Source organism: Poecile atricapillus, chromosome Z (assembly GCF_030490865.1).
Source record: "Poecile atricapillus isolate bPoeAtr1 chromosome Z, bPoeAtr1.hap1, whole genome shotgun sequence".
In the NCBI taxonomy this organism is placed as follows: Eukaryota; Metazoa; Chordata; class Aves; order Passeriformes; family Paridae; genus Poecile; species Poecile atricapillus.
In genome coordinates, this window is record NC_081289.1 from 16,895,993 (window position 1) to 16,950,166 (window position 54,174).

Consider the following 54,174-nt stretch of genomic DNA (forward strand, 5'->3'; position numbering starts at 1 on the left):
CCTTATGTCCAGACTAAACCTTCCCTGGCACCGCTTTAGACTTCTGTCCTCTCATCCTGTCCCTTGTTCTCTGGGAGCAGAGCCTCATCTCCACCTTGCTGTACCCTCCTGTCAGGGAGTTTTGGAGAGCAATAAGGTCCCCCTGAGCCTCCTTTCCCTCCAGGTTAAACTCCCCCAGCTCCCTCAGCTGCTCCTCATCAGACTTGTGCTCCAGCCCCTTGCCCAGCTCCATTCCCTTCTCTGGACACGCTCCAGCCCCTCAATGTCCATCTTGCAGTGACAGGCCCAGAACTGGACACAGCACTGGACACACCTCACATTGGTGAGGCCTCACCAGTGCCCACAACAGGGGGACAGTCACTGCCCTGGTCCTGCTGGCCACACCATTGCTGACCCAGCCCAGATGCCATTGGCCTTCTTGCCCACCTGGGCACACACTATGGACCAGCAGGCCCAGGCCCTTTCCTGCTGGGCTCTTCCCAGCCACTGTTCCCCAGCCTGGAGCTGATGGGGTTTGTGACCCAGGGGCAGGACCCGGCCCTTGGCCTTGTTGAGCCTCGTTCCTTTGATCTCAGCCCATTTATCCAGCCTGTCCAGATCACTCATCACAGGATGTGGGAATGGTAATCAGCCCCTCTCAGACCTACAAGAATTTTTTCAACTAAACTAGGAGGCCTGAAATTAAATTTAAGATATTTGTAGGATGATGAAAAGGCCAGAAACAATTTTTTTTTTTTTTCCCCGTCTCTCCTTATACTTCATAAAGGAATAGGCTACAAAGCCAGTATCCAGGAAATTATCATAAAATCAATTAAATTTTCCTTCTTCTCTCTACAGGTCATCACACACTGTAGAAATCTGAGGGATGCATGACCCAGGGTACTTGTGAGGCTGTTGGCTGAAGACATTTGCGAGTAGAAAAGAAATTAATCTCCCTGGCAATACCAGTCAGGTAGCCTTCCTCTAAAAGAGTTGTATTCAACTATTAAAAAAATATAAGATTATTAAAAGTGATATTGGCATATTTTGTTCTGACACCTCACTGACTGCCTTGTGTTACTCTCACCTTGCACTGTCTTCTACTGCTCATCTAGTAATTCTAATATTCTAATATCAACAAATGTCCAGTCTCATGATTTTGCCTGTGTCTTTGGTCTAATTTCTGGCTTTTTTGGGTTTTATGTGCTACATTTTTATCTTGAAGAGGGGAGGGCAAGGGTAAGTCTGAAAAAGGAAAAAAAAAAGAGGGTAAGTAGTAAGATTTGTAAAACAGGTGTGCCATAAATGGGCTACCCCACAAAAACTGACACTCATAGTAAATACTAAATAAATACTAAAATAATACAAATACTAAAACTGACTAACAGAAGACTGGAGGAAAACAAACCAACCAAACACCAGCAAAAGTGCTTTACTAAACCCCTTTATTGACTTCTGTGCATATATATATATATATCTTATAAAGATGGGGTACATTAGCAACAGCAGCTAAAGTACAGGTAAGTTTAGATACAATAAATATTCTAGAAACGTTTGCTGTACAGACTCCTCCTACTCAGGGTCTGCAAATCCTCTGCAGCCTGCCACGAAGGTGTTATAATGGGTAAGATCCAAAACCAATATAAAGACAGACAATAAGGTCAAAATTACAAACAAATGCATTTGAACCTCAAGTGCCCCAGTTCCAGAGGAGGACTCAGTTTTAACTGAAGCAGATGGGGATAAGAAACCCCAAACAAATACAAAAATCAAATTACTGCCCCAAGACAGAAACGGTGTATTGTGAGATGCTCTTCTGGACAAGAGGAACAGAATAATTTAACTCAAGCCAATGAGGAGATGAAACTGAGACTTCTCTACTAACAGCATTTAGTTTCTCAAACCTTCAATATCCCTTTCATACAAATCCAACTAACAGCTGTCAGAAGAAAAAAAATCAAGTCCTAGCCTAGGCTTTATAAAAAATCTCAGTGCGACATTCCACATTCACTTTTTAATTCATTAGTTTTTGCACTTGCATATAACCAAAAGTTTATCTGAATTGCACATCAAGTGATTGCAGAATTAAGTCAGATGTGAATTAAATGTATGTCTCCACCTGGTCATTTTTATTGTCTAAACTAGGCACAAATCCACCTTTCGATGCAGGAGTTTGACCCCATGTCTTGATGCATGCACTGATATAGTTGGATGGTTGCTGGAATGACAGGACTAAGAAAATTCCAGATAAAATGGATATATGTCTTGTCCCCATATGGACAGTTTAGAGATTTAACAGAGATCTGGGATGACATAACTGGAGAGTAATCAGACTGATGGCGCATCTTCATTTTGTCTCTTCAGCCAAAATAATGTAAAATAAAACAAGCACTATGTCCCATTGAAGAAGCAGAACGTTCCTGTGCTGACTTATCTGGAAATAAAATGTTATAAATGAAATCAGAATTTTGACAACTAGGTCCCTTGGGTTAATGGCAGTTTAATTAAAAATAAATACAATTTAATAAATTGAATAGTAATTGGGTATAAAAAATACAGTTTAGTAAAAGAATACAATTTAGTAAAAACTTAAAATTTATATATATAATTTGCCAGTGATTAAGTATGATTAAAGCATAAGCAAAGCTGACCGGGGTACAGAGAGGGCTTATCACCCCACCTCACATACAAAACAAAGCACTTCAAGCTAAGCTTATATACTGTATGCTTATACATATTCATTAATGTTTCCTGTAAGTTTCCTCCTATTTCCAATTTTTCTGACTTTACATCACTTTTCCTCATGGTGCATGCCTCACTTGTTGCTAGGGGGTCTTCAGTCTTCTTTTGGTGGCCTTTTGGCGAAGGCTTCTCTTCCTCGTTGTCCTTTGGATAACCTTACAGATTTGCACGTGTGTACTAAGCGTTGTGTTATGTAAATTTACTAATAAGTCTTATATTTACAGATTTTTAGGCCCAATGCCTAAAGTCGTTCTAATTTTTTCCATCTCAAGGCTGTTTTCATCTTGGGACATCACTTATCTTGTAAACTACTGTACCTCAATTTTAACATGTAACATCTGTAAAGGGGTGCATCTGCCTTGTAACACTGATTCTTTTGACTGCTTCTAATAGTAACTTTAATAACAGTTACAGTTTAGTTAGCACGAATCAATTCCATTTATTACAAAAAGAGAGAAAACCGCTAGAATTAGAGTACCTCACTGAAGCTCCACCTGCGCTGTTACCATGTCTGCATAAAAATACCAGCCTTTGTTTTGGGAGCTTCCTTGTGCATCCTGCGCTGAATGCCGAGGTATTGCACGGAAATCTGGCAGGGCAGGGCAGGGCAGGGCAGGGCAGGGCAGGGCAGGGCAGGGCAGGGAAGGGAAGGGAAGGGAAGGGAAGGGAAGGGAAGGGAAGGGAAGGGAAGGGAAGGGAAGGGAAGGGAAGGGAAGGGAAGGGAAGGGAAGGGAAGGGAAGGGAAGGGAAGGGAAGGGAAGGGAAGGGAAGGGAAGGGAAGGGAAGGGAAGGGAAGGGAAGGGAAGGGAAGGGAAGGGAAGGGAAGGGAAGGGAAGGGAAGGGAAGGGAAGGGAAGGGAAGGGAAGGGAAGGGCTTACCCTGCGTGGCAGCAGGGTCAGCGGCTGTAACATTTCACCGCCAGCAGGATGACCGTGACCAGCAGAAGCACGGCGCAGAAGAGCAGGGCGAAGACAGCGTAGCACCAGGGGGAGTTCTCCGAGCAGGTCACTGCCAAAGGGACAAGGGACAGGGGTGTCACCGCGGGCAGAAGCAAGGCGACTTTCGTTCTGAGTTACGGGAGTATGAAAAATCATTGTCCCTCTTGCTATAGACACCGCACCTGTATATCTATACAGGTTTATATGTATACAAACCTGTGTGTAGCTATTAAAATCACACTTTCAGGGTCAGAAAAAAGCCTTTTCCTGGCCACTCCTAAATTTTATCATCACAGCCACTGAGAAGAAACCTAAAAATTCGACCTCTTGCCTTTAGTGGCAGAACAAAGCTTTGCCAGCACTGCTGTGCCAGCGTTTTGCTGCGGGCACACACAGCACTGCCAGTGTTTCCCACTCTGGAATATGCCCTGTCTTTTCCTTGGAAAATGGCTTGCAGTGTTTGTGCTACGCTGTGTTAATTGTCTGAGGTTACTCAACTGAAGACTCACAAGGAAAGCTTGAAGGTCCCATTCAGGCTTTTGAAAAAGATTTTATAGGTAATTTGAAATTCTAGAGACCCTTCCCAGATTACCATAATTTTTAAGCACATCAAAGACACTCTTGTTTAATTGGTCTTTAAATCCCTGCCTCCATCATTTTCTCCTCCAGCTTTAATCCTGACTAGGATCACTGTGTTCATTTGATCCCCATTCCTTAATACTTTCCATTTAAGCTGCTCCAATATCTAAACAAGAATCAGAACAAACATTTGGCTTCTGTGGTTTTAAAGAGGTTCCAGTTAAGGATGTGAAGGGACAGAGCTCTCCTAGTAGCATTTATCCATATGTAGAACATATATGGATTTTGATATTCCTTGAACGAAATTCTAAAAACCTGAACAATGTAGCCAGAATCAGAGAAAGGAAGGGAGGAACTGAGGTCTGGGATGTAAAAAGGAGCCCGAAAGCAGACAGGTCAGTGCCCCTATATCAAAACTGCATTACTGACAACGCTTTCCATGCTGCATTCCAAGCCTGGTTTCACTGGGATAAAATCATAGGGCATTTCAATGAAGCCAGTAAATTAGGTTTTTCTTTGTAACAGGGTCTCCACCTGGGCCACTTTCTTGTCTGCCTGACTGCCACTTTTATTCAGAAAAAACATCTGAAGCTTTCGGTTTCTTTTTCCTTGTTGTGAGGCCAAATTAAACCCAATGGAAATGTTTGTTTGCACTGGTATTTCTCACAGCTAGCATTTTTTCCATACTTATATCAATTGTTCCTATGCCTCACATAAATGCAATATTCTGTTCTTCATTTTCACCTCATACACAAGAGTCAAAACCCATATCCAATCTATTGTTTCACTTTGAAGGAAAAAAAATTCTTTCAGAGCTGGTTGCACAGTTTGAGACAGTTTAAAGTATCTTAAAATTTAACTTAAGAGACAATTTTCTGGAATTGTCAAAAAGCTGTTCAGAATTTTTGCTTTTTGGCTATTACTTTCCTAAAGTAACTCAGTTTTGCTTTAAATACTATTGTTGGCCTGTTAATTCACCCTAAATTCGTTTGGAAGTGGAAAGCAACACATAGAAATTGTTACTAAAATGAACAGAAGAATTTTCAAATTACTCCAAAAATTACTGCAAACTGAATTTTTACCAGGTTCTGATCATCCTTCAGGAGCGGGAAGCAGGGAAAAATGGGTTGAAATCACCTGTAGCAAAGAGAGAAAGTGACTCTCTCCCATACTCTGGAAAAATATCATGTTTGGCTGCTGAAATATAATAAGAAAACATGAAGTGTCCTGCAGTGTTGCTGTACCTGATTGTGTAATTTTGGGCGTGCTGTCAGGTCTCTCAGATCTCCATTTCACATTCACCTCAGCATATGTGACTGGATCACCTGGAGGGATAAAAAGGGCTGAAAGTACTAGAAGAGGTCCTGCAACAACGGTTCTTCAGTGCAGTATTCCAAATAAATAAACAAACAAACAAACAAAATTAATTTATTAATTTTTTAATTTTAGACAGTTTTACAAATCCTTCTAGGTGACTCTCAGTTACCACACACTGAGCTACTCTATTAATAATTCTGTTTTTTCCTTGTCATCCCATATCTTATACACACATTTATATATTCTGTCAGTGTTTAAGCAGAAGTTAGTCATCTGACAGCATTTCTTTCAACATTTTTTTTCTGTTTACTTCTTAATAAACCACAAGTGGGGCTGTGACACTCATGCTCACAACCATTATAAAAAGTTCTTCATCCTGTGTTACAAGATTTTTGCAACCAACAGAGAGCATAAAAAGTGTTGTCAGGGTGGGCTTCTCCAAAGGTGTGGAATGTGTCACTGACCCCAGCAGTTTTTGGCGGGTGTGGCAGCAGAAGGAAGGAAGGAGCTCTATTTTTATATCAACTGCAACACACCACAACCTCCAGATTTGCCTGCTTTGCATGTTTTGCCTCATTCCCCAGGAGCTACTTTCAAAAAATTTGCTCACTGATAGTGTATGAAATAAGATTTTTTTTTTTTTTGCCTGAAGAAAGGCAACCTCCTAAAGGTGCCAGAGCTTCTGAGATCAACCTTAGATTTACAAAAAAAATATCAAATCCAACCCATTTTCAGAACTAGGCATCTTTCACAGGCAACAGCCGAGTGGACAGAACAATTTCACAGCATCTGGCAGAAGATGAAGGCTCCATTTCCTGCACTTGTGGTGTACAAAAGTACAAGTTTTGTACAAATACAAAAGCGATGGAATACACAAAGAAATTGAAGATTGTGAAAATGTATAGGTATGATTTTATATCCATAAGAACATGAAAAGATATTAATTCTATAGATAGGTGACTTTTTTTTCTGCTATATCTCACTAGGACACACTGGTGCTATTAACAGATGCCAAACTCAAGACTGATTTAAAATATTTCTTCATGTAAGGTGTTACAATCAGCCTGTGGAAGTCCTTGTTTTAGGATGCTATTTAAGTAAAGCAATTTTCGGGACACCAACAGGGATGCAAGATTCACAGAAGTGACAAGAGTATAGATATTGCAGTTGAAAATATTTAAAAAAAATATTGTGACAGGCTAAACACCATGCTGGCATACTCTAAAAAATAAGAATAGCATTTTGCGTGAAATTTGGTTACTTAATTAGCCTCATAATTGGAATTTTTTAGAGTCTGAATTTCCAAGCACCTTATATTGGCAAATTTCAGAAGTATAATCTTGGCTTAGGGGGCTCACAGAATAATTTATACAGCAATTTCTAAACATGATTCACTGAAGTGAATTAAAAGTTGTGTGGAAGCAATTAAAACTAACATATAACTGGAAAATTAAGGGACAGGTGAGGAAAAAAAGAAAAATAGATGGAACAGACTTTTACACTCTCCAAGTCTGAGACATTTTCACAGTGAGTTGTACTGGGCATGAGGGTGCATGTCAAATAAATCCTTAGGGGACCGTTCTACACTGGAGTGCCAATGATGGTCCTGTCAGTGCAGCTCCTCTGCAGAGAGCTGATCACGTAATTTAAGAGGCAAGCTGAGTTAACAATGAAAGACAAAGTGTTCATACCCATACAGGTGCTTTTTGTACTCTTTTCCAATGCGTGAATATACATATCTAATTTCTAAGATTAAATATTGCTTTACTGACATACTCAGGACACGTTTTTCTTTCCTGTTGGAAACTCTGAATATTTTCCATGCTCAATACTCTTACAACAAGAAAAGATTATTTTTGATCAGAATTAAAAAAGTAAAACCCGGGATTTTGTTTTAAAACCATGAATTATTTCCTACCTAAATCCATTAATGGCTATATTTTGCATATTATTTTTTGAAACTATTTTTTTTAAGCAGTACAGTTTTATAGTTGAAGGCATCAGTAGGTTATACACAAATTGCAGTACTAAGAGTTTTCAAAATTATAGAAAGTGCTATTAAATCTTGACTTGTATTTTTCTCAACACAAAACTTTTAGAAGAGAAAGAGGGACAGAGACAGAGAAAGAGAGAAAAAAAGAAAAAGTATGAAAAAAGAGAAACAGACCTATCACTTTAGAATTTAAAAGTATTTCTGGTTTCTAAGAAACTGTATCAAATTAAAATACAAAATGTAAGCGGACTACAGGAGAGAGTTCCATTCAGTGAACTTCAACTCTCAATGGGTTTCCAATAATCTGTATAAAGCTCTTCAGTGTCTGAACATGAATGTGTTGAAGAAAGATCCTATTTCAGCCATCTTACTGCGAGCCAGAATGGGATTTTAAAGGTCAATCTTCACTTTTGCTAGAATTCAGCAAAATTCAGCATTCATTCTATCAATAAACATGAATTTGCTGTGCCAATAGATATATATAATAAACAGAGTGGGGTATTAATAGTTATAAAAGGTTTCCACATGACTTCAGCTGCTTGCGAACGATTTAAGAGAGTGCAAGTTTTAAGAATATGCCAATGAACAAAGTAGGTAATATTAAGATAAGCTTTTTTTTTACCTGTATCTGAAGCTTCTGAAATAAAATTCACTCTTTCATTGGGTGACACCTTGGTGTAGAACACCTCACTTGACATTTTGAAAAGCTGCTTTCAGATCTCAGGTCTGCTATCAAAATGGACTCACTGAAAAAAACACAGCCCCTATTTCTGACCTCCCCCCATCACACCACATTAGGTCAAAGAAGTGTTTAGATGGCTGCAAAACGGAAGGAAACCAGAACCGTTTTTTTCAAATGTAAATTCTCACCTTGTGGCTTTTGACAAACATTTCTTAATTCTTGTTACCTTCTCTTGATGTCTGTTCTGTTAAAAACTGAGATTTTGATCAATTTTCTCATGAACTGTGACTTTCAGACCACATCATTTTCATTTAGAACCTGAGCTGGCAACGTGCTAAGTGTGTTCATATTCTCCTCAAACCAACTGGACGTTAAAATGTGTTTCAACAGAAAACTCAGTTCATTATTATTAGATTGCTTATGTTTTGGTTATTATATTGCTTTCATTTGTGATTATCAGATCACTTCCTCCTAAACTTCCATAGTTTAGGGTTGAAACAAGAAAGCAATGATATGGGGAGGAACAGAAAGAAGATCTGATATTGCTGAAAAAACTATTTTAATTATTTTTGAAATAACGCTTTTCTGAATTTTATTTTTTTTTAATATTTCACACAGAATTAAATTATTTTTAAAAGTTAGTTTTAAAAATGTTTCTATAAGGTCCCTTTTTTTGTTGGATTTTCCTCCCCATAGAAATTTCTAAAGTTGGTTTGTTTTTTTTTTTTTCTAAATTTTTGGGGTTTCTGGTAACTTAGAATGATACCAAAAATTTGAATTCTTCTCACAGAGGAACTTCTGCTCTTCAACCAGCTCTACACCATATGCTAATGCCCATATTCCTGGGGCACTGCTGAGCTCAGAATTAAACCAGGGCTGAGTCTGACCTATGCTTCCTTTGCATGTTGATCTTCAAATTTTCTCAATAAAGGCAGAAAATGGGGTTCTTTGGGGTATCATGGTGGCAAGTCAAGGAGTGTGATGTTTTTCCCTATTGGGAACAGCCATAGAAGAAGGATGAACACTTTGGCATTTTCAGCTTATATCACTGAGATGTTTTTAGAATGGGCCTTCACTATCCTGGTAACTAAAAGGTTCTGCATTAATCATGGAATGGTTTGGATTAGAATAGACTTTAAAGACTATGTAATTCCAACCAGACCAAGCTGCTCCAAGTCCTGTCCAAACTGACCTTGAGGGATGGGGCACCCACAGCTTCTCCAGGCAACCTGGGCCAGGGCCTCACCCACCTCAGAGGGAACAATTCCTTCCTAATATCCAACCTGAATCATCTCTCTGTCACTTTGAAGCCATTCCCCCTTGTCCTGTCACTCCAGGCCCTTGTCAAGAGTCTCTCTCCATCTTTCCTGTGGGTTCCCTTCAGGCACTGCAAGGCCACAATGAGGTCACCCCAAAGCCTTCTCTTCCCCAGGCTGAACAATCCCAATTGTTCCCTCAGCCTTTCCTCCCAGCAGAGCTGCTCCATCCCTCTGATGCCCTTGGTGTCCCTGCTCTGGCCTGGCTGCAGCAGCTCCCTGTCCTTCCTGTGCTGGATGCAGCCCTGCAGGGGGACCCTCACCAGAGTGGAGAATAACCACAATGTCTTCTTTCATGAAAAGGAGGGCAGCAAAGAGAGAAAGTGATACTCTCCCATTCTCTGGAATGATGTGTTCTTTGGCTGCCGAAACAGAATGAGAAAATCTGAAGTGTTCCACAGTGTTGCAGTACCTCACAGACCTTTCAGGAGAAAGTGGAAGGACTGTGGAGGTACCAACTGGAAAAGCAGAATTTTGTAAACAGCTGAGATTTAGGCATCTAAGTGGGTGAGCAGAAGATTATGGGGTTAAAACTTTTCTGTCCAAAGCAGCATGGAATCAATCTCAGGATGGTTTGGGTTGGAAGAGCCCTTAAAGACCGTCTAATTCCAGCCTGCTTCCAGTTCCAACATCTTTCCCCTTCTAATTCCAGCATCTTCCCCTTCCCTTAGCAGCCAGGTGATGGTTCAGTAGAAAAAGACATTTTTTGCTTGAGATTGCAGCCAAGTTGTTCTGAGGAAGATTCTTTAACAAAGTAGCATGAGGAGGGGATTTGTGTTAGTACTTGGGCACTAAACTGTCCTCAGTGCCAGTAATGCAGAGCCAGGCTAAATTTATTTTAGATATAAAGATGTACTTATTGTTAGAAGGATATTAAAGAATTTGGAAGAAGTTTTTTTTTCCCTCCTACATGAATCCTTTGCATTTGAATCACACAAAATAGTCACTAGATGTCTCTACTTCACCATAAAACGTATCAGAATTTCTATTCAGTTTAAACTGATGGAAATTTGAAGTGCTTATGTAGCCTTTTTATTTTCATAAGTATGAGTTACATAACACTGACCTGTTTGATTCCTTGAGTTCTGCAGATAAACCTGCTCTGTCCCAGCACCTAAAGCTCTGCTATAGGTTAAAGGAAATCCTCTGGCTTAGGCTAAAAAACCCATGTTTTCCCTCCCTGAAATAGATAATAGCAGGTTGTTGTTCCTGCACTGGGCAGAGTAGGAAGGGAAGAAGCTTTATTTACTTCATGGTTTTGAACTCTTCACTATGGAGAATAAATTCATAACATTCATATGCAAAACAAGCACATTTATGGATATAAATCTCCCTGGATAAAGGCCATTGTTTCACTTTAAGTCTTCAGCTTTTGAGTATAAACTGAGGAGCTGACTAAAGCTGAACAAGCAGAATAAAAGCCACTGAGAATAGTATTAAAAAAGTATTTTCTTCCCCCCCCCCTTTTATGCAATCTGTATGAGTCAGAAGATGCAAACTTAGTACCCCTGGATAATAAATCCTGTATTTTAAGGAGGGTGAAGGCCTTCCCATCTGATAACCAACCACCTTTTCCCTTATATGTTTTCCTAGAAGGGGTATAGAAAAATACTTCAAATTCAATAGTACTGGATGCTGTATCTTCAAGATTTCCTCTGATAACCTTATTTCAAATATTTGAAGATCTTCCTGAGTCTGAGCAGATCAATTTACAATGTATATCATAAACAACACTAACAATAAAGATATGATGCTGAGTGGAAATTAATAATCATCTATCTTCTGCCAAAAAGTAATGCAGTATCTTATGCACAATGTTCAATAAGTCTTGATCTTAAAGATTTTATGATGCACTAAGATAAACTCTGAATGGTTATGAAATCCCACTGGAAGCATTGATACTTGAGGCATATTTCCTGTAAAAATAGGTTAATGAAATCTTGGATAGATTACCTGGAAGTTCTAATACTGCAGGAAATACCATATTCTTGCAGGATATATCACAGCAGTTTGCTCTTATTCTCATTCCATGCTGTCCTAGTTTGAGTATGAGCTTAAAAAGCTAAACTACTGAATTCTGGTCCATCCCTTGCACAGCTGACCTGAACTGACATTTACAGGTTTATTTTTGTTTGCATAATCATCATCATAATAATAAAACTTTGAACTAGTATTATTTGCACATTAAGGAATGAAAATATATAAAAATTATAACTCTACAATGAATAAAGTTCCCTATTTTTTCTGTAGTTTTTCTGTGTCAAGTCAAAGCCTGACTGGCTCCAATAGCTTGCAGGAAAGTTCTCAGATAAGGGTGGTGGGTGTTCCATTAGTGACAAGAAACACTGGAGGTGGACCTGCTGAGAAAATCCTGAAGGTCCCACTGATGCCAACTTCACACCCAGGAATTTCCACAGTCAACTTCCCTAAGGTTATCCCTGCTTTACTCTGGTGCTGCTGAAATAAGAGCTCATGCTGTGCATTTCAGCAGCTGTGCAGGTGGTTTGTGACTTATGTAAATAATTAATTTTGATGCAAACAGAATGCTAAGAGGAATGCAGTGAGTCTCAAACTTACAATGTGGAAAGCTCCCTCCCTGAGTTCCTGGGTAGAGGCTCTTTGAGAGAGTTGTCAGGCAGTTTGGGTCTTTTAGCTGTTGCACCTTGGATGTTCCCTCTGGGATTCTGAGACAAAAAGATAATAAAAAACTGTCTTGAATGAACTGCACTGAAGTACAACTACAGATTTTGTTTTGTGTTTGTCTGGGCCAAACTGAGCTATTTTCTGTTACCAAAGACCTTCCCCATGCTGGCATTTTTCAGGGATCATTTTCATTGTTTCAAGAAAAGTTTCACTGGAGCTCAGCAGCTTTCAGGCAGCACAAGCAGCTGTTTGGTCATCAGTGATGTTTGCACACACTGTCCTTCTGCTTGAGTTTTCTGTTCAGGTGCTGAGGACACAGAATACTGCACACAAAAAGCTACAAAGGGAGGGAATTATGGAAGTGTGACTGATACAGCAGCAGTGACACATTCACACAAGCCCATGTTACATAACAACTGATCAAAACATTTCTAAAGGGTGATGGGGAGGTCTAAACGCCTGGTCATGCATGATTCCTTGAAGTCCAGCAGAATTCTCATTTTTCTTATTTGCCTAAGAACTCATCAGACAGATCCCTTTCTTCTTGCAAGCGCCACATTTCAGCTATTTTCCAGCCATGCAAGGTAAACCTAAAAAATAGAACATACTCAGATATATCAATCTCAAAGCCCTCAGTCATTAAAATGAAGTCTTTAGTTGCCAGATATTTCTCTTCAAAGGTTATTGGACATAATCCTGTTCCTGCTGGCACTAACTGAAAACTCTCTACAAGCTTGGTTAAAGGGATCTACTGTGTCCAGAGGTTTTAGGGCTTAGAATCTGCAGTGACTGTAGTGCCCAGCAATGCTGCCCACAACCTCTGAGGTTTTGATGTTCTCAGATCCCAAAAGGTGAACCTCACAGCCCTCCTGATCAGGCAGGGCTCCCAGCCCCTCTCATTCACAGAGGGGAAGGGGAGGTGGTGAAGTAGAAGCTGTCTCATGGGTACCACCACAGCAGCCAGGCAGCTGGGCTGCCCCATGGCAGGACACACTGATGGTGGCTGCTGGGGCGGGGCTCTAACAAAAACGGCAGCAGCCTTTTTACCCTGTGTCAGGGCTGTTTGCACCCACAGACACCTTTCTTCCTTCCCTTGTTAACCCAAACACCCCTGAGGATTCCTGGAGGATCCCCTGACAATCCTCTGGGGTGGGGGTGTCATGTAACATTTAGTGCAGGAACAAACACACGTGAGAACTGTGCCCAAGGTCTCACATTCCAACTTCCTATCCCATTTGTAAGGATTCCTCCTGCAAAAAAAGAGAGCACCAACTGGACATAAATATCAAGTTAAAGAATTTGTGCTGACTGACATGGAAGGTGCTGCAAATGGAAAGCCTGAGTATAGAGAAGAGGTGGGTATTTGTCAAGACTAGAGACAATTTTTTACCTCCACTCTCAAGGCTTCACCTCTGACTTTGTACCAGTGGATGTGCCACCCAGCCTTGATACAGCTGGAAGGTCATGGATGAGACAGGCAGGGCTCACCCCAGCTCTGGCAAGGAAAGAAGAGAATCTGCCCATGTGTAGAAGTTACCTCCACTCCCTGCAGCAACCATTTTCATATTACTCAGAGGCTTAAAGGCTGCTGAAACTACAGAACCACTTGCTGGTGGCTCAAATCAAGTCATCCAAGAGCTTCCTCACACTCTTATTTGCACTCTCTTTCTTAAAATCAGCCACAAATAAGAGGAGGCTGCAGAATGGAGACCTATTTCCCAGGAAGAAAGATTTAGGAGGTGGTTAGGAAATGAGCCTGTGTGCCGCTCTGGAGATCTGCACAGGACAGGGACCTGTTGGGATGGGTGTGGAGGAGGTCACAGAGATGATCTGAAGAATGGAGCATCTCTCCTACAAGGACAGACTGAGACAATTGGGGCTGCTCAGCCTGGAGAAGAGAGGGTGTGGAGACCTCAGAGCTGAGATACCTTCCAGTGCCTGAAGGAGGTCTGTATAAAAGCTGGAGAGGGAAAGTTAGTGACAGGACAAGGAAGAATGGCTTTAAACTGAAAGGGAGTTGATTTAGGTTGGATATCAGGAAGAAATTGTTTCCTGTGAGGGTGGTGAGGCCCTGGCACAGGTTGCCCAGAGAAGCTGTGGGTGCCCCATTTCCTGGAAGTGTCCAAGGCCAGGTTGGATGGGGCTCTGTGCAAACTGGGACAGTGGAAGGTGTCTCTGCCCATGGCTGTGGGGTGGAACAAGGTCCCTTCCAACATAAACCATTCCATGATTCTACAATGCAAGACATTGCTCCAGGCTGCTCTGCAGAAGGCAAAATTAAGATAGAGGTTACAGAAGAAATCCAGAGGCAGATTACAGGATGGAAAAAGAGGGTAGTGCCAGATTTGTGACAACAGTGCTACCAGATAAGAATGATTTTGAACTTGTGAACATCCATAGCATGATAAGAGCATCCATGGGAATTAGTAAAGTTCCTCTTATAAATAAAATTAATTTAACTTTATTAATAAAATAAAATAAAGTTCCCCTTATTTTTGTTCTGACTGTATGAGAGCATCTACATTCTATTAAAGCACCTTTAGTGTCCTTTGATCTGTATCATTAAACCCCTAGGCAGCTTCCTGCTTCTTTAGATGGTGCCAAAGCCACTTACAGGAATTTTGATCTTCATTTACATGAAACATCTTTTGAAGTGGAATTTTGAGAAGCGGGGTTTTATTACATATTGCACTGTAAGGATGTTCACAAAAGCAAATGTTACTATGTGTCAGAGGTAAACAGGTTGATTTTCCCAACATAACTGAGTGATAATGAACCACTGAGACCTGCTAAAACCGTGGCTGCTTTTAGGCATGTAAAGAGATTTCTCAGACATAAAGCCCAAACATTACAAAAAGTCTTCACCAGTTGTGTAATCAGAAACTCTGAGTTCTTGTGGTTCAGAATTTTCATAGCATTTTCTATTTTATGGGCAACATTACTGACCTAACAGAATATTAGAGCATTTAGGAATTGGATGTTTCCTAGCTAGAAGAACAAAAGAGGATATCAAAAGCAATAATGCATTTGCACATTGTACTAACCCTTTCCAATTTAGGATCATCTTCAAATTTACTTAGTCCTGTGTCCAGGTCATTCACAAAGATGTGGAAGAGAACAGGGCCAAGGAAATAGCCCTGTGGGACCCCATTAGTGACAGGTTTTCAGCCCAATAGAAATTATGGTTCTCTCGTTTTGCTTCCTTTCAACACCTGCATTTCTGTAGGCTGGCTTCTTGCTGTTCTTGCCTGGTTGCTTATCTCTGCCATTATTTGCTAGATCTATCATCTCAGTAAAAGGAATACGAATATCCTTCTGAAATAAAGGAAAAATCCCAATGTTTTTGCCTTGGATTCACAACACCACATTGCCAAGAAAGGATTTGTGTTTCTCAGAATTGCTCTTTGTTTATTCAGTTAAAGCATGTGCTGCACTTTACAAAAGAAAAGGAAGTGCCACTACATTTTATATATGTGTGAGAGTGGCTTTGAAATGTTCTTTCTGGTGAAATAAAACCTGAAGCGTGAAGTCTGTCTGAGTAACAAGAAGCCAGTTCTTTGAATGTGCAGAAGAAGAACAAGATTTGTGATCTTTAAAAACACTGCACACCATCTGCAGGTACACAGCTACTCAGAAAATTCCAGGGGAACATTGTGTTTAAATGTAAACATGCCTGAGTTTCCCTGCATTGCTCCCCTTTGGGACCTTCATCCTTCTGTTGAGGCAGTGCTCTGGATTTTGAAGGCTTGGCACTGTCTCTGACCTTCATCCTTGCAATGCTGCTATCAATTTCTGTTGCTAGCCTGTGAATAGCCTTGAGCTTAACTTGGATGGAGATGAGAGGGGTGTTACTCTTGTCAGACTAAAAGACTGGTTTTCCTTTCCCTGGGTGGGCTTTCTGCTATCTTTATGTGTCATTACATGAAAATAATTTCACTTCCACTCCAAACTGTCAAAAACTAATTTGAGAATGTAAAGGGGATTTAGTGCAAGTGAAACAAAAGACTGAAATATTTGAACAGCTTATTTAGCAGGTTCCTGACTTTTAAAACTGGTTTGTTCCTGTTCAGGAGGATAATTCACTTAGGAGTCAATTTCTGTCAATATTCCATGGGTGGTCTCTTGCTAATATTTTTAAGAGCTTCTTGAGATAACCACAGGATCCACTGCTTTTGTTACATTAAAACTTTACACAGCTTAGCAAATAGATATAAGAAAAAAAGAAAATTTTAAAGTAGTATAGGCTGGTAAGATGGTTATGATGGATTGACCTTAGCTGGCAGCCAGATACCCATCCAACCTCTCTCTCATTCCTGCTCTTTAGCAGGATAGGAGAGAACATAAAAGAAACTTTTGTGGAAAAGACCTTGCCTGTGAATTTCAAAGTTAACAAATCTTTTCTGTTACAAAAAGCCCAGGCTTGTCCTTTGGAAGTGCAACAGAAACCTTACAGTGAAAACTGTAAGGTTTCAACAGAGCTGCTTCCATAGTTCCAGACCTCACAAGTCTCCATTTAAATAATGATGTTAAGCTGCTCAAATGGAGCAACAGTTCCTCAGGTGGACAGGAACAAAGCAGAACTAAGGATCAATACATATATTTAAATGTCCTTTCCAGCTATTTAATGAGACATGTGCAAACCATCTTCTTTTGATAAAGTAAGAAGCAATTTCCAGCATTTGAAAAAAACCCAGAAATTAAGACAGCTGATTTTAATGTAAGATAAATGAAATTAAGTACACCAATCCAGTAAAAGGGGCCTGAGGGGCTCAAATCTGTTCTCCCTGCAGGAAGGAGTGTGTGTGCATTGAAAGAGTGGGTTTGGTGACTGTGAGATTGCACAGAGGAAAGTGCAGTGTTAGAACTACCTGTTAGAAGGGTCTGGAGCTTGTCAGAGGCAGAGGAAGAGCAAGGGGAGAGAGAAACAGTTCACTTGGCTGTGTAATTTACACTGTACAATTCCTTTCCTAGTTTCCACACTACTGCGTGGCTGCAGTTCAAAGCACAATGGCCATCTGCTGCTCCCTTCTTGTTCAGCACACTTAGAACCCTCGGGGTGGAAGGGTCTCCAGAGACCATCTCAGTTTGGGTGTTTTTTATAGGTTTTGGGGGATTTTCTGTGTGTGTCTGTTTTCGTTTTGCTTTTTGTTTGGTTGGTTTGTTTCACTTTGGTTTGTTTGCAGGAACAACATCTAAGGAAAATTTAATAACTGAAATTAACACTGCAAGACAGTAATTTACTGTCCCCTAAGGTCTTTTCAAGAACTTCTGGGGATGTTTTCAAAAGCACCAGAAGCAGCAAGGGGCAAAGTACATGGATTTCTGCTGGAAAGCTTTCAAGCTTCTCTTTCTAAACTTTATTTCTTTGAAGTGTCCCAGGGGAGAGCCTTTCAGATCATAAAATCCCAACCCTCAGAGAACTTAGACATCTAGATTCCAAACATGAATTGGTTACTTAGCTCTGATATTCAGCTCACGACCAATATTTCATGTAAGAACAATTTTTAACAGAAGAAAAATCAAGAGCCAACATCAGTTACTCAGCATAGCAGGATAAATTGTGTGCTGTGTTATTGATATAAATTGTTCCAGTTTGTCCATTATTACAACTTAACTGAGAGCTCCTGGAGCGGGGCCAGCAGAGGCTGCAGAGATGATTTAGGGCCTGGAGCATCTCTGACAGGGAAAGGCTGAGGGAGCTGGGGCTGTCCAGCCTCGAGAGGAGCCCCAGCTGAGAGGGGCCCTCAGCCCTGGGTGTCCCTGTGAGCAGGGAGGGCTCAGAGCAGGTCCCAGGCTCTGCTCCGGGGGGCCCAGCAATGGCACCAGAGGAACGGGCAGGGACTGATCCCAGGAAATTCCACCTGGACATGAGGCAGAACTTCTGTGCTGGGCAGTGACTGAGCCCTGAACAGATTGTCCAGAGAGCCCTAGCTCTGATCATGCCTTCTGGGTGCTCATCATACAAACAGGCTCTGCTGTGACAGAGCAGAGGCTTAGAACTGAAACCTAAACTGGACATTTACTCACGGGACTCTCTCAGTTTAGCCTGAAAGCCTCTGTGTTGTAGCTCAGCCTTTCGGAACTGCATTTTATTGTCAGACTGGCAGTTCAAATTCTTTCAAATGTGCATTATGAGGCAGCTGGAGTCCTGGGCTGAGCCGCCTGTTCTGCGGCAGGAGGGGCTGAATTCTGCTTTGCTGGATTCTGCTTAGCAGCCCACGTCACTGTTTTCAGTCTGCCTTTGCCTCCACAGGCAAAGAAGGTGATGCTGTCACACCCACAAGACAGGGAGGCATCTGCAGTTGTCACCACGTTTGTTCTGTGCATAGCTGGAGCTGGTAACTGTGCTGACACCAGAACATCACTCAGTGACATCACTCAGGCTTGGCACTTGGAAAGCGGGAGTCTGTGTGCACGCAGGATGGGGAATGACATGAGCTCACATCCTTTGCCTACCCCCACAGTGCCCCTGGAGCTTCAGGTTGTCAAGCTCTACATGATGTGCAGAGAAATCCTACACAACAATCCCACCATCTTTCCTTGCAGGTGCTGCCATAGAGTCTGGGCCTTCAGATATCTCCCTGTTTTGACAAAAAGAGTGAAAATACAAGGCTAAAACACCACTCCCCCCTCCCCAGACATATGGATGTTTAATACACAGCCCTTGGTATTTTAGGGGCCTCATAGGCTTCTGTAAGCTCTGCATATTAATCCAGATTCATTTCCTGGGAGGGAAGAAGAGGCTGAGGCAAGGCTCTACCTGGAGAACCCCAAAAACACAAGGTGAAGGTGGATCATGCGATAAATTAAACAACCCAGATTACAGCTTGTGAAGATGCAGCTGAAGGAGCTGGGGAGGCTCAGCCTGGAGAAAAGGAGGCTCAGGGGGAACCTTCAGGCTCTGCACAACTCCCGGACAGGAGGGGCAGCCAGGCTCTGCTCCCAGGGAACAAGGGACAGGACAAGAGGAAACGGCCTCAAGACTGGATGCTTGTGACTGGTTTAGGAGGCAGTCATGAGGGAAGAGACTGTTCAAGAGTGTGTGCAGTGATGGAAAGGGACTGAGAGTTCAAACAACCCACTAGGCCTTCTAACTTTCCTTTATGGACCAAAGTTTCAAATAAAACCCAAATAAGGAAATTTGGTTTAGTTCAGGGTTGGGGTTTTTTTTTTGTTTTGTTTTGTTTTTTTTTTTCCATTTCAGAGCCTAACTATCCTGCTGTAAAGGATGCTGAGAAGTTCAGGGGAAAACTGATTCAGAGGACAAAGTTCTGTTTCATGTGAGGTCTGGTGATATGGCTTCTATGTATGTGTCTGTGAAACAAACCTTATCAGGCTCCAGCACACAGTATTGATTTATCAGTTATTATCAGATTATAAACCCATAATGATTTAGATACATTGCTTATAAATCATACTCAGGCAGCACTTCTGACTAATCTGTTCCATGACTATCAAAGGTTCCTCTTTCCCCCCTCAAAGGTTTTTGTGTTTCTGCACTTAACACCATTACCAGTGTTTAACGTCATAAGGGAAAAGATCAGTAGTGTAAGATTACAGTCCCAAACTTTGTTTTTTTTAGGTGCCTTTGAATGTAACAAAACCCTGCAAACAGCCTGTATAAACATTGTTTTCAACAGACCCATGTAGGTTCGCAGACCCTTTCTGTGTTGAACTTGGAGGGAATTTTCTAAGTGGGAATAAGGCACAAGACCAAGAGCATAGCTCTTAGAAGGAAATGTCATGCACAGAACTCTGTGTCTGAGTGTTCTAAATGTATTTTTAGGTTTTCGAACCTTGTTTACATTTCAATTAAAATCTGTGAGGCTTCCCCCGACCTGAAATAGAGGACAAAAACACTGTCATCCAAATATACTGCAGCAAACACGTGGGTAATAAAAAAGGAGTTTAAGGTAATAAAGGCAACTCAGGTTTTCCATCTGTGGAATTGTTGGATCAAGCAGGGAATAGTTCAAGCAATGGAGGAATAGCAGCTCCTTAACTACTGTTACAGTAAAGTATGGAAACATTCTTGTAAAAAGCATTGATCATATTTTTTTAGATTTTATTTTGAGTTCATGTTCATGCATTGTCAATATCACCAAAATTTAACCATTAAAGTTAAGCCATTAAAGTACTTTGTGGGTGGAGCAGGTTAGAATTTGAGTTACATTTTTGAAGCTGTGTGGTTGCAGTTACATTAACCCCAAAACATCTTATACTGATACATGTACTTCTTGTTTATCTTCCTTTCGGGTGAATAGGCTGTGTAAGATCATGCAGAGGAGTACAAAACAGCCACAGCACAAATTATACCCTCTATTCTCATGAGAACCAGCAAACCTTTCATACCTGTGTAAGTCCATTTTTGGGCATTCCTTAGTAAATTCCCTCTTCTTTGACCAATAAGGTTTTTTAATATCTATTAGTTAAAAGAATGGCAGAGTGTAATCTTCATTTTCTTGTTTATTCTGAAAGGCAAGAAGAACAGTGGCTGAAAACAGGCTTTGAAGCTGCACTGAAAGAGGTGACTTAGTAACTTCCTTTTTAGTGTTTCTCAGCCTTCCCCAGAGCCATAGCACAGCGTGTGACTGTTCTGGAGGCAGGCAAAGCTGAGACAGCATGCAAATAATTGTGGTGAAGCTGCTCTTTCCATAGCTCCGAGGGACAGGCTCACAGATGGCAGGGGATGTCACTTACGCGGCCGTGGCAATGCTGCCGAGGGAAAGGCCACACACTCCTTCAGGAACATCAAACCCAGGTAAAACATCTTGGGCATGCACTGTTTGCTCTCTTGTGCACTCTCTCTCTCTCTCTTTTTCTCTTTCTCTCTTTCTCTCTTTCTGTCTCACATTTTAAATTGGGTAAAACTAGAAGAAGGCCATAGGATGCTGCATGGGAAGGGCGAGAAGTTGGAATAGTGGATGAGATCCTCGCAGTACAAATCAGCCAAACTGCTCCCAAATCACAATCACCAAGGAGCAGCAGCTCAGGTCTGGTCCCAGGCTTTAAGTAACAGAATGAGAAAGAAAAAGTGTTCATTGTTTGAATAATGAGCATAATGTTTCTTTTAAAATTAGTAATATGATCAAGACAATGCTCCACTGAATTACGACCTAGCCCACAAATCAGATCAGTGTTTATGTTCATGGAAAAGGAGCAGTAAATTAACCAGTAAATCAGGAAACTAGTGGCAGTCAAAAGTGCAGTCACTGTCACTGAAGGAAGTACTGAATGTCCCCTAAAAACTTCCTGCTCTTTCTCTTTAATTTTCCAGTGGTGATTCTCCAGAACCAAATTATCAATCTGTGATCACTTCCTATATTTGTAAAAACAACCCAAAGGATTGAGCCAATATTCAGGGTAAGGAGATGTTCTGAACTAAATTTTCTGAAGAAGTAACATTTCTACTACTTGGAAAAAAATTCATTCATGAAAGCATTTGGACAAAATTCTGGATCACATCTAATATGAATGACAGCTTATTATGAGCAAATAGGAAATGCTTGTGGCATCAACTAAGGATATCTTCATGCTTTCATTAGTAATGAATGTATTTAATCCCTTAAGGAAATAACATTGTGTAATGAATATTTTTAGATGTTCTGCTTAGAATGGAGATTGATAGTGACGATGGTGCTCTGAATACATGCACTTAAGTGACAGAAAAGAATATCTTTCATATATTTTTACAAGACTGGTATCAAAAAGATAAAAATAAGTTCACTTTATTATATTTATGATATGAAATACTACCTTAGACTGTGTGTCCATGCACCCATGGATGTTGTTTGCACTGCTGTAACCTGTGCAACACAAAGAGGGCTTGCCTGTAATTTTACCCAGTATCCAAAGTGATAAAACTTGTTTGTGAAGGGAGACAGACATCAAATCTTGATTAGAAGACATCCAAAACTATTCCTAAATCACGCTGCCTAAAGGAAAAGCTCAACTTTGGACAGGCCAGTTCCAATGAAATTTATCATTAACATGTGGATGGCTCTTAGGAAACTTTTGTTGAACTGATTTTAACTCATGATATTTTCTCACATGAAGTTACTGGCCATGGTAATTAAGTGATTTCTCAATGCCCTTTTCCCTTTAAATATTTAACTTCTCAAAAATGCTTATCATTTTTGTGGATGTTCTTCTGTTCATAGTCCAGTGCTTCCATCTCCTTTAAAAAACAGGCACTAGAGATCCACCCAATATTTCTACAAGTCTTGGTTATGCTGTCTCAATTGTAGAGACAAAAATCTCTTACATAATATTTTCTTCACTGTTTATAGCTCCCAGTCTCACTATCCCCACTCTTATGTCTGATTATACTCAAATATATTTTGTTTGACTGGGTTTGGATTACAGTTGGACTTCAGCTGTCACTCAGGGGCTCTGAATGACAAGGATGAGGGGATTCTTGGCTGCTCTGCCAGAGGGTATTGAGGAGGATTTAGCAATGGCACTATGGTAGGTGCAGGTGCTGTTACTGTGCAGGTGCTTCAAAACAGGTGTTCAAAAGTAGAAAAGTGTTCCCAAATCCCAGCAAGGATAAAGACACCTGGGAATCCATTTTCCAGTGGAAGACTCCAGTAGTTTTTGTGTCCCAGTTCCCTCACAGATAATTTGAGAGTTGCCTGATTATAAATAGTGAGTGGCTACACAGAACCTTCCTTGGGAGAAGAACAAGCCAAGGAAAGTTCAAATCCATCACCAAACTAACCCACAAGTAGTTGTAGCATGCTATTGGTTGTGCCCTTAACTTCTTATTCCCTTTCTTAACCTCCTGGGCTGCTCCGGTGTTGACCAGGTCCACCTGGAGCCTCTCCAGCTTCCCCCAGACCCCTGGAGGTGCTGGCCCACATCTGGACACAACATTCTCTAATCACAGAATCACTGAGTTGGAAGAGACCTTCAAGATCATCGAGTCCAACCCAGCCCTAACACCTCAACTAAACCATGGCACTGAATGCCACATCCAGTCTTTTTTTAAACACATCCAGGGATGGAGACTCCACCATCTCCCCAGGCAGACCATTCCAGTATTTTATCACCCTTTCCATGAAGAACTTTTTCCTAACATCCAACCTAAATTTCCCTTGGCTCAGCTCAAGGCTGTGTCCTCTCGTTCTGTCAGTTGCTGCCTGGAGAAAGAGACTGACCCCCACCTGAGTGTGATAGGTGATAAGGTCACCTCTGAGTCTCCTTTTCTCCAGGCTAAACAACCTCAGCTCCCTCAGCCGTTCCTCACAGGGTTTGTGTTCCCAGTCCCTCACCAGCCTCGTTGCCTCCTCTGGACGCGCTCAAGTGTCTCAACGTCCTTCCCGAACTGAGAGGCCAGAACTGGACACAGAACTCATAGAGCAACCTCACCAGTGCTGAGCACAGGGGGAGAATGACCTCCCTGCTCCTGCTGGACACACTACTGCTGACACCCCTCCAGCAGCACTCGCTGTCTGCACTTTCACCAAACAGAAGCTTCCAATAAACAGAGATGTTTTTTCTGCACCTGACAACAGGCACAGGGAAGTGAAATTTCAGTTTTAGTGACTGACTGAGATCTCCACCTTGTTGTTGAATTAGGTGAGGGTGTGGAAGCATCCGGCAGACTTAAGCTTATGCTGACTTCTGAGGATTCACATTCAAATAATTGTGTGCCCATACACACTGTAATAGAAGGAATAACTTTGTTTAAATGTTCAGCTTGCATTGATAATTATTTTTTTACAGACTTAGAGACTTGGAGATTCTTTAAAGGAATGAATGTTCATTTGAGAGACAAATTATTTACTAATTGTAGAAGAATGTCTAAAGTACTTATTTTAGAAGTACCTCTGTTTACAGGGCTAGTGCATTTAAAAGTCCTGAGTGTTTTTGGAAAATTATTTACATTCTAAGAAGAAAAACTTTTAAGGCATTTGATTTGAGAACAATTACATTTAATTTACAAATTTTCTGTAGTTCACTGAACTAATAAATTGAAATAAAGCAAAAAACCAAATGTGTTAGGTCAGATTCTCTAAAGTGTAGACTGTCTCCCCTACATGAATTACCCTTATTTGCCAATCAGGTTCTCAGTGTTTTTGTTTTTGTTTTACTGTAAAACCTCTCCACACTTTAGCAATTCTCATATGAAATGCTGCCTTATTTTAACCTAATGAGACTCTCTTCTTCTGCCAAGGTTTTCCCTGATCAGTGAAGTTTAATACAATACCTCTTTTTAAAAGCCCCAGTGGTCACAAACTAGGGTGGTAGCACAGAAGCTTATTCTTGAATCAGATGGATAAAATCTCTCCATTTATGGAAGCAAAAGCAGTGTCCCAAAGGTCCAGACACCTTCCATAAGACTAACCAGTAGCTCTGCAAAATACCCAGGTAAATGATACTGAAAACATGTTCAGAAAGAATCCATGTGCCTTGAACCCACACCGTGATATTTTAATGCCCTTTTTGATTCTGTTTTGGCAATGTGCTTCTGGAAAAGGATGTCTTCAGCCATCAGGTCCATTCCTCTGCTGCTACAGGCACCACCTGTAATATCCTGGGATAAACAGTCATGAGTCAGGAATGCCCCAGGAGTTACCTTGCTGCAGCAGCATTTCTCTAAATGCTGGTTTTCCTTTTGGCGTCTCTCTGCCCCACAAAGCAGTCACGGTCTGGTGCCCCTCCAGCCCCTGTGGTACCTTCTGAGTTGGCTTAGCAACAGAGATGGGATGCTTGCCATGGATCGGATCCAGGTCTTTCCCATCCTTCAGCCTGTTTGTCTGGCTTCTGCTCCAGCCACACAGCACTCAACAGTTCAAAGCGTATGGAGGAGGCTTTTCCTGCCTGACAGCAGGAGGAAGTGGTAAATCATCATCTTGCCTGTTGTTGCCTAGGAAAAGGAAAATGCTGAACAGGCAGCCCTGCAAACACACACCGCTTTTCATAGAGGCTCAGCCTTTATTGTTCCTCTATTCGGTGATTTGCACAGCCACAAATGTGAGCGTTGCCCTCTCCTTACAGGAAGCACGATCACATACGCTGAGCTGCACGTGAAGAGACCCCATGGAAACAGCAGAGCAGAGACTTCCGCTCCTGGTACTGTACAATTTGGTTACTAATTATAGATCTAGTTTTTCCTATTGCCCAACAGTGAAACCTGTTATCAAAAGCCTTTATGTACACTCTCTCAATGAAGGACTGATCTATCATTTCATCTGCTGCTTTTTTTTTCTGCTGGGTTCTCAGATTCTTCACTTTCCTAAATATTGATAGACATGTTTTAAAAATAATTTCTAAAAATGCCTTTGTGCCCTGCATGGAAAATGTATTAAAGCAAAGTAAAATTCCATGTTTTTTTAGAGCCCTCGTGCAGGAAGAGTCCCAGGGATGTATTTGGCTTTGGAAGCAGGGTAATGCATGTCTGTGTGCCATTAGTGCCCTGGTGATTCTCACCCTCCCTGGACTGAAGGACCTGCCTGCCAGGGAAAGGGAACATTATACCAGATAGCTCAGGTAGCCAGAGGACGGAGCAGTTGCTCATCTCATACAGGCAAGGTCAGGGAAACACAGGTTATGACAGTGTAAGTCTGTGTCTCGTGGAACTGGCACCTTTACCCCAAATTTCCTCAGGTTCTGAAGCTTCCTGAGTGTTTCCCTCCAACACAGGGTGAATGCCAAACAGCTGCAGAGATGCTTGCTTTGATGCACTTCCCTGTGCCAGGGAGTGTCAGAATGGGGCTTTTTTTCTGATGCATTTAGGGAAGTTATCTTTGAGGTGCAGGACAGGAACAGCTACATTTGGAAACAGAGAGGAGGAACACTCCACAGCCCATCCCCGACACCCCAGCCCATCCTTGATACTTTCCCTGAATTGCTCTGCAAAGTCCTGCCGGTGTGTGTGGGTAGGTGTGAGGAGGCAATGCTTGAGAAAAATAAGTCAAAGGAAAAAAGGCAAATTCTTAATGGTTGACAATCACTTGCTCTATGTGACCAAATGTTTTGATTTCACTTCCATGTATGCAAAATGGATGCAGATTTTTAATAAGTAAAATGCCACTGCATCCTCCTGGCAGCAGACTGATTTTAGGCAGATGAGTTCTCTGTTGTTTACCCAGTGATAATTTTAAGAGTGCCAGGACATTAAGCTGCTCTTCCTCCTGCATCCCTCCAGACTGTCGGCACAGGTGCTCAGCCTGGTTCTATGTGGCACTGGTCCTGGCAGTCCTTGTGCTCATCCTACTGGGAGTCGTGGCCATACAGGCCAAGCAATGTGAGTAGATCCTTCCTCCTGCTTCATCCCTTCATTGCAGACATGCTTAAACCTCTGAACGAGCTGAGAGAAAAATTCCCTTAGTGTTGCACTGAAAGGTGTCAACTTGTACACAAATACAGGAATACTTGACAAGGGCCTGAGTGACAGGACAAGGGACAATAGCCTCACACTGACAGAGAACAGATGTAGGTTGGATATTAGGAAGAAATTCTTCCCTGTGAGGGTGGTGAGGCCCTGGCACAGGATCCTTAGAGAAGCTGTGGCTGCCCCATCCCTGGCAGTGTCCAAGGCCAGGTTGGATGGGCTCTGAGCAACCTGGAATAATGGAAGGTGTCTCTGCCCATAGCAGGGGTTTGGAATGAAATTATCTTTAAAGTCTTTCCAAGCCAGGCCATTTAATGAACATCTTCGAAGGAGGGCTTTGCTCACTGAGCTTTACTCACTGAGTTTGCTCACAGCTGTTTCTGTACCAGGTAATGTACGCAGAAACATCCTCACATTCACTGTACAGCACTGGGTACAAAGACTGAATTTCTTCATTTCTTTATCTTTGTTGTTAACCATGATCTCTCTCTCTCTTTTTTTTTTCCCTTTTTTTTTTTTTTTTTTGCTTACTTTGGGCCATTCAAGTTTTGAAGGGCAGAGCGGGAAAATCAGAAAGTTTGCCCCAGTATGGTCTGAACACCAGCAGTGACATTTCTTCAGAGAGGACTGTCTCAGCAGCACTCCTGAAATGGCTCATGGAGGAGCTGTGTGAAAATGGACAGGGTAAGGTGCGTTAGTCCTTCCCAGCATAGGGGACATGTGGTGTGCAAAGCTCTGTTGTCTCTGTTCCCATTTCTGTGACTCCCTGCAGTTTATGGGAAGTCACTGGTGCTACCCAGGAAGCATGGTGTTCCTGCAGAGCAGTGATAGCAAAATCTAAACTAACATTTTAACCATGATAGTCTCACTCCTCTTTTGGTATAAAGTTTCCAGTATTTTCATTACATTTCTTTCTGCCAGGAGCTGCTGTCAGAAATGCCATATATCCTCCTCTTGTCCTGGAGAATACTTTCCAGACAATGATTCATAAACAGGGGGAGGAATTCCATTAATTGTAGGAGCTAAAGGTTGCCCCTGTCCACCCACAGGGACAACATGTGAGTTGTGTCCCGCCGGGTGGCAGCTGCACAGGAGCAGATGTTACTTCTTCTCTGAGGAGGCCAGGAGCTGGGAGGACAGCCAGAAAAACTGCCTGGCCAGGAAATCCCAGCTGCTTGTCATTGAGGATGAAATTGAGATGGTGAGTCTTGCAGCAGCCCTAAAAGCATGTGACAGGCCTCAGCCAAACACTTCTCCAAGAGAAAATGGCCTGGATGTCAAAAGTACAGGTAGACAAGCAAGAGCCCCACCAGGGAAAGGATCTGACCCTCCCTGCACAAGAGCTGAGTTTGGGAATATCAGCAGAGCAGAGCTGAAGAGGAGAAGCACAAAAGGTGCCAAGTGTGGAAGCCAGAGTAGTTTTGACTGGGAGGAGGAAATGCTGGGACTTTCCACTCGTTTCTACCGCTTGGCTCTGGGAAGAGAGGAGCCTGGTCATGTGTATGGGCTGATGTAAGAGGCTGCTCTGCCGTGGCTGCATCCCTGTCCTTGCTCTTCAAGAGGAAATAAAAGCTGTGCATGAGGCAGGACAGTGACCTGGGCACAGCAGGAAAGCTCTTCTGTCAGGTAACATCCTTCTAATCATTCCACAGGAATTTATAGACAACAAAGACAAAGATACCAAATATATTTGGATTGGCTTGGACACTGAAGACATGGAGAAAACATGGAGTTCAGTGGAAGATCACACAGTAAAAAAAAAGAGGTGATGATTTGTGGGGGGAGGATATCTTTGGGGAAAGCGAAGTGTGGTCTCCCTGCTTAGAAATACAGCTCTGAATCTGAGCTAATTACCCAAAGAACAGATCGAACCCTGCAGCCTCAGGTACATATTCAGAGTCTATTTCATGCCCAGTTTCAGGTCAACAGGTTCCTGCCGGGCACTTTTGGAAACTGATTTCTGCCTCCAGGACCAACCACAGCTACAGCTCATACATTTATTAATACAGAGATATCATTACACACTTCTGCTGAAATCCCTGCCAACAAACTCTCACTTTACAGACCATGCCTCTGTTGAAGGTGATGCCTGTCACATAGCATTGGCTGGGATCTGAGCAGCTTTCTTCAGCATTGTGGCTGCATGGGGAGGATTCTTCTCCTTTTAACACTAATAATCCCAAGCATCCATCTCTCAGAAGCCAGCAGTCCCTGCTGGGGGTGCCCAACCCACCTCTGCACAGCTGCTGTGCTTCAAGGGGCTGCTGGAGTGGGCATCATCCCTCCCTCTCACTCAGAGCACCACCAGGATGAGTTTAAAGCTGAGTTTAAAGCTGACAACTGCATTCCTTTTGGTCTCTCAGCAGGACAGCTCTAAGAAGCATCGAGGCTGACAAGAACTGTGCTGTCTATAGAAGGAAAAATGTAATCCAGGCAGATAACTGCCAGACATTAAAGGAGTGGATCTGTAAGAAGAACGCAACCTTGCTGGTGCTCTGAGCTGCATTTCCAGACAACAGGCAGAGCTTCTTGTCAGAAGACCCATTTTACAGACAAACCTACTTGTGGTGTAAATAGTTTTGATCAGACTTGCAGGGAAATTTGCACTTTGCTGGGCTCTCTAAGAAGTCAGAAGACAGCTCCTGTAACAGGGCTGTAAACTGGCACATGAGGATTTTGGGGAGCTGAGCCTTCACACAGACAGATTTTGGCAGCAGCTGCCTCAGGAAAGGTCAGAGGAGAAGAGATACTTGTGAGGAGGAGCCCTGTGCACGTGAACTGTGTGATGTGCAGGAATTATGGCCCCTGTGGGGGATGAAGAGTGTGCTGGGCCCACTGCTGTCACCCCTGCCCGCAGACAGCTGCTGAACTGAGGACTTCTTAGTTGGGTTTCAGGATTTTAGTGTTTTCTGAAGTCTGTGGGTTTGTTTTCTTTTCCTTGGGGTCTAACTGTGACTCACAGAAGCCACTTCAGGGCTGGAAAAAAAATGCATTTATTGGACAGTGTCTTATTTAAAGCTGCTGCAGAGCTACTGGGTGTAGACAGGAGACCAGGCATGGAATGACTTGTAACAATCGTGGTTAATCTGCTGATTGCTCCCATCTTCTTCTGGTGCTGAGCCTTGGAACCTGAAGGGATTAACTAGCGAAGGGGCTTGGACTGTAAGACAACATTGCAGTGCAAGGAAATGAAGTTTGTAAGCTTCCTCTCCACCTATATTTTGTCCCTTTACATTGTAAGTTCCAACCACAGTTATGCTATAATGAGCCATAAGACTGGTGAAATGAATGCCTGGGAGTGGATTCAGTAAATGCATTACTTAGGTATTGAAGTGTCATGAATAAATACTATTTCTAGGTCTAGAACACAAAAATGCTAAGAGCACTCTGACCCAGTGCTTTTATTAGATTCAGATTATTTGACAAAAGTAAAGAAATGTCATGAATTGAAGGTGTTTCTCTAACAAAAATGGCACCGACTGGAATTTGAGTCCTTACAGCAATGAGAAGAGAAACAAATGTAACATGGCTTTTGAGATGGTGAGCCTTTACCTCATCTTTGTTGTGATGCACACAAATAAAAGCAGCTGCAGTTTCACAGAGATGTTTTTTCACGCCTGCACATGCCTGGGGAGGGTTAATGTTCAGCACTTTAGGGCTGCAGATTAAAAAGTGAACTGTCCCCTCAGGGACTTCCCTTTAAACAATAACAACAAAAAAACTCCAACACAGATTTACCCCACAGAATGCAGCATCAGGAGCTCAAGACTGATGAGAAACTGCTGTTATGTAAGAGGAAACAACAAAAATCCCCCAAATTCACAGCATGTGAAGAGGATTGGTTTGATCATTCTAGAGAGAAGCAAAGAAAAGGAAAGAGTCTAAAATGAGTAAGTTAATAGTCTATACCTATATAATACATGCTTTATAGAGAGATAATTTCTCTTTGCTGAGAAATTTTCAGGGTACTCACAGCACACCCTTCTCCATGCAGTAGAGTTGACAATTGCTGGTTTTATGGCAGATCTTTCTTGATTCATGCTGAATTTAACAAGAAAAACTAACTCCTGCATGCTGGATTTTCTCAAATTAGTTGTGGTGTTTAGGTTTTAACAATATTCACAAAACATCTACTATTTGGACCTTCTTGCTATTATTCATGTAAGTTTTTGCAGGGCCTTACTGAAGCTCTCACCTACAATTTAAGCAGTCACTTATTTAAAAAGAAAAAATAAATTACCACTGAAGTACTTCATCAAACTCCACTCTGAGTAAAGCAAGTTGTCAGAGTTTGCAGCTTGACCCTTCTTTGCTTAACATCACTGAAGAAGATGCTATCCCTGAGGAGTCAGATTTCAGAAGAGCCTTCACTGTAACCTCTTTTATAAAGTCTGACCCATTATGAGGCATTAGAAAGGGAAAAGAATTCTTTTTTGGATCAAATGTCCTGTTTCATGTCAGCCCCAACATTATGATTAAATATTTTTTTCATGTTCAAAACCTGAATATTTTACTTCGCTTCAAATTTTTTTTTCACCAAAATGGTGCCTGAGATGAAAAAGACTTTTAATGTCTCAATATTTAGATACAAACCACTGTAATTCAAGGGCTCTGTAAAGACATTTATTAAGTATCTTTTCAGGACTATTGCACATTCCATATCCTTCAGAATCAAGCTAATTTAAAAACATTTCAGAATAATACTCTCCCCCCAACATATAAATTAATAGAAAATTAGGCTTTTCATACTGTAGAGTTCCTGTTACTGTGCCTATAAAGAATACAAGCAATTAAGAAAAGTGTAATCCAGCAAAATTAGTGGTTATATTTAAATAAACATCTGAAACATGTGTGCGGTCCATGTGCTACAGTAAAGTCCTTCTGTCACAGAAAATGATGAAGGTGAACTTCCCATTTTTCCTTCTCTAGAAACTTAATAGTTATATTCCTTCCAGGAAAATTTTCTTCCTCTGGGTCAAATGACACTTTGAATCTTTAGATAACCTACTAGACACGAGTGGGACTCAGACAATCAAAGGGATTGTGCCCTAATTCTGTTCAGGCTCCCAGCAATCTTAGAGTACTGGAGGCTGCTGCTGAAAATGTCCTCTACACAAGGAATCACTGACTGTACATCTGGAAATGTCATATATATTCTATTGCTCAGAAGCCTCACAGTGTGACAGGCACAGGGCATGAGGAAAACACAGAGAAACATCCCTTGCTGGTAATTCTCTCATTCACTTCTGACTTTGCCTCCTTGCACTGCTTTACATATTAATGCCTGCAGCTTCACTATCACTCTTCCAGTTCTAACTCCTCATCCCCCACCTCCATCAGTGCAGATGCTCACGTAAATAAATATTCACAATCTATTGTGACCTTTTTTTGGCTAAAGAAAGTGTTGTGAGGATCACTTGAGGTGCAGTGCAGCTACATAAATTAGCTTGACAGCATTATCACCAGGACTTAACAAGATTAATGTAACATAACATTAACAAAACATGGAATACAATGCAAGGTGCATCCCATCAAACATGGAGAGAGGAATCTACTGTGATCCTGTCTAAAACAACAGTGTTCACTTCTGCACCCTGTAGCCACAAGGCAATGGCAGTCCTCCAGACAGACCCACTCCACCCCCCATCCCTGCACAGAGGCTGGCAAAAGGAAAAGCAGAACAAAAACCTCCAACTGCACACCCAAAAGGGAAAGAAAGAACAGCTGCTCCTACAAGAGAAGAGTAAATGGAAGAAATATTGATGGCCCAACAAAAAGGAAACTACAGCTGGGCAGTAGCTGGAATAATGGGGCAAGGAAATGACTCATTGAGATGCTGTAGAGAGCCTTTTAAATGGTATCTTTAAAGCCTTCCTCCATGGGTGTAGAATTCTGGCTACCAGAAAAGTCATTCACCTCTGGGTAGGATCTGGCACACATTCCCAGGTCCCAGAGTATAGACACAGCCTGTGTAGGCATCATATCAGAGCTCTGAGGTGTCAGGGGTGGTGGCTTGGCCCACCTTTATTGAGCTGAGTTGATATTCAAGCTACACACCCACTTCCTGGTTAAAGAACATCCCGAGGCTGAGACTCCTTTGGACTCCAGATAGGCACAGCTCCCAGAGCCTTTTACTTCAAACCTGCCAGGGAGAAGGGAAGACAGGATTACTTGGACACCCTCAATCAAATATTGCAATAGAGCAAAGACAGCTACGGGGATCTCAGGTTCTCTTTGAATAAAGCCTGATTTATCTCAGGCAAGGTACCACAGGACAATGATGTTTCGTGCCTTGAAGAGAACACCGTGGAGATTGTCTTTTCTTAATGATATCTTGTGATAAGAAGACAAAATTCAGGACTTGTACTCCTGCATCTTGTTTGGTGGTCACTTAATGTGAAATACACCCGTAGGGCAGAGACTGAAACCCGGGTTTGCTCTTCTCAGGGATGCCATGCCATCAAGATGGGCACCACCACTTTGCATTTCCACATCCTCCTATACAGCTAAAAGGTTCCAGCAGGAGCTGTGAAGCAAGTGTACCTCTCATTTCTCCCTTGCTCAGAATCTAAAAGGCACCATGGTTAAGGGATTGGGGAAAAACAAGAAGCAAACCTCAGTTTCCACACTATAGGTGTCCCTACATAAGAGGTAAGGGACTCCTTCAGCAACTCTGTTTTCAAACAAAGTGCTATAAAATTCTGTGGATAGGCCAAGAAAACTAGGATGGCCTCTGGAAAAGCCAAGGGACAAATCCCCACCAGTGTAGTAACACCTGAGCTTAGATATCAAGGTGTTTGCCCTCCCCTTCAGGAGGGGCAGTTTGAGGCAAGCAGTGAGGCAGAAGTCCAAGAATGGGAAGAAACTCACTGAAAATGAAAGCATCAGTGGATGTCTTATTGCAGACAGGGGATAAAAGAGTGGGAAGGACTGCAGTTTTCAATTTGAGGTGCCCACGTGTTCCTCATATCTCACATTAAATGCCTTTGTCAGATCAAGCCTTCAGGGCTTGGGGATGAAGTGACTATAGTTACACATCATCAGTAATGTCACAGACTTAAAAGTATTTAAATTTTCCACTTTTTAAGGTAGTTTCAGAGTTGTGAAATCTCAGTGCTTATGCCTATTAATGGTAATTCTGCCAACTCCTGCCAGCAGCTGCTGCAGGATGAGCTGCAGCAGCCTCTGAGGAGATGGGATGGCTGCCAGGGAGAGGAACAAAGTGCCCCACACCTGGCACTGGTGGCACAGAACAAGCAGCTCATACAACACAAATTCACATCTTCCTTTCCCTCCAGCAGCCTCTTTCAGAAGAACATTCTATAAAAATGAAAACATTTTTATATGGAGTTTACATGGAGTCTTAGCAGTCTCCCTTAGCAGTCTTTGCTATAAACCTCACACAGCTTACATGCAGGTTTGTACTTTTGCAAAATATATTCTATAATGAGGAATTTGTATTACTGTAATCTTCCCTTCCTACCCCCAATGCCTTTGGTATTTTGGTGTCTCTTGGTTTCACTTTCTCTAATGTCTGTTACCATGAGCCTGCGTCATGTTGCTCCTCAACATTACAAATTTATCCCCTATCTTCATCTGCCAGTTTTACCAATGCCATGTGAAACCTTCATTGCATTCCATATCCTCTCCATAATCATCCCTTCAACATAATAACAGATATTTCCTACAAGTCATTATTTCTGTATTATTTTTCTTACTCCCCTATAATCAAATATCACCAGCAAAACCCCTCCACATCAACTTACAGTTCGTTGTCTAATGCTTTTCCATTTACCCAAAAGAACTCTTCATTTCTTTTATGGAGTCCAATCCATGGGTTTTGCTTTGTTATCTTCATCATAAAGCTCTGTAGGAATAAACCCACATGAGAAAAGAAGTTCTCCATGTTCAGTCCAGCTATCAAAATACAAAGTCCTTGATCCAGGGCAAAAGCAAAACAACATTCTAGCCTTGCAGAAGAAACAATATTAAAACCTAAATACAGAGAGACTGGTGACTGGGATAGGGTTGACTGACCTAAAGAGAGGCTATTCTAAAATATCAAAAATATATCTAAAATATCTGCTTTCAAGGTCTGCAACAGGTACAGAAGAATATATTCTCCTACATACATACATATATATATATATATATACCCCTTTGTGCAGGGTGGAATCTTTCCTAATATTGTGGTATAATATAGGAAAAAATGCTGCAAGCTGCACTTTGGGTAACTATTTCCTAACTCCAAAGGTCACAATTAACGCATTTACCAACTTGTGTGTCAGTAACCTATCTCAATATGAGAAAACAGTTGTTTAATTAAAGAAAAATGAGATGCAACAGTGTTTACCCTGATAGATGCCTTCAATTTGAGTGTTTATAACTGTTCGCAGCACCAACTTTAATTCAGACAAGCACTCGGACATTTTCCAAAACATCAACTGCTCAAGCTGATGTTTCCTGTTTTCAGGGAGAAGAGGCAGTTTTCTGCAGGCTGTGACTCACTGTGGTCTTTCATCAGCTTCCTAACTGTTCAGCTGAGGAGGCTGGGAAAGCAGTTCCATGGAAGTGAACTGGGGGGAAACAGGATCTCCCTTTGGTTCCCTTACCAGCTCCTGAAGATTTTCGATGACCAGGAGGGAAGAGTTGTGGGAAGAGCAGTGGCTCTGGCTGGAGTTCCAGTCAGCTTCACTCTCTGAGAGGTTGTAACACTTCCTCTGGAAGTACAGCCAGCCTGATGGACACAGGTCCAGGGGAGGGCACACAGGAGAGTCTTTGCCCAGAGAACGATTTGCTGGGAAAAGACAAAAAACACAATCTACCCATTTCTTCCAGCTGGGAAAGGTTTTACTTTCTGACTGCATCACTTAAAATAATCCCAGTCTAGCCACAGCATTGTTACTTCTGTCCAGCTGAGATAATTACTGTAAACTAATGATACAGTCTGGATCCTGCACCTTCTGCCCCTTGATATATCCTTAAAAAGATAGTCAGGGACAAGTTGTAGAAGTAGCTGAGAAGGTGATAATAAAGTATCACCCAAGGACTCTTCTACAGTTTAAAGATTCCAACAACTCCAGTTTTTGCAGGCATGGCTTCCTCGCAGCTGAATTAGTAACTTTGTTTATTATAGTGTCATTTTTGAAGGACTGCAGATCAGTAGGACAATCTTTCTGTTGTTATTTGTTTTCTTGAACTTGGATTAAGACCAACAGTGATGTGACAAACTTGATACCAAAAGAACAGTAAAATTAAACTGAGCCCTCCCTAACCCCACTGAAGCATGTGGTGATGGCAGCTCTGGCCCCCAGTTTCAAACAACACAGAATCACAGAGAGGCTTGGGTTGAGAGTGACTTCAAAGACCATTTTTTTCCCACCCCTGCCATGGGAAGGGACAGATTCTGTGAGATCTGGTTGTTCCAAGCTCCATCCAACCTGGCCTTGGATGCTTCCAGGTGATGCCTTAAGTTTTAGCTTTCATATTTCTCAGATTCTGTACTGCAGTAATGTATAACTCCGAACTTCATATGAAGTGTTAGCAAATTCTCTTCACAGTTTAGTTAGACAAAACAATCCTTTTCCAGCCCAAGAAACAAGGACACTGTTGCAGCTTCAAGCCCAAAAAGGTATAAATAATGGTGAATTGAGGAGAGCAATCTGGGAGGATGGGACTTCATAACCTGAAGCTGTAATTGGACAATTAACCCCAATGCGTAAATGGACCAAAACTTATGAAAGTGTGGAAAGTCATGAGCGGTCATCCATTTTGGGTCCATCTTGGGTGTAGCCACAGCCAGGATCTTCAATTGCCCAAGGTGTATCCTTTGAAGGCCTTTTAATAAATACCTACTTTATTCCATTAACTCTGTCTAGCATCTGTTCCAGGTAGCCTCTCTAGGCATCACAGGAATGGGGCAGCCACAGCTTTGGGCAGCCTGTGCCAGGGCCTCACCACTCTCTGAGTATAGAATCCCAAACTCTGGTAATTTCTCTGCTAATTATATTTCCTTTTAAAATTCCTTACTTACCAAAATGAATAGATGAAATCAAAATGACAGCAGCAGTAAGGACTCCAGCGACAGCCCGCCACAGCCAGATGTTTGAGAACAGACCTGAAAAAATAAATGTAATGAATTAAAAAACAAAATAAAACAAACAAACAACCCCCCCTCCCCCAAAAAAAAAAAACGAAAAAAAACCCACCAACACCAAAAAAACCCAGAACAACGAATAAGAACCAGCTGAGTGGGAAGTAGAGCCCAGGAGGCACAAAGCTGTTAAAAAAACCCAAAAACATAGCTGTGGAGAGCAGGCTGGGAGCAGAGACATTTAACTTATCTTCACAAGGCTACTTAGCTAACAAGAACTCCGAGTTACTCTAAATTTTACTTACATCATCCAGAACTTGAAGCGATCAAAAGAGAAAGAAACGAGCATGGGAAAAATGACTGCGGACAGTAAGTTTGATACTGACCTGACGCCTAAACATGGCATGGATAAGTCAAATAAAAAAAGCCATCAGTTCTGGAGCCCGAAACGTCTGAGCAATATCCAGCCTTATCCCACAGCCACAGCTTTTTAGTCTTCTTTTGTTCCCCTGTCCCCTCCAGGGCTTTGGAAGCGGACACGGCCCTGCCACTGCCCAGCGTCCGTGGAGCGGCTCCAGAGGAGCTCCCTCCCCTCTCCTGGCACTCTCTGCCCGTCCCCAGCCCGGCACCCCCGGCCAGCTGCGGAGGGATGTCCCGGCTCCCCGCCCTCACGGCAGCCCCTGGCTGTCCCCCGGCCGTCACCTTTGCCGCTGAGGGCCGTGCCGCGGCCCGCCGAGCCGCCGCGCGCGCCGCCCGCCATGGGCGCCCAGCTGCGGGGCCCGGGGTGGGCCCGGCCCCGGGGGCATGGCCACGGAGCGTGGGCTCGGAGCCGGCCCTGGCGCCGGGAACAGTCACTTCGCAACTCCCAGAAACAGGAAACAGCGACGCTTTCAAGGAGAAGTCGGCTCCCACAAGATCTCGCTGAGATCCTCTGCAATAAGCAAATTCCAGGAACTAATACAAAGAGAGAAGGCTTTGGTTTGGTTTGGTTTGGTTTGGTCTGCTGGGGATTTTTTTTGGGGGGGGTTTGTTTGGTTTTTGTTTGGGTTTTTTTGTGTCGGGTGTTTTGGTTTTGTGGGTTTTGTTTATTTCTTTGTTTGTTTGGGGTTTTTAAAATTTATTTAATATTTATTTTCTTCTTTTGTACAGAGGAGGAGAATAAAATCAAGTATTTAAACATTGATTACTTAACCCTTTTTGGGAAACCTGGCCAGTGATTTGCTTTACCTAGAAGAGCATAAAGCCTGATGATGCTGTCTTGCCAGCTGTGGGGATGAAGGTGCAATAGAAATTTCAGCATTGCTTGGAGGACAGGGCCAGACATACCATCCATTTCATCCGGTGGTTTTGCACAATAACTGCTGTTCTTACGACAGATCCGGGCTGTGTTGTGTGTTCAAACAGCCTGAGGAGCACAGCTCTCTCCCAGTCATCATGTGGGCTCTGTGTGAGGAATTCAGCAGTGGTTTATCCAAAGTAAGCATCCTTCTGTACCTGGGCAGGAAACTTCAAACAGAAAACCATGGGAATGGGGGGTTACAACTTAAGCTTTCACTGCAGTCTCCAATTACTTTCATTGTCAAGGATTCTGAGCAGTGCTGAGCTGCTGAAAATCATCTCCAGGTCTTTATGTTTACACCTTATAAAGAACCATATAAACTTTATACTTCCACAAGTATAATTTGAATTGCAATTGATTTTAGCCCTTGCCTGCAGTGGGAGTTAATTTAAGCTTTGAACTGAGAGAGCTGGACTGGTCAAAATTCCCAGGAAGTCACTGAGGTAAGAAAGGAAAATAAAGGGATGGAGAAGAGCCAAAAAGATATGTGTAACAAGGCTTAAGGCATGGTGGCTTCAGGGAGGTTAGGGAACTACAGATCCCCAGGAGAGAGAAGAGGTGATGGATCCAGAGACCACAAGCTGGAGACCAGAGGCTTTGCAAGACATGAATCCAGAGGGGCAGAGGATGAGAGTGGAGTGTGGAATTAGGGCAGCAGGGAGATGATGCAGAGCATGTTTTACACACAAGGAGACAGTGGAACATGGGTGTGTGCACAGCTGGCATTCTAAGAACAGCTTATTCAGCATTTATTCACTCTGAAGGAGTGGCTTGGGCTCCTGCCATTCAGTCCTGCCTGTCATTGAGGTAAAAAATAGCACTGTGGCTTTTAACCACAGAGCACTGAGAAGTGAGCGCTCTCTTCATGTTCACCCATGAGGTAATTCTCTACCACAGAAGGTAATTCTGGCAGCTGCAGGAGATTCTCCAGGCTGGCAAAAAAACCCTGAGAAATGCTGTAAACATAGCTGTGAATCATCTGATCCTCCAGAACTACTGTTATTAATCCCAGATGTTTGTAACTGAGACACTCACCTTCACCTTCACATTCACTGGTCAGTTTGGCTAAGAAGCCTCCAGACAATTCCTGAAATGAAAGTTTAACAAGATAGGAATTTCTTGAAGCCTAAAGGCAGAAATACCCTCCAAACTGAATCACTGGAAAATTACTTTAAAATATTGCCATGATGTAGGGAGAAAAATGCAAGCATTTTAAGGAAAAAGTATGACATTTTACAAAAGGGCTCTCATGGGACTGACTTGAAAAGTCACAGTTGGATCCTGTTGTGCTGCCTCCTGCCTGCTGCTACCCCAAATAATCTTTGATTACCTTTTATTACTCACTGATTATAGAATCATGGAATGATTTGGATTGGAATAGACTTTTTATCTAGTTCCAAACCCTCTGCCATGAGCAGGGATACTTTCCACTATCCCAAGTTTCTCCAAGCCCCATCCAGCCTGGCCTTGGACACTGCCAGGGAAGGGACAGCCACAGCTTCTCTGGGCAACCTGTGCCAGGGCCTTACCACCCCACAAGTACAGAAATTTTTCCTAATACCTGCTCTAAGTATTTTCTCTTTTAGCTCAAAACTGTTCACACTTGTCCTGTCACTATCTGCTCATGTAAAAAGTCCCTCTCCCTCTTTTTTTATAAGCTCCCTTCAGGGACTGCAAGGCCACAGTGAGGTCAAGCCAAAGCCTTCTCTTCCCCAGGCTGAACAATCCCAATTGTTCCCTCAGCCTTTCCTCCCAGCAGAGCTGCTCCATCCCTCTGATGCCCTTGGTGTCCCTGCTCTGGCCTGGCTGCAGCAGCTCCCTGTCCTTCCTGTGCTGGGCCCAGGGCTGGATGCAGCCCTGCAGGGAGGGCTCAGCAGAGCTGGGCAGAGGGGCAGAATCGCCCTCCCCTGCTGCCCTGGGGCTCTGGGTGCAGCCAGGGGGGTTCTGAGTTGAGGCATGTCCAGCTCTCACCCACAGTACCCCCAGATCCTTCTCCCAGGGCTGCTCCCTCTGCCCATCCCCAGCTTGGATTGGTCCCAGGGGTTGTCCTGACCCAGGTGCAGCACCAGCACTTGGCCTGGTTAAACCCCATGAGATTCCCATGGACTACTTCCCAAGAAAGAACAGAATTTCTCTACAGAGAATATGTGACTCACCACAGAGAAAACATCACACTTAGCACCTTGAAACATCACTCACCATTTGAAGCCTTTGCAGTCACAAACCCAAAACAGTTCCAGAAAGTTCAGTGTGTGCTAAAAAGGAACCAAATCTGCCAGTGATTGCTGCAAGATCTGTAGCACTCTCAGTGCCTTTAAGGTGTTCTTTGTGTGTCCTGAACCTTGCTTGCTGTTCTGACACCAAATCTGCATTGGCAGTGCATCCTCCCTGAACTGCCCATTTGGCAGTGAGGTCCTTTTCTTGCATTTGTCATTTAGAACCAGATAAAATTGTTTGCAAGTGCAATACTGCATGAATTTGTTTTGTTTACATAAAATGTCACTCATCTTTGAAATGTCTATTCATGTTTGTCTCTGCTTAGTTTACTTCTGTGCACCAGTTCCTGGGCTTTTTAATGGTTTGGGGTGATTTTTTTTAAGAACCTTGCCTTCATATACTGTTTTATCCCAAAATAAAATCAAAATCCCTTGGTTGTGGTTTCTGACAAGAATACCACAGCTTGAGATACTGGTGGGAATCAGGTCCATAGAAATAGGACTAGCCCAGAGGATCAGCTCTTGGAGGTGTCCCTGTCACAGGTTCTCCTCAATAAAGGTTACTAATGGAGCCAGTCCTGTCCATGATGTGCCCCTCTGGGGGTGGTGCTGCCAGCCTGGCCTGTCCCAGGGAATGTCACCCATTGCCCAGCTGCAGCAAGAATTAAACCAGCCTGGCATTCTCTGAGGCACTGAGCACAGAAGCAGTGGGAGGTCAGGTTGGGATTGTTTAGGGATTGCCTGGCCTTGGCATCAGGATTAGACCCTGACCACACCAGAGTGAGGAGGAAATGTTTCACCCTTCCCTTGCAGTAGGGATGTCAGAGGTAATCCAAGAAACACACACTGTAAAGGGAAAGTTTATTGTAAAACTTAGATCACAGGATCAGAGAACTGTGAACAAGAACAACACAAGAGGCAGAGGAAACAAAGCACTTTCAGTCGAACTTCTGCCCTTGGTGATTTCCTTGCAAGCTGTAGTTGCTCCCGAGTCCTGAGTCTTCCTGTGGCTTTTTGGGTTTGATGGAGTTTGTGCAGTTCCGCAGTGGCCCCAGGGTGGCTTCCCCTTCCCACCCCTCTGGTGCACAGCTGCTGCCTCTGCTGCCTGCTGAAAGCTCCAGCTGAGGGCCAGTGGCTCCCAGGGAAGAGGCTTTTCCGTGGCCCTTCAGGAGAGCCCACTTGATCCAAGGGGGTACATTCCAGCAGCTGGAATATGAAAATAGAAGGGCAGAAATCTATAACACAACATAGAATGCTCTCCCACCCTCTCCAGTAAAGTGAGTGCGAGCAAAGAGCTTCTCCAGCTCAGCTTCCTTTTGGAATAACAGTGCAGATCCTGGGGTCTGAGACTGAGATTGTTCTGCTACAGCTCCGTGTTCTAACTCTGTTCTTTGGGGATTGAAAGTCAGGTAAAGAACTGCAAATATATTTCCAAAGCATCTTGATGGGAGCAGTTAGTGAGGAGGGCTGGTGTGAGGGATGTGAAAATGTGCTTTCAATTTAGAAAGAGACAGATTTACCTGCAGGATTCCATTTTCCCTTCCAGTGGCCACAACATGTTGTGTATAGATTTTTTGATTGAGCAATTTTTTTCTCAGTGACAAACCAGGCCATCAGTGTCACTTCCTCAAGGACTTCACAGAGCTTTCTCCATCCTGCTGCTGAAGGAGAGAGCCATGAAAGGCACCAATAAAGGAGGAATGATATTGGCTGAAAGGACACAGTAAGAATGATAATTCTTGGAGTCAGACAGGGTCCCAAGAGCCACTGAAGCACATGGGCAAAGCTTTGGTGGCATTCCCTGTTTACTCATCACAGCTCTGTTTTCCTGGTGCCGCCTGTTTCTGTGTTGGCTTGAACTTTTCTGAGCAGGAAAAGCCCTCAGGCATCATTTCCACCTGTGATCAATCTCCAAGGAAAAGAGGGCAGAGCACGGTGTTGCCACTCCCTGCAGGCCACTCTCATACTTCTCACCAGCTCCTTCACAGGTCACTGTGGGTTTCATTGTTCTGTTTTTTGCCCAGTACAGCTTCTGTTGGGACTCTGTTCTTCAGGCCTTGCTGGTCTCTGCTGGCCTCCATCCTGTGCCCTTCCTCAGCAGATCCTAAATCTGACACGCCTTCCTTACACAGGAATGGGGCTGATTTTATGCCCAGAGCTGTGCTGCTGTAGGTTCCTTTCCCTTGTGCTGATTCCCATTTGCCCCACAGGCTCTGGGATCCCATGGAACAGACAGTCTGGGACAAGGGAAGGCTTATCCACACCCACACCTGGCTTTATTCTGTCCATCCTGGCCACAGGACCTGGCAAGAAGAGGGGTCAGATCCTTCCCTGTCAGATCCCAACCAGAAATCTGTGCTGCCCTTCCCTTCTGGCTGGAAGCAAGATAAGGCTGTGTCCAGGAAGGGTCTCCTTGTGCCCAGGCAGGTCTCTGGATGGATGTTACTTGCAGAGTCAGGATCTGTTTGGGATCACCCCTATCCCCAGCCTGGACTCCTTTCCTCTGGCAGTGCCTGCCTGGAAGTGCCACCTCTGGCACAAGACAGTCCCAGACCCCTCCTGTGCTCCAGTGCCAGCTCTTCCAGAGGGGATCCATCCAAGCTCAAACAACATCAAAGAAAAAAGGGTGGGCTGAGCTCAGCCACGAGTCTCAAGGGAGGCTGCAGGAGTCCCTGGGAGAAGAGATTGGGCAGCTGAAGAGAAATGAGTCACATCCCATCCACATTTCCTACAAGAAGCTAGGGATAACATAGCCTGGACCTCTTGTTTTTAGCTCTCTTTCTGATGCCTTTTTAAAATTGTCGCATTTTTTTCACACATATTTCGTGTTGTTTGGGACCCACCACAAGGTGCAGTTTCTACTTCACCAAATCCAATGGTTGTGCATTCATAGTCGCTAAAAGGTCTGGTTATATTGAACCTGAACAGGGGAAAAAGTCAAATTTGATTACATTCCTGACATGCAGAGAAAGGCAGAGTGGCACCTGGCCTGGCTGCTAAGCTGTGTTACTGTCACTGGGATCAGAAACTGCCTTGCTGGAATCTCTCTCCTATTCCTCATTTTTGTTCCCCACATCTCCACAAGAGTTTCTGGGCAGTGCTTTCCCATCCAGACCTTCCCCTGCTTTGGTCCCCTCCAACCAATGGTGCTGACATCACCCTCTCTCTTGTCCCTGCCTCTTGTCTCCTTCCTTCCCCCAGGAAACTGCATCCAGTCAGATTCTTCCTTTGCCAGCAGAACTACAGCTGTGTCCTTTCCTGCCACTCTGATGGGACAGGCCTGTGTTCCCTGGCACTGAAAGGCTCCCTTCCCTTGGCACAGGCATGTGCTGAAACATCTGGATCTCAACGAATCAGGCTCCCCCCAACTACAGTCCCTGATCTCCCTCGTGCTCTCTGCCCTTTGCTCTGGCTTTGGGATTTTCCTGTTCCCAGACATTGCATGGCAGGGACTTGCTGGATTCAGCTCACATTGTTGGGTCATGTTTCATGCCGTTGATCCACTTCCATTCCTTCTTCTTTTCAAAGTATTTGAGACCAAGTAAGTAGTACTCATATTCTGATACTGAGAGAAGGTAACTCTGGAAAGGAAGCCAACAATGGGAATACATGAAAATGACATTTTCTTCACCAGAGGCACAAGTCTCAGTGTTAAATAGCCAGCACAGAGAGTGCAGTATGCATCCAGCCACAGCACCTCTTCCCACAGCTCCAGAGGATGAGTTTCTCCATTTTGGAGGCCCCTTATGAATATAACAAATGCAATAATTCACCTGTGGTGCTATTATAGGTGTAGTTTGAAGTTTAACAGCTGTGACTTGATACCTGGGGACACTTTTCCCTTCTGATGGGGGTGGCAAAGCCTTTTCAGGTTTTGTCACAGCCATGGATCTCTTACAGTGTCTGTTCAATCTCCATGGCCTGTGTGCTAAATCCCTGTGAAACCCCAGCCAGCTGGGCAGGGAGTTTGCTCCTTACCATGGCATCAGGCCTGGGCATAGAAACTTCCAGGGGCAGGACTCCAAGCCCCAGGAGACCTCCCCCTGTGCAGAGCTTTGCTCCAACTGCCTGGGCTGGGGTGTCCATGGCTGGCAGCACGTCCCAGAGCCCAAGGACATGTGACAGGAGCTGGCACAAATGTCACTGCTCAGCCCTTGGCCAGGCAGCTCCCGCCTCTGAGCAGCTGCCCCAGGAGTTGGATCTCACCATCTCTTCCCTGCTGTCAATGACCACCAGGTCTGAGTCCATGGTAATGCACTCTCTATGGGAGGCTTCCCAGTCCTTCTCTTTCTTCTCTGGAGAAAAGAAGTAGCATTTTCTCCCATGTTTTCTCCATAGTGGGGGGCACCCTGCAGAAGGGAAGAAGAGGTGTGGAAAATCCATGCTCATGCTGACCAAAGGATGCCACGACGAAAGAGAGGTCAGAGAGGAAATTCCAGCCACAGAAATCCCTGTGTGCTCCTGCTGGGAATTGTCAACAGAGCATCAGGGATCCCCTGCATCCTCTGGAGCTGATACCAGCCCAGAATCACCAGGCAAGAGCCAGACACAGAGCAGCATGGCAAACATGATCCAGCCCTTCCCATCTTTGATCAGGGCACAGTGAAATGCTCAGGGCACAGAAGCAGCTCTCAGATCCCTGAAGTCTGGTTTGCCTGATGCAGAACTGGGAAGCAGAGGTGCTACTGAAAGCAGCAACATTTGTGTGCATTGCTAGGCAGGGCAGTGGGAGGATCTGAGGAGGGGAGCTGGGATTCAGGGAGACAGGGCCTGCAGGAGACACTTTGGTTGGGGATCCAGCAGCTCCTAAAGAGCAGCATGGTGTAGGAGACGGGTTCAGGAATCAAGAGATAACCCAATGTGAGTTAGCTGCTTGTTCCAAATTTATTACAATCTTAGCTACATTTTTATAGTATTTTGAAAAGGTAACATGCGATCTGTATTCTACTATGATTGGATAATTGCTATTTTTCACGTGTTAATTTCTACATTTCTATTGGTCCAGCTCATAACACCCGAGCTCTATAAGATACTTTTTAGTAAAACTTATTAAGATACATTTAGCAGATTTCTCATCCTAAATTCTTATTCTTCATTGTCTTATTAACAATTAGTCTTCTTCATTTCTTTGATACAATATTCTGCCAAGGACTTATGCTAGCTCAAAGTCAGGGTTGTGCAGGCCTTCCAAGGAGCTATGGCCTCGAGAAGCAAGCCATTCTTCAACAGCATGGAACTGCACTGAGGCCAAAGGCTGGCAGTGGAGGGGCCTTGGAAAGCAACACAAGCACATTGTCCATCCTGCTCCCTGCAGGGCTGGGGTCAAAGAGGGATTGTTCCTCCTGTCCCTTCCCGGCCTCAGACTGCTCTGCTCTGGCAGCAGAGAGGCATCAGTTCTTTCCTGTGGAACAGGAATGCAGAGCTGGATCAGCACTGGTTCCAAAGGAGGTGCAAATGTAAACCCTCCATGGGCTCCAAAGCTCATCCTGGGAGTGTTCAGGGTAAGGTTTGTATTCCTGACATGGCAGAGGGGTTGTTTTTCTTCTGAACAAAATCCTGACACAGCCCCCTTTCTGTCCTCCTTAGCATTCAATCCAACAGGCTTCTGGCAACTCCCTTTAGAATGACAGAAGATTGCCTACCTAATTCCTCTTCAGGGATGTGGGACAAAGTTGTTGAGCTGTTTTGGCTGCCTGCAGTGGGACCATCTGGAAATAAGAACACAGTTTCTGCTTGCAAGGAATGACCACTGTCAGAGCTCTGCTGGAGCTCTCTGACCCCTGCCCCATCACCCAACACAGAATGCAGACTCTGTCTCTTTGCTCATGATTCTACTATAAAAAGTCATGAAATGGTCAGGTCAGGTTCCACTGAGTAAAAGGCAACACTTTAGTTCATTTAAATAACTTATATCTTAATAACAGTGTAGTTGGCATAACCCTACAAGACCCTATGGAAAATTATTAAAAAACTAAAACTTAGAATAAACTCAAAATGCAACAGTTTTTATTTGGGGCACAAGTGAAACCTGTGTGCTCTTGAACTTATAAACTACTTTGATTTCATTTCTCGAGTTTGATCTAGATCTCAAGTTTCTTAGGAGTATTTTTTCAGGTCTGTAGCTGTTCTGAGCCAGTACTGAGCCCCACAAAGGAACTATAACTAAAGCCAGTCCTGGATCTAAGGACTCCTCTTTCCATGTTAGACTTAAAGCTGTATTAAATGCAAATTACACTTTTTTATTTTCTGTTGGTTTATTATCTGTCTTTAATTTGCCTCACCCTTTGCTGTTTGGCATTTTATAAATGTCAGGGCACTGTCACATATCAATCCTGAACTCTTTGCCTTGAAAAAGAAGAATAAATTGCCTCCCCCAGCCCTATTTTTTAAGTTCCAAGGATCAAAGGCTTTTCCATGTCTTCCCCATGTGCATCTCTGAGCTAGTGGCAAACTCTGGGACTTGAGAGCGATTGGTTGTGGAAGCTTCTCAAGCTTTCTCAGCTGTGAAAGGATGGAATGAAACAAGCAAAACCATCTGAAATTTGAAAATGGTTCTTTGAAAACAAGGAAATACCAAATGGATCTATTAAATTTTTTTTTCTGATGTAAGTAAGATTTTTTTTTTTGGTCCAAAATATTATTTATCTTTTTATGTAACTCAAAATATGTTATGATCTTATGCAAACTCCCTTAAGATGTGGTTTATTTGCCTCCTTCAAATGAACTTTAATTCATAACTATTTTAAGATTTTTTGTTTTATTGACATCTTGTTCTCATGATATAACCTCACCACCTTGTGGGATTCTCACAGTTAGCAATGATACTACTGGTAAGCATTATCAGATCTTAACTTGCTTCTTCAAAACATTTGTATAATAAATTCTTTGTCATTTGAGTGTTGTCAGTTTTTCATTTGGATTTTGGCTTTTCCATCTGTTGGAATTTTAATCTTTCAAACCACCCGACTCTTACAGATTTCCTCTTACATGGTTGGCAAAAAACTGCTGTCCTTTGCCTTCAAAGCAAGCTTCTGTTCCCACTGGATTTATATGTCATGGCCTGGACATCAGTCAGTGGGAGCAAGACACAAATTAATTGCTGTTATGACACTAACAAAAGGACTTACATGTGATTATTAAATATACTGCCAGGACCAGTATGAGGATTATCACCACCAATATAGCAATATGTTTTCTGGAACAACAGCTTTTACCTACAGAGAAAAATAAAGATTAGGGGAACAGCGGGACAGAAGCGCCTTTCCTCTGCATTCCAAGGTGCCCTTTTCAGGCCCACACTGGGAATCTGGGGCCTTCCAGATCTGCAAGCTGGAGCCAGGCTGGATGTCCCAGTGCTTCCCCACTAGCTCTGGTCACCTGTGCTCAGGGAACTGAATAGATCCCAACTTGCAGTGGGTTTGAGGAGAGGTGAAAAGGAGGAGAGTCCTAGCAATCAGTGGCCACCCCCTGCTCCCTCATCTCCTTTATCCACTTTTCACTGCTGCTGGGGGCAGGAGCCAGGGCTCAGGGGTGGTTGTGTGTGGCCCATCTTACCCTTCTATTCCTTTGCCAGGGAAAGCCAACAAATGTTTAGGGGCACAGGATGCAACACCTCAGCTGCCCCTGCTCTGAGTGTGGAAAGCAGACAGTTGTGTCCTCATGGTTTTGTGTCACTGCATGTTTGGGGCATCAGAAACAGCCCCTCTCCCCTTCTTGTTTAAATTCCCATCACTTTATCAGACAGTTAAACTCACCAGATGATTTGCAGTCTGCTGCAGCATTTGTGTCTTGGGATTTCACTTTAACTTCTGCGTAGGTACAATCTGAGTCCGGGAATAAGAACAAAGCACAGAGAGAGCTGTGAATCAACTTAAATTAAACAAAAATGACTGAAATTATGAGAAATGCTGAACACAGAACAACAACTGGTTGATGTGACTGTGGCTAACTATGCACAAATTATATTTTTCTCTACTATAGGCACTGATCTGTGCTCTGTGCTGGCCAGGGACAGGACCCAAGAGATACAGCTGGAGCTGTATCAGGACAGGGTCAGGCTGGATATCAGGGAAAGGTTCTTCCCCCAGAGGGTGCTGGGGCACTGAACAGGCTCCCAGGAAACGGTCACAGCCCCAAGGCTGCCAGAGCTCCAGGAGAGTTTGAGCAGAGCTCTCAGGGATGCACAGGGTGGGATTGTTGGGGTGTCTGTGCAGAGCCAGGAGTTGGACTGAATGATCCTTGTGGGTCCCTTCCAGCTCAGGATATTATGAGTCCATGTTCCATGATGACACTTTCACCCTTGGAGCACTTGCTATGGGCAGGAACAGATCTGTTTTTTCTTCAAGGCAGACAACACCAGAGGGGACAGGGGCACACACCCACATAGTCAATCTTGACAGAAAGTGCCAAAGGTGGCCTAAGGTTGTTCATCCAGACAGGAATGGTGAGAATGACTAAAACATCAAAGCCTGAAAACTGCAGATTGTGCTAAATTTGGAGGGGTTTGAGATCTTACCAAAATTAACAAGATAACATGGAGAATAGTGAAATCTCTTCTATCATCTGCAGGTAATAAATACAAACCAGCAGGGAAGAAAACATATGGAGAGGAAAGAAAGATCAGAGGGAGATAAAAAGTGGGTAGAAAGTAAAAAAAAAAAAAGATGTTGCAATATTATAAAACTCTCAAAGTCTTCGTGATATGCAACATTGAGCCTCCTGGGTTTTATCACTGTAAAGAGCTAAGACAGAAGCCAGGGTTTTGAGCTCTTTTCAGAAGATGGAGACAATATCTGGGAAATCTTGTACATAAACTCAGTGAACACACGGAAGCTGGTAGGGGTTTCCCCGAAAGGCACAAGCAGAGAAACATAAAAATGTCACTAGAAATCTACGAAAATTTTGAATAGGAACGCATGGGTTAAATTATAAAGAAAATGGAACTTGTAATCAGGTGGCATCTATTGTGGGCAATTGAGCCCTGAATTAATCTGTTGAAAGGGGTAGTAAAACCCTGTTTCCTGGGGTGTTAGTAACTCCACCCATCTGAAAATAGATGCAGAGGGTCCACCCTCTGTGCAAAAGACAAACACTGGATGTCAAGAAATAATTTCTGTCAGAGTGAAAGGAAGGTTAGAAAGGAAGGAAAGAAAAAAGAAAATTAAATACAAACTGTATGAAGTCGTATTTTTTAGGATGTACTTTTATGCAGATGTTGCAAAAAAGACATTGTTAAATTTTACATAAAATTTATGTAAAAATTTTAAACTCATTAAAGATAAATCATAGGTCAGAGTTTTTCGGTCTTTGATCCTAAATCAGACTAAACCTGTCCATGAAACATTTCACACTTGTGCATTAAACAAGCGGTTTGTACAGCCAGAGCAGGAGGAGAAGCCCCCAGGCAATGCCTGCAGTGCTCAGGGAGCAGGAACAGCTGTGCAGGAGACTGCTGCAAACACCAGTCTCTCCAACTCCATCCTGAGCAGTTTGCTGCAGGAATCCCTGTCTGCTGGGGGACAACAAACCTAGGGCAGGAATAGTGGATGTTCAGCTCTGGAATAATCTTCAAAATGGATAAAAACTACTCTGAATATCACACCAGAGATGCTCCCTCACACTTGCACCTTAGCAAGAGAAAAGTAGGTCATTTAACAACTGGCCTTTGTAAATATAAACAATCCTATCTGGACACTCCACCTGCAGTTTTCCAGCACTTGCCCTCATGTTTTCCTTGTGCTCTTTGGGACTTTGGTACTCCAAGGAACTCTCTCAATATATGCAGGGGAGAGACTGGAGAATGCAAGAAAAAGCTCAGTGCTCAGCACTGGACCTACCTTGGACATCAGGGACCGTCAGGATTCTGGGTCTGGTTGATTGAGGGAAGTTCAAGTCAGCATAGAGGACATTTTCTGCCATTCTTGTTTCTGCTTCTCTTTTTTCCCTCCCTCAGCTGTTCTGAGAGTGATCCTCTAGGCTGGGTACAACTCAGAGCTCCCTCCCCTTTCTAAACTTCAGGAGGAAGTTCTTGACTCTTCCAGTCATGCATAGAATTCTGATGAAAAGTCTATTTCTGCTTAATCTTTTGATGACACGGGGTTCTATGTCAGTAACATGAGGAAATGTAGTGCATCTAAAAGTCTTGGTACCTCCCAAGGGTAAAACTCACCTCTGGGTTGTGTAATGTTAGTTCCTACCTGAGAACCTTCTTTCCCTTCCCCCTTCCCATTGGCTGTGACCTTCCTGCATCCCCTAATCACCCCGGCCCCCTGGTATAAGAGATAAGACCCTGAGCATTTTGGTCTCTCTCTTGCCCCGGATGGAACACAGACAATAAACCCGGGATTATTCCAGCAAGTTTGAGCCTCCTGTGTCTAGATACTTTGAGTCCGTGTTGTATCCACTCCAGGACCCCTCCGCCGCCTGTGCCTTGAGACGAGCAGGCTCGCACCACAGGGGGTGGGACAGAGGGGTCCCACCGAGGAGAGGGATAGCGACAGAGTGGCGCCCAACGTGGGGCTGCACAAGCCCACGTCAAGGCTTATCGGAGCCAGGGTGAGCCGTTCTTTGGAGACTTTGGATGCAGTTTAAAACAGCAAAAAAGTTTCTGAAAAGGAGTCGAAAATCCTCCAGCACCAGAGGACCGATTCCAGGGCAACAAGTATCCTTCCACACTGCCAGAAAACTACAGAAAAGGTAAGATTGAACTCCAACACCGGGCTGGGAGGGGTGGAGAGTGAAACAGACCCCGGGGGTCTGTGTTCTGTGTAAATCCTTCCCAGCGGCAGCAGCCCCAAGCGTGTGGGGTTCCCCCAGCCGTGGGCAGAGACGGGGTGGGGGGGGGAGAGGGATTCTCCCAGCTGCCTGTATAGTGTGAGTTCAATTGTAAATCCTTTTGGTGCGACTTTGTTTTCTGTGGTAGGGAAAATAGACAGATTGTGTGCAGAGCTGCTGTGACCTCCAAAATGGGAGCCCGGCTATGCACACAAGAAAGGAGTCATACACAAAAAATACAGACATTTTTAAGAACCACAAATGTAAAAATTTCAAAACATAAGATAAAAACAGTTTGTATCATATTTGACTCAGCAAAGTGAACAGATCGAATTGTTGAAATTAGATTCAGTAACTGCCTGGGATAAAATTGGAAATTTATTAACCTTAAAAATAGAAGGAGGAGACAAATTGGCCCTGAAATTCCTCCTGGTTTTTCTTTTAATTCGAAAAGAATTAGTTAACAGAGAAATAAAAACGGAAGACAAACAAGCACCACAGTATCCATCTAACTTCCCTAACTTTTCCCCCAAAACCTCTATTCCCCCAATAGAAAAGATACCCGAGACAAACAATACAAGTTCTAGTCCGGTGTGTCTGTCTCAGTCACCCAGTCCTGCCTCACAAGCCGTCAAGGCTCCCTCCCTATACCCTGTCAGTGTTACAGAAAATGTATCTTCCTCTCCCCACATGGCAGAGAGCCAAAATGGCACTTGCCACGTGTTACCTGGCCACATGGTGAATCCCCGTGTGTGTCCCCTTTCTCCTACCCATGATCCCTCCCAGCCCTGCTTGACCCCACCCTATGACCCTGCCCCCCAAGGCTGTAACCCTATCTCCTATCCCTCCAGCCCCTGTCCCGTGGGGAGGAGGGGCGGGGAGAGAGGGAGTTACACCCAGTGCTCCTGCAGAGGGGCAGGGGGAGGGGTGTCCCGGCCCTGCCCGCCGATGGGGGGGTGCCTGCCTGCCGGGCCTGAAGGGGGGGAGCACGGATACTCTCCCAGCTCCTGCGGGGGTGGGGCTGAGTCCCTCCACAAGCCCGATGAGGGAATGGGAACCCCGGGACGCGGCAGGGGCGGATCAGGCACCCCGGAGCCCGGCGTGAGGGGAGGCTGCCCCCTGCCCGGCTCCTGTGGGGAAACAGGCACCCCGGAGCCCGGCGTGAGGGGAGTTGGACCCCCGGAGCCCGGCGGGGGCGGAGCCCCGGGGCCTGGTGTGCGAGGGGGCGGCCCCCCGCCCGGCTCCTGCGGGGGAGGAGCTGTGTCTCTCCACAGGTGTGGGGAAGGAACAGGCACCCCGGAGCCCGGCGGGGGCGAGCAAAGAAGCCCAGGGAATGGCAGCCCTGGAGAAAATGAAGTTATAGTAACAGCAGCCCCTGTTGTATACAATCACAACAGAGGAGCAATGAGATTACAACATCAGCCTTTCAATTACCAAGTAATCAAAGATATTTGTAAAATTAAAAATGATTTTGGTCGTGATAGTGAAGTCTTAAGGGGAATAATAAGAACTACATGGAAATCACTGGATTTAATTCCTGCAGATATTAAAGATTTATTTCGGTGTTTGCTAACTCCCTCTGAATATGATCTTTGGGAAAGTTTATGGAAAAGATCGTTAACAAAACTCCTAGCTGAACTCAAACAAAGTAATCAAAATGCACATGATACAGAGAACAATGAAATCACTTTAGAACATTTATGTGGGGAGGGAAATTGGATTAACCCTGCCGATCAAGTGAGAATATTAACAAAGTTTGTTGCAGATAAAGTTTGTGATGTAGCTGAAAACATTTTTTACCAATTACCAACAGCTGATATTCAAGTCAATTATGTTAATATTAACCAGTTTCCATGTGAGAGTTTCTTACAGTTTGTAGATCGTCTGAGACTACAGATACAGAGACAAGTTAAAGAACCAGTGGCCCAGATGGAACTGCTTAAAGAAATAGACCAAAGAAATGCCAACGAGGCTTGTCGTCAAGTAATTCTGAGTCTACCTATTAACCCTCCACCCACCATAGCAGATATGATTGAAGCGTGTGCCCAGAAAGCAGACTTGTACAGTGTACACGACAAGAAACCGGGCAACCCAGGGACAGTGGCAGCAGTGACACCAGGAATGAACAAGCCACAGATGCCACCAGGACAGCTACAGCACATCATCTGTTTCCAGTGCAAGAGGCCAGGACATTTTGCAAGGAACTGTCCTCAAACCCAGCAACAAGGGAAACAGCAGAAAAAGGACTCTGTTTTAATGGGAAAAGGGGAGGAAAGGGAGCGGGGTGGGAGACTGCAGAAATATAATTGTGAGGAATGTTTGCCTAATAAGGTCTGGCAACCACAAAAGCGATTCAGACTTGTAACTTCTAAAGCTTTTTGTTTCAGATCTGACCGCTGGGCTGTTGTTGAAGTAGATTTGCAGAAAAATTCACAAGACCTGGCTGGACTGGATAGTAGGTATTTTGTTTTTGGAGACACAGCACACACACCAATAGAGATTGAGGTGGCTCCCATGACAATTATGGGAGACCTAACACATCTCATTCTCTTAGCTAGGTGCCCTCAACCACCTTTCTATATAGACAAAGGGCAGGTAATAGCCCAGGTGATCCCTATTCCAACAGAAGTCCCAGTAGATGACAAAGCACCGGGAGTCTACTGGGCAGAAGTAGTGGGTGAAGATAAGCCCATTATGGGGTGTAATTTAACACATAAATCAGAACATCTCCATGTAGAAGGGTTAATTGATACTGGAGCAGATGTGACCATCATACCGGAGAAGGTGTGGCCCTCACATTGGGAATTACAACCGGTGGCAGGGAAAATACAGGGTGTTGGAGGAATGAAACTGGCAAAAGTTGCTAAAGATATCGTCCAGATCGAAGGTCCGGACGGTAGAATAGCTAGTGTCCGACCTTTTGTAATTGACTACAAGTGTCCCTTGTGGGGGAGAGATACCATGTCGCAATGGGGGGGTCAAATTAACAATTCCTGAGACACCTCAGGATTTTTGATAGAGGCCACTGCAGAGCGTCCGGTCCAAAAGTTATCTTGGCTAGATAATGATCCAATTTGGGTGAACCAGTGGCCTCTCAGCAAACAAAAACTTGGGGCGCTAGAAAAATTAGTGGAAGAAGAATTGGCTAAAGGACACATAGTAGAAACAACCAGCCCTTGGAATTCCCCGGTGTTTGTAATAAAAAAGCCAGGGAAAGATAAATGGC

The 54,174-nt window shown here is 43.6% G+C and overlaps 3 protein-coding genes and 1 long non-coding RNA gene across 6 annotated transcripts; 1 reads left to right on the forward strand and 3 right to left on the reverse strand.

Moving 5' to 3' along the window:
• Positions 1–1,440: 1,440 nt before the first annotated feature.
• On the reverse strand, positions 1,441–3,654 carry LOC131573296 (uncharacterized). The gene is made up of 2 exons (XR_009276172.1): positions 3,600–3,654; positions 1,441–2,413 (listed from the first exon to the last, which is right to left on the reverse strand). It is a non-coding gene; the product is annotated as an uncharacterized LOC131573296 (long non-coding RNA).
• A 17,164-nt stretch (positions 3,655–20,818) lies between these two features.
• On the forward strand, positions 20,819–29,658 carry LOC131573870 (killer cell lectin-like receptor subfamily F member 1). The gene is made up of 7 exons (XM_058828202.1): positions 20,819–20,950; positions 25,192–25,266; positions 26,342–26,440; positions 27,074–27,211; positions 27,577–27,728; positions 28,180–28,292; positions 28,894–29,658. Exons 1-7 carry the CDS (start codon positions 20,869–20,871, stop codon positions 29,024–29,026), a joined length of 792 nt encoding a protein of 263 aa, XP_058684185.1. The 5' UTR covers positions 20,819–20,868; the 3' UTR covers positions 29,027–29,658.
• Positions 29,659–31,133: 1,475 nt separating this feature from the next.
• Positions 31,134–37,493, reverse strand: LOC131572735 (C-type lectin domain family 2 member L-like). Its single transcript, XM_058826042.1, has 5 exons — positions 37,323–37,493; positions 36,561–36,644; positions 35,140–35,324; positions 34,294–34,394; positions 31,134–32,669 (listed from the first exon to the last, which is right to left on the reverse strand). Exons 1-5 carry the CDS (start codon positions 37,378–37,380, stop codon positions 32,552–32,554), a joined length of 546 nt encoding a protein of 181 aa, XP_058682025.1. The 5' UTR covers positions 37,381–37,493; the 3' UTR covers positions 31,134–32,551.
• A 3,537-nt stretch (positions 37,494–41,030) lies between these two features.
• Positions 41,031–50,131, reverse strand: LOC131573873 (C-type lectin domain family 5 member A-like). 3 transcript variants are annotated; one of them, XM_058828204.1, is made up of 9 exons: positions 50,012–50,131; positions 47,930–47,998; positions 47,303–47,389; positions 45,818–45,883; positions 44,382–44,524; positions 43,647–43,756; positions 43,019–43,095; positions 41,696–41,836; positions 41,031–41,381 (listed from the first exon to the last, which is right to left on the reverse strand). In XM_058828204.1, exons 1-9 carry the CDS (start codon positions 50,091–50,093, stop codon positions 41,341–41,343), a joined length of 816 nt encoding a protein of 271 aa, XP_058684187.1. In that variant the 5' UTR covers positions 50,094–50,131; the 3' UTR covers positions 41,031–41,340. The 3 variants fall into 3 exon arrangements, with proteins under 3 accessions (XP_058684187.1, XP_058684188.1, XP_058684189.1); XM_058828205.1 differs by lacking the exon at positions 45,818–45,883; XM_058828206.1 differs by lacking the exons at positions 41,031–41,381; positions 41,696–41,836 and having other exon boundaries at positions 41,874–43,095.
• Between the last annotated feature and the right edge of the window lie 4,043 nt (positions 50,132–54,174).

Bases quoted from the DNA above. Each gene is read 5' to 3' on its own strand.
- LOC131573873 (XM_058828204.1), bottom strand. From the start codon at position 50,093: ATGGCAGAAAATGTCCTCTATGCTGACTTGAACTTCCCTCAATCAACC. The intron at 44,525-45,817 runs GTAGGCAATCTT...TCCCTTCTGCAG, and splicing joins CATCCCTGAAGAGGAATTAG to GGTGCCCCCCACTATGGAGA. The intron at 43,757-44,381 runs GTGAGATCCAAC...CTTCCTTTCCAG, and splicing joins TTGACAGCAGGGAAGAGATG to AGTTACCTTCTCTCAGTATC.
- LOC131573870 (XM_058828202.1), top strand. From the start codon at position 20,869: ATGGCAGGGGATGTCACTTACGCGGCCGTGGCAATGCTGCCGAGGGAA. The intron at 25,267-26,341 runs GTACTGTACAAT...GCATCCCTCCAG, and splicing joins AGCAGAGACTTCCGCTCCTG to ACTGTCGGCACAGGTGCTCA. The intron at 27,729-28,179 runs GTGAGTCTTGCA...ATCATTCCACAG, and splicing joins TTGAGGATGAAATTGAGATG to GAATTTATAGACAACAAAGA.
- LOC131572735 (XM_058826042.1), bottom strand. From the start codon at position 37,380: ATGGCGGGCGGCGCGCGCGGCGGCTCGGCGGGCCGCGGCACGGCCCTC. The intron at 35,325-36,560 runs GTAAGTAAGGAA...GTCTTTTCCCAG, and splicing joins GATTTCATCTATTCATTTTG to CAAATCGTTCTCTGGGCAAA. The intron at 34,395-35,139 runs GTAAGGGAACCA...TTATTCCTACAG, and splicing joins TCGAAAATCTTCAGGAGCTG to AGCTTTATGATGAAGATAAC.